General features: G+C 40.2%; 5 protein-coding genes across 5 annotated transcripts; all 5 read right to left on the minus strand.

Moving 5' to 3' along the window:
* Positions 1–1,807: 1,807 nt before the first annotated feature.
* LOC128060496 (olfactory receptor 56A3) lies at positions 1,808–2,755 on the minus strand. Its single transcript, XM_052652900.1, has one exon. It carries the CDS (start codon positions 2,753–2,755, stop codon positions 1,808–1,810), a length of 948 nt encoding a protein of 315 aa, XP_052508860.1.
* Positions 2,756–20,266: 17,511 nt separating this feature from the next.
* On the minus strand, positions 20,267–21,208 carry LOC128060524 (olfactory receptor 56A4-like). Its single transcript, XM_052652927.1, has one exon. It carries the CDS (start codon positions 21,206–21,208, stop codon positions 20,267–20,269), a length of 942 nt encoding a protein of 313 aa, XP_052508887.1.
* A 16,789-nt stretch (positions 21,209–37,997) lies between these two features.
* Positions 37,998–38,945, minus strand: LOC128060370 (olfactory receptor 52E5). The gene has a single exon (XM_052652774.1). It carries the CDS (start codon positions 38,937–38,939, stop codon positions 37,998–38,000), a length of 942 nt encoding a protein of 313 aa, XP_052508734.1. The 5' UTR covers positions 38,940–38,945.
* A 15,377-nt stretch (positions 38,946–54,322) lies between these two features.
* LOC128060347 (olfactory receptor 52E4-like) lies at positions 54,323–55,252 on the minus strand. The gene is given in 1 exon segment (XM_052652742.1): positions 54,323–55,252. A coding segment is annotated over 1 exon segment (930 nt).
* Positions 55,253–67,815: 12,563 nt separating this feature from the next.
* Positions 67,816–69,199, minus strand: LOC128059847 (olfactory receptor 52E8-like). The gene is made up of 2 exons (XM_052652128.1): positions 68,284–69,199; positions 67,816–67,856 (listed from the first exon to the last, which is right to left on the minus strand). Exons 1-2 carry the CDS (start codon positions 69,197–69,199, stop codon positions 67,816–67,818), a joined length of 957 nt encoding a protein of 318 aa, XP_052508088.1.
* Between the last annotated feature and the right edge of the window lie 2,890 nt (positions 69,200–72,089).

A 72,089-nucleotide genomic window follows, 5' to 3' on the forward strand; every position in this document is an offset into this window, starting at 1 on the left:
TTGTTTCCAATCATTTGGGGGTAGATTCTGAGTACCCAAATTTTCTATCATAGCAACAGTGAATGGAGCGGTAGGACCGTATTGTGAGCAAGCAATCTTTAACTCTTTTAATTGTTTGAAAGGCAGCGCTTCATAGAAACGCTGGTTGTTATGTTCAAAGACAGGAAAAGCAAGAGAAAAATCGGAGACAACCTCACCAAGTCGTTGTGCTTGTCTTAATGCCTTTTGTAGCGGAGACACAATTTCAGATGACGGAGGAGGAGGAGGCCCCGGAGGGGGATCAAGACCCGCAACAACAGAAGGAGCATAGGCAGGGGGAAGAGGTGGAGCAGAAGCGAATTTTAAATTGTTATTAGGAAACTTAATTCCTGAGTTCTGTAAAGCAACAGTGAGATTTTTTAAACATTCAACCAATTCATCTTTAGATGTTAACGCCCCCTTTTCTTGTGCTAAAAAACCCCAGTCTTCTTGATGGTATTTAGCAGCCCCTTCGTCTAATTCCGCCTCATCTGTGGAGGAAAGTGAATCATCATTATCCGAAGGACGCGATAAGTTACAAAATGGAGGGTCACCTTTAATTCCCTCGGGAACAGCATACTTGGGCTCCGAATCAGGAACATGAAGAGGATTTTCTTCCTGTTTTAAAAAATTTCCTAAACGTTTTAATTCATCATTATCAAAGTCCAAGCAATCACGAATTAGTGTCCAAAAAGATAAAGTTTCTACAGGAACCTTTTCAGGGCCATGTAAAGTATAATGAGTCCGAATTTGTTCCCCTACCTTTTTCCACGTCTCTAAACTTACTGTGCCTTCTCTGGGGAACCAAGGGCAGACTTCTTCAATAAATGAAAGAAAATTGATTAATTTAGGTTTGGAAATAGTAATTCCCCGGTGTTTTAACATTACAGATAACATATGTGCAAACAATTGACGACTATGCGTCTGTCCCATATTTATACTCTCAACTATATACCTTACTACTCCTCCTTAATTTAAATCACTTGTATACTTATATACTCACTCTTTTCAGCTTAATAAGAGTAGTGGCGAGGAAAACTGTCGTTCTGCCTCACGTTGGGCGCCACCTGCCGCGGCCAGCACAAGCAAGAGTTGCACCTGCACAGGGAGAGAACGGAGTGTCCCCGCTAAGAAAAATAAGAGATAGAGACAAAAGATGGGGTTGAGAGGATCAGACCACAAATGGCTGATGCCTTTCTTTATTAGGCTACAATATTTATAGGATAAAATACGTGACTTAAGACATGCACAGGATTATTTTTTAACCTCAGGATACAATCACCAGACCCTTACCATTGTGTACAGAGCACTATAAGATTATCTGTCTTACATGTTGCAGAAACAAGACATCTTGGGGCTTTAAGGGCTATAAAAATTCTTGAGGGTGGCGGGACAGGGAGCTTAGGAACGTGCCTAAGGCTCTGCATATCTGCCGAGCAGCTCCCAAGACTTAACCCTTTACGGGCAGTCCCCCGCAAATTTTATGTCATATTAACAGTTGGCTATTCAGGAAAGTAAATCTCTCACTTTAGAGCCTTCCTTAAGGAAGCATAGTATTTTATACAAAATAGGATAATAGGTGTGGGGAAAAAAGGAGAAAGGGCCAAGAAAATTCCTGATTGAGGAGTGAGAGAAAGAGAAACTCTAAATGAAACTTCAGCATTAGTAAAGGGAGACACATAGACAGTTCATCCAATTTGAGAGTAAAACTTATGAACTTCAGTCCACTCATCCATTATTGATTCAAAAATCATCCTATTTTAGTATGCAGAGATCCAGGTTGTCTTAATTACCAATCTTTTTTCAGTAACCTCTGGATTCCTTGCTTGATTTCCTGGGTTCGCACCCCATAGACAATGGGGTTGAGGGCCGCAGGAATAACATGGTGGAGGACATTGAGCAAGACTGGCACATCAGGGGACACCTTCTTCTTTGCCACATGAGTGAGGACAAAGACCAGGAGGATGGTGCTGAAGAAGAGGATCAGGATGAAGTGGGAGCCACATGTGCTTAGGGCCTTGGCCACAGCTCCTTCTGCCTTGAGTCTCAGAACAGCCTGCAGTATGAGGGTGTAGGAGAGGAAGATGAGGATGAGGTCAGATCCCAGCAGAGTCCAGCCTCCAGCAAACTGGTAGACACTATTGATGGTGACATCATCACAGGAGAGCCTGGACACAGACATATTAGCACAGATGCAGTTCTCAATGACATTTCTCCCACAATAATGGAGTCGTACAGAGAGGATGGGGATGGGCACTGTGAAAAGGACATTTCTGGCTACAATAAAGATGGTTGCCTTTGCAACAAATTGGTCCGTGATGATGGATGGGTACCTCAATGGTTGGCAGATGGCCACGTAGCGGTCATAGGCCATGACCATGAATGTGCAGGACTCCATGGCAAGGAAGCAATTCATGATGTACATCTGAAGGAAACAGTTAAAGAAGCTGATTGATCTGAGGTCAAACCAAAAGATGGCCAGGACCTTGGGGATGACAGTGAGACAGAGCGCCATGTCCAGCATGGAGAGCAGGCTGAGCAGGTAGTACATGGGCTCGTGCAGAGAGGCCTCTAGCCGGATGGTGATGAGGAGGGTGGCGTTGGCCCCCATGGCCAGGAGGAAGAGGAGACTGAGGGGCAGGGACAGCCAGTGCTGCCAGCTGGGGGACCTGACAAAACAGTTCAGGAGGAAGTCTGAAATTTCAGTGGAGATGCTGCCATTTTGGTGTGCTGTCATATTTTGTCATATATTTCTTTCAGTGATCTGTAAAATTAGGATAAAATTTAGCTACTGATTCAAGGTGCATGAAGATATTGTAGAATAAGTTGCTTTAATTAAATGAAACTATTGCATCCTAGCAGATTTTCCAGAGCCAAAGAAATTTATTTGTATATCCTTTGTGCCATACTACTGGTATATTCCTTTTATGTTAAAAAAATAGAACTGGAGTGATATGATTTGTCTATATATGCTGGATTTATTCAAGATTATTAGAGCTTTTAAGTCTTTATAGAAACTAAAAGAAGGGAAAAATAACTTAGAAAACTACTTTGTGAGAGGTGAATCTCCAAATTTGTACTCCTAAGTTTCTTCCTCTTTTTTGCTTTTATGGACTACATAGATTACCATACATATGATTGAACTATAGCAGAGACATTACTTTGCCAACAAAGGTCCATCTAGTCAAGGCTATGGTTTTCCAGTGGTCATGTATGGATGTGAGAGTTGGACTGTGAAGAAGGCTGAGCACCGAAGAATTGATGCTTTTGAACTGTGGTGTTGGAGAAGCCTCCTGAGAATCCCTTGGACTGCAAGGAGATCCAACCAGTCCATTCTGAAGGAGATCAGCCCTGGGGTTTCTTTGGAAGGAATGATGCTAAAGCTGAAACTCCCGTATTTTGGCCACCTCATGCGGAGAGTTGACTCAGTGGAAAAGACTTTGATGTTGGGATGGATTGGGGGCAGGAGGAGAAGGGGATGACAGAGGATGAGATGGCTGGATGGCATCAGTGACTCGATGGACGTGAGTCTGAGTGAACTCTGGGAGTTGGTGATGGACAGGGAGGCCTGGCATGCTGCGATTCATGGGGTCGCAAAGAGTCAGACATGGCTGAGCGACTGAACTGAACTGATAGCAGTAAAACCAAGTAAGCAGCAGATCCTGGCACAAACTAGGGCAAAAGAAAATGACTCTAACTCCTCAGCTTCCCCAAGCTGACAATTCATTTATACTTATTTTTCTTTAATTAGGTAATTTAAAAACTATACACTGAAAATAAAGTTAGTTAATCTGCTTTTTGCCTAAAAATTCATTTTCATTTGATAGGTACAGATCCTGACAAGAATTGCTTTTTTTCTCTTTGTCAGATTTTCATATTAGTAGGATTCCTAATCTTTGGAAGAAACAACCTTAAAAGGAGAGTGAGAAAAATCTCATAGCTATGGGGGAGCAATACCTGTCATTAAAGATGAAAAGCTGATTCTTCTGATTACAATAGTGTGAGGGTGTTGAAGTCCGCCTCTAGAGTCCTTCCATCTCCAATCTGCTTCCCTTTTCCATCTTACAAACTATAACCCCAAATCTCGCCATCTCCAGGATACTTTTCTTATCTGAGGATTTTAAAGTAATTCTCGAAAGAATTCATAATTCCCTGCATAGAAGCAGGGAAAATCTTGAAATGATCTTCAGAGGGTACTGGAATAATTAGCAATTCAGACAAGAATATCCACGGGGAAACCTAGTGGAAGAAGCATGATTTTCATCTCCTAAAGTGCTTTGGGATAATTATTTCTAGTAATAAGATGACATTTCTGAGAACAATGCAAAAAGATTATTTTGTCTCTTTTCCTACTAATTGACCATTCTTTTCTCCTCTTTATTTCTGGAAGGTTTGTTCCTACATGTTCTTCAATCCATGTCATTCAAAAAGCACTGAAAAACCTGTTTAACCTTAGAAGTAAAGAAGCATCAGTTTCTCACCCTCTCCTTTTCCATCTTTGCTTGCATTCAAAACTTGCCAGTTAAGCGCTAGGGCTGAGGACCTGGGGCTAATGGATACTGGTTCTAGCCAGGAGTAAGAAAAAGCCAGGAAAGTTGAAGGTTCAAGACTAAAGTGGAGACATAGACACCCAAACTTTCTCCTAAGCTGCAGGTTAAGCCACAGCATAGCACTATGGAAGCCCTGTTTCATGAAGTGGAAAGGTTGTTAGGGATCACCTAACTCCACAAAGGGCTTTCCTGGTGGCTCAGTGGTAAAGAATCCACCTGCCAGTGCAGAAGAAATGGGTTGGATCCCTGGGTTGAGAAAATCCCCTGGAGAAGGAAATGGCAACCCACTCCAGTATCTTTGCCTGGGAAATCCTATGGACAGAGGAGCCTGGCAGGCTACAGTTCATCAGGTCGTGAAAAGTCAGACATGACTTACTTACATGACAACAAAACTGCACAAAACTCGGATAGACTGTAAGGCATCTCTCCAAAATTATAGACATTATTGAGGGTATCCAGTGCCAGATACTTCACTGATCTTTGAGCATTATTTTCTCGTTTTGGCAGCCACAGCTTTTTGAAACTGTTTAATCTGAAAATCAATCTGATTTGAAAACTGAGGAACTATTTTCAGATCCCCACTGACCCCTAGTTGTGGTCTCTGTCCTCAGTTTGTGAAGTTATATAGACTAGGTTAAATTCCTGTTCCATGACTGAAGCGTTTGTGGGCAGAAGGTTTGCCTTAGGGCACCTAAATGACCATATTTATAGTTGTAAATACCCCCATTTTTACCAATGGGCTCTAGATGATGCATTTTCCAACTCTTCCACTATTTATTAATCTCCTATGGGCAAACTCCAGCTTCTCTGCCTCTCTATTGCCACCAAGAGATGCCACCAAAGAAGAGAAGGACAAAGGAGGGAAGGAGGTCCCAGAGCAGAGGATCTCACCTGTGCTTACTCACCTGAGACAGGAGGCAGCATCTACCACCTGGTTTTCTGACTACTTCAGCAGTACTGACTCAGGAATAGTGAGGAACACAGATCACCAATGAAGATATAGGTCTTTCCTGTCTTCTGGTTAATCTTGGTACAGCTGCCTCTCAGGCACCCTTCACCCAGACTTGCTTGCCAAAGATGTGAAGATGGGGTCTGGCTCCCTGGATACTGGAGCCTTAGATAGTTCCTGAAGTACCTGGGGTAGTTATACCTCTGGAGCCTAAGGGACTCTGCCCCTTGGGAACTTCTCCATTGTTGCTCCCTTTGGAGCAAAAAGCCATTCTGAAATAGGAAGGCAGGCAGATGGGAGAAAAATTATCTTTTTGCTTTTCAAAAGAAAGTACTTCTAATGATGGAGTCATATATACACAGGGTGCTCTGTAGGCAATTAGTTCATTTCCTGGGTTTGCGTATCTTACATACATCCCTACATGTTCATACTAATTTGTACATGCACACTTGATACTTCCATAGATCCAGTAACTTCACTCAGAAGTTCTCTTGGATTTCCTGCACCTGCTATTAGATAGGTACATCCTGAATCATGCTATTGAATAGATCAATGTTATCTTATCGTGAATTTATCATGACATTATAATGATAAAAGTGTAAGAGAAAACTGAACAAAACATTATTGAGAAAATGCAATGCGTTTTTCAGAAAGAAAATTCTACATTAATTTTTGCTTTAAAAGATTCTTAAATGGGATTTGATTACAACTGATTTTTAGGAAACATAATTTGTTGTTTATTTTTTATTTTTGTTAATAAGTTTATAGGAATTAATCATTTATCTCAAGTTATGGGGACATGTTTCTCTAAGGCCCTTTGCTTTATTTTTATTTCTCTTCTGCATGCTTTAACATTCCTCCTTGTTGTCTCCCTTTTGGAAAAGTAAAAACTCAAGTGCACTTAAAATGTCTTTCTAAGCAGTCACTAGTATGCTTATTTAGTTCTATGCTCATTTATGGGAGGATAGTTTGGTGGTGAATTTATACAAAGGTCATAGGGTTGTAAGTCTGCTGCTACTTAATTTTCCATCAACCCTAAATATTAAAAATATGTATACATGCTCTAATATTTTCATATATGTGATTCATTATTTTAAACTGCTGTTCAGTTTCTTTTATGTGCATTTGCCCTTTTTCATATAGGTAGCCAACACCCATGTGACCTATAATTAATTGTTCAGTTCAGTTCATTTCAGTTCAGCCGCTCAGTCGTGTCTGACTCTTTGTGACCCCATGAATCACAGCACTCCAGGCCTCCCTGTCCATCACCATCTCCTGGAGTTCACTCAAACTCACATCTATCAAGTCGGTGATGCCATCCAGCCATCTCATCCTCTGTCGTCCCCTTCTCCTCCTGCCCCCAATCCCTCCCAGCATCAGTCCTTTCCAATGAGTCAACTCTTCCCATGAGGTGGCCAAAATCCTGGAGTTTCAGCTTTAGCATCATTCTTTCCAAAGAACACCCAGGACTGATCTACTTTAGGGTGGACTGGTTGGATCTCCTTGCAGTCCAAGGGACTCTCAAGAGTCTTCTCCAACACCACAGTTCAAAAGCATCAATTCTTTGGCGCTCAGCTTTCTTCACAGTCCAACTCTCACATCCATACATGACCACAGGAAAAACCATAGCCTTGACTAGATGGACCTTTGTTGGCAAAGTAATGTCTCTGCTTTTGAATATGCTATCTAGGTTGGTCATAACTTTTCCTCTAAGAAGTAAGTGTCTTTTAATTTCATGGCTGCAGTCACCATCTGCAGTGATTTTGGAGCCCAAATAAAAAAGTCTGACACTGTTTCCACTGTTTCCCCCTCTATTTCCCATGAAAGGGTGGGTCCAGATGCCATGATCTTTGTTTTCTGAATGTTGAGCTTTAAGCCAACTTTTTCACTCTCCTCTTTCACTTTCATCAAGAGGATTTTTAGTTCCTCTTCACTTTCTGCCATAAGGGTGGTGTCATCTGCATATCTGAGGTTATTGAGATTTCTCCCGGCAATCTTGATTCCAATTTGTGCTTCTTCCAGCCCAGCATTTCTCATGATGTACTCTGCATAGAAGTTAAATAAGCAGGGTGACAACATACAGCCTTGACGTACTCCTTCTCCTATTTGGAACCAGTCTATGGTTCTATGTCCAGTTCTAACTGTTGCTTCTTGACCTGCATACAGATTTCTCAAGAGGCAGGTCAGGTGGTCTGGTATTCCCATCTTTTTCTGAATTTTCCACAGATTATTGTGATCCACACAGTCAAAGGCTTTGGCATAGTCAATAAAGCAGAAATAGATGTTTTTCTGGAACTCTCTTGCTTTTTCAATGATCCAGCAGATGTTGGCAACTTGATCTCTGGTTCCTCTGCCTTTTCTGAAACCAGCTTGAACATCTGGAATTTCACGGTTCACATATTGCTGAAGCCTGGCTTGGAGAATTTTGAGCATTACTTTACTAGTGTGTGAGATGAGTGCAATTGTGCGGTAGTTTGAGCATTCTTTGGCATTGCCTTTCTTTGGGATTGGAATGAAAACTGACCTTTTCCAGTCAGTCCTGTGGCCGCTGCTGAGTTTTCCAAATTTGCTGGCGTATTTAACGCAGCACTTTCACACCATCATCTTCCAGGGTTTGAAATAGCTCAACTGGAATTCCATCACCTCCACTAGCTTTGTTCATAGTGATGCTTTCGAAGGCCCACTTGACTTCACATTCCAGGATGTCTGGCTCTAGGTGAGTGATCACACCATCATGATTATCTTGGTCGTGAAGATTTTTTTTGTACAGTTCCTCTGTGTATTCTTGCCACCTCTTCCTAATATCTTCTGCTTCTGTCTGCTCATAGCAAACACCCTCTTCCAACAACACAAGAGAGGACTCTACAAATGGACATTACCAGACGGTAAATACCCAAATCAGATTGATTATATTCTTTGCAGTCAAAGATGGAGAAGCTCTATGCAGTCAGCAAAAGCAAGACTGGGAGCTGACTGTGGCTCAGATTATGAACTCCTTATTGCCAAATTCAGACTTAAATTGAAGAAACTAGGGAAAAGCACTAGACCATTCAGGTATGACCTAAATCAAATCCCTTATGATTATACAGTGGAAGTGAGAAATAGATTTAAGGGACTAGATCTGATAGATAGAATGCCTGATGAACTATGGATGAGGTTCATGACATTGTACAGGAGATAGAGATCAAGACCATCCCCATGGAAAAGAAATGAAAAAAGGCAAAATGGCTGTCTGAGGAGGCCTTACAAATAGCTGTGAAAAGAAGAGAAGTGAAAAGCAAAGGAGAAAAAGAAAGATATAAGCATGAATGCAGAGTTCCAAAGAATAGCAAGAAGAGATAAGAAAGCCTTCTTCAGTGATCAATGCAAAGAAATAGAGGAAAAGAACAGAATGGGAAAGACTAGAGATCTCTTCAAGAAAATTAGAGATACCAAGCGAACATTTCATGCAAAGATGGGCTCAATAAAGGACAGAAATAATTAATTGTTAACATAAATTAATTACCTCTACTGTCAATATCATTGTACAACTCTCTTTATGGACTCAGTAACTGTATATATGATTTTTTCAGTTATAAAAATATAAACATATTTAAATATAAATATCAGGTTTTCCTGATGGGTCAGACAGTAAAAAATTTTCAGGCAATGCTGGAGACTCAGGTTTGATCCCTGAGTCATGAAGATCTCCTGGAGAAAGGAATGGCTACGCACTCCACTATTCTTGCCTGGAGAATTCCATGGACAGAGGAGCTAATTTGACTAGGAATTACCAAATTTCTCTCCAAAATATTTACAAAATCCCAGAAGAAATTCCTGACATTTTTTGTATTTTTCACATTCTTTACACCATTTGATACTTTTTTGGAAAACTCAATGGATGTAAAATATCTCATTATTTAAAATTTATTTTCTTCTGATAATTGAGCTTTCTTTATGTATATTTATCCATTTGTTAGTTTTATAGTATGAATTACATATTCACATCCTGTGCCTTCTGTTTCTGTTAATTGCTGTTTTCCTTTCATATTAAAAATTTTTTCTTGTGTAATTATATATTAAAGCCCCTGTTGACTAGATGTTGTTAATATCCTCTCTGGTCTGTCATACGGCTGTCAATTTTAGTGCATGCTGTCCATTACTTAATGAAAATCTTTAAATTTGATCAAGTGAAGCTATTTTTCTATAAATAGATTTTCTTTGAGGATTGTATTTCCAGAACATTCCACAAAATCACAAAGTTTTGTTTAATTTTTTGGTTTGTCTTAATGTTTAATTTAAACATGATATCTTATGTTTCTTACTGATATATTGACATCTACTTGTGGTTTATATTGTCAAGAGTTAGAAGTATTATTTAGTATGCACTGCTATAGTCATATGAGGTGTGAAAATACAAATAATACTGCTTGTTATTTTTATAACTGTTTTCTACTGCGAGCCAGTCTCAACCATGGCCCCTTTTTGGTATCTAGACCTCCCCATGATCCATCAAGTAGTGGGTTAATGCCTGAAGAGCAGGGTCTACCAGTGCCTAGCTTTAGAGCAAGGCCTAAGTATCTTCTGTTTTGTTGGTGGAAGTGCTTTACTAGTTACTAAGTATTTTTTGAATACCACTCCTGTTTATAGTGTTAGATATGACTCTACCTTTATTATTCTCCACATAGGGACAATTGATCCTGTTTCCACTGATTTAAGTTCAGTTCAGTTGCTCAGTCGTGTCCGACTCTGCCACCCCATGAACTGCATCATGCCAGGCCTCCCCATCACCAACTGCCAGAGTCTACCCAAGCCCATGTCCATTGAGTCTGTGATGCCATCCAACCATCTCACCCTCTGTCGTCCCCTTCTCCTCAGCTTTATTACATACCAGATTCTAATTCATACAGGTCTCTGTTTCTGTTCCATCACTGGTGTGTCCGACTTTACTTAAAAGCAGTGACACAATATTTTTATTACTAATGCTTTGTAAGTCATACTATTATATAGCAAAGTGAGTTCCTATTAGAATTCTATCTAAAAAATTTTAGGGATTTTTATTTATTATTATTATTTTTTTATAGTTTTTAATTTTTTTAATTTTAAAATCTTTAATTTTTACATGTGTTCCCAAACATGAACCCCCCTCCCACCTCCCTCCCCATAACATCTCTCTGGGTCATCTCCATGCACCAGCCCCAAGCATGCTGTATCCTGCGTCAGACGTAGACTGGCGATTCAATTCTTACATGATAGTATACATGATAGAATGCCATTCTCCCAAATCATCCCACCCTCTCCCTCTCCCTCTGAGTCCAAAAGTCCGTTATACACAGCTGTGTCTTTTTTCCTGTCTTGCATACAGGGTCGTCATTGCCATCTTTCTAAATTCCATATATATGTGTTAGTATACTGTATTGGTGTTTTTCTTTCTGGCTTACTTCACTCTGTATAATCGGCTCCAGTTTCATCCATCTCATCAGAACTGATTCAAATGAATTCTTTTTAATGGCTGAGTAATACTCCATTGTGTATAGGTACCACAGCTTTCTTATCCATTCATCTGCTGATGGACATCTCGGTTGTTTCCATGTCCTGGCTATTATAAACAGTGTTGCAATGAACATTGGGGTACATGTGTCTCTTTCAATTCTGGTTTCCTCGGTGTGTATGCCCAGCAGTGGGATTGCTGGGTCATAAGGGAGTTCTATTTGCAATTTTTTAAGGAATCTCCACACTGTTCTCCATAGTGGCTGTACTAGTTTGCATTCCCACCAACAGTGTAGGAGGGTTCCCTTTTCTCCACACCCTCTCCAGCATTTATTGCTTGCAGATTTTTGGATCGCAGCCATTCTGACTGGTGTGAAGTGGTACCTCATTGTGGTTTTGATTTGCATTTCTCTGATAATGAGTGATGTTGAGCATCTTTTCATGTGTTTGTTAGCCATCCGTATGTCTTCTTTGGAGAAATGTCTATTTAGTCCTTTGGCCCATTTTTTGATTGGGTCGTTTATTTTTCTGGAATTGAGCTGCATAAGTTGCTTGTATATTTTTGAGATTAGTTGTTTGTCAGTTGCTTCATTTGCTATTATTTTCTCCCATTCAGAAGGCTGTCTTTTCACCTTGCTTATAGTTTCCTTTGTTGTGCAGAAGCTTTTAATTTTAATTAGATCCCATTTGTTTATTTTTGCTTTTATTTCCAGAATTCTGGGAGGTGGATCATAGAGGATCCTGCTGTGATTTATGTCTGAGAGTGTTTTGCCTATGTTCTCTTCTAGGAGTTTTATAGTTTCTGGTCTTACATTTAGATCTTTAATCCATTTTGAGTTTATTTTTGTGTGCGGTGTTAGAAAGTGATCTAGTTTCATTCTTTTACAAGTGGTTGACCAGTTTTCCCAGCACCACTTGTTAAAGAGATTGTCTTTAATCCATTGTATATTCTTGCCTCCTTTGTCAAAGATAAGGTGTCCATAGGTGTGTGGATTTATCTCTGGGCTTTCTATTTTGTTCCATTGATCTATATGTCTGTCTTTGTGCCAGTACCATACTGTTTTGGTGACTGTGGCTTTGTAGTAGAGCCTGAAGTCAGGCAAGTTGATTCCTTCAGTTCCATTCTTCTTTCTCAAGATTGCTTTGGCAATTTGAGGTTTTTTGTATTTCCATACAAATCTTGAAATTATTTGTTCTAGTTCTGTGAAAAATATGGCTGGTAGCTTGATAGGGATTGCATTGAATTTGTAAATTGCTTTGGGCAGTATACTCATTTTCACTATATTGATTCTTCCGATCCATGAACATGGTATATTTCTCCATCTATTAGTGTCCTCTTTGATTTCTTTCATCAGTGTTTTATAGTTTTCTATATATAGGTCTTTAGTTTCTTTGGGTAGATATATTCCTAAGTATTTTATTCTTTTCGTTGCAATGGTGAATGGAATTGTTTCCTTAATTTCTTTTTCTACTGTCTCATTATTGGTGTATAGGAATGCAAGGGATTTCTGTGTGTTGATTTTATATCCTGCAACTTTACTATATTCATTGATGAACTCTAGTAATTTTCTGGTGGAGTCTTTAGGGTTTTCCATGTAAAGTATCATGTCATCTGCAAACAGTGAGAGTTTTACTTCTTCTTTTCCAATTTGGATTCCTTTTATTTCTTTTTCTGCTCTGATTGCTGTGGCCAAAACTTCCAGAACTATGTTGAATAGTAGTGGTGAAAGTGGACACCCTTGTCTTGTTCCTGACTTTAGGGGAAATGCTTTCAATTTTTCACCATTGAGGATAATGTTTGCTGTGGGTTTGTCATATATAGCTTTTATTATGTTGAGGTATGTTCCTTCTATTCCTGCTTTCTGGAGAGTTTTTATCATAAATGGATGTTGAATTTTGTCAAAGGCCTTCTCTGCATATATTGAGATAATCATATGGTTTTTATTTTTCAATTTGTTAATGTGGTGAATTACATTGATTGATTTGCAGATATTGAAGAATCCTTGCATCCCTGGGATAAAGCCCACTTGGTCATGGTGTATGATCTTTTTAATGTGTTGTTGGATTCTGATAGCTAGAATTTTGTTGAGGATTTTTGCATCTATGTTCATCAGTGATATTGGCCTGTAGTTTTCTTTTTTTGTGACATCTTTGTCAGGTTTTGGTATTAGGGTGATGGTGGCCTCATAGAATGAGTTTGGAAGTTTACCTTCCTCTGCAATTTTCTGGAAGAGTTTGAGTAGGATAGGTGTATTTAAATTTATTTAATTGGAGGCTAATTAATTTACAATACTGTATTGGTTTTGCCATATATCAACATGAATCTGCCACAGGTGTACACGTATTCCCAATCCTGAACCCCCCTCCTACCTCCTTCCCCGTACCATCCCTCTGGGTCATCCCAGTGCACCAGCCCCAAGCATCCTGTATCCTGCATTGAACCTAGACTGGTGATTCGTTTCTTATATGATAATATACATGTTTCAATGCCATTCTCCCAAATCATCCCACCCTCTCCCTCTCTCACAGAGTCCAAAAGACTGTTCTATACATCTGTGTCTCTTTTGCTGTCTTGCATACAGGGTTATCATTACCATCTTTCTAAATTTCATATATATGCGTTAGTATGCAGTATTGGTGTAGGGATTTTTAGATTTTTATTCTCTACACATCTTTTCTAATCAGCATCACTTCTGCCATATTCTTTTGATTATGAGTGAATCACTAAAGCCAACCCAGATTCACAAGGAGGGACAGTAAACAACTTCATGGAGAAGTATGAAACAATTTGTGGTCATCTATAAAACTTTCACAGGTAATGTTAATTTTTCTGCTTGGTGATTTTCTTTCTTTATTACTAAAATTGCTACTTTGATTTACTTATGTTTCTCTGTCCTTTTATCTTTAATGTCAACTCTCCCAAATGCCAACAAATATCAGAATCCCCGAGCTTGTTTAGGAATCTATCTAATCACATGCCGTCTTAAGAGTTTATTCTTTTCCTCTGATATCACCATCAGGGTTCACAAGGGTCTCATGGCATATAGTTAAAATATGGTCTATTGTGGTGACCTGACAAACAAGGGGTGAAGTCACAGTGGCCACATCCTGTTTTTCCCTAAGGTGATATCCTATTTTTCCCTGCTGGTGCTAGTTTTTCAAGACTACATGACCACCCGACCCATGAGACCCCTTCAACTACTTGACCACAAGATCCCAGCTGCGGACCAAAGATAAACTGAGGCCCCCTCCCTCTGGGGCATAATTTCCCATTGATAGGGTATAAGAAGGGTCGGCTGTAAAAAGAGAGCACTAGTTTTACTCTAAAGCCAGTCACTTTCATTCTTTCTATAATAAATCTTTCTCTGCATGAATGTCTGGCTTGCTCTCTTTTTCTCCATGCTTGCCTTACAATCACCATAGTATATGTAGGAGCTTTCTTTATTAGGATCTAATTTGTCTCTTTGCAACACCTTTCAGTCTTACATTTTAAAAATATAGGAGCAATTCTTCATTTCTATTCAGGTGCTTCTCTTCCATTCATTTATTTCCTTATGTAATTTTTTATTAGACCAAATTTACATTTTGGCCCCTTTGCACAAAGTCTTTTAATCATTCTCTCTTCCTTATTTCTGCATCTTCTTACCATTATTTACTATGACTGGGAAGTTTTTTTTTTTGGTTACAGACAGTTCATTAATTCAGCTCTCAGCTCTTCAACTCATCCACTGGATGCCTCATATCAACTATTTTGTTCCTAAATTTATATTTCCAATATCTTCCATTAATTCTCTGAGGGCATCAATGCTTTTACTTACCAAATAATTGCTTATTTTGTACTTACATGCTAAATATAGCCAACTTGTCTGCAATAGTTATTTTTTCTAACTATTAATTCTGATGCCTACAATGTGTGTTGTTTAGTTCATTGCCTTTATTTCATAGTGTTTGTTATTTTCTTATTTTTTTAAATCTTGTTCTCATATTTCCTTAAGATATGAATACTTTGTTTAGTCAAGTGCACCTAGGGGTAGAGGGAATCAGGGATAAAAGAGCAAGTTCCAGGCTGTGAATCCTCCAGGTGAGCTTTGTGATTGTCAGAGAAATGCTTCCTTGCCTCCTGGGCATTAATATTTCTTGTTTTCTACAACTGAGGCAAACAGGCCTCTTAGTTAATCACCAATTATATCTTCCCCAGCACTGCTCTTTTCAGGGTCTACTATTAAGTAAGACTATACAGACCTCAGTTGAAACTACAGAGGTCCTGTTCTGTGCTTACATATAGCACAGCCATGACAAACACTCCGCAGCTTTCTTCCCTCTCAACAACTTCAGAAATGGCACAACAATCTCATGTGAATGCATGGGCGAAGTAAAGATTGCCATAAAGTTTATCTCTTTCACCTAGTTTCCTCTAAGGCTGATCCTCTCTTCTTTCAAGTGCTAGGGATGAAAATGACTTCAAAATGTTCATAGGTTTTATATTGTATTCTGTGATTCAAAACTTCTCTGATATCATTAGCATATTAAAGATCTGGGATAAGATGTAGGTTGCATTTTGTTAGATGTTTTTCTGTATGTACTGAGGTGATTATAGGGGCTTTTGTTTGTTAATATAGTGAAATATTTTAATTGATGTTTGAATGTTAAATCAACTCTGTATTCCTGGAATTATCCAAACTGGATCTTACCTAGTTCCGTTTGATCAGTTGTGTCTGACTCTTTGCGACCCCATGAATTGCAGCACGCCAGGCCTCCCTGTCCATCACCAACTTCCAGAGTCTCCCCAAACCCATGTCCATTGACATGGTGATGCCATCCAAACATCTGATCCTTTGTCTTCCCCTTCTACTTCTGCTACCAATCTTTCCCAGCATCAGGGTTTTTTCAAAAGGGTAAGTTCTTCGCATCAGCTGGCCAAAGTATTGGAGTTTCAGCTTCAGCATCAGTCCTTCCAATGAACACCCAGAACTGATCTCCTTTAGAATGGACTGGTTGGATCTCCTTGCAGTCCAAGGGACTCTCAAGAGTCTTCTCCAAAACCACAGTTCAAAAGCATCAGTTCTTCAGTGCTCAGCTTTCTTCACAGTCCAACACTCACATCCATACATGACCACTGGAAAAACCATAGCCTTGACTAGACGGACCTTGGTTGGCAAAGTAATGTCTCTGCTGTTCAATATGTTATCTAGGTTGGTCATAACTTTCCTTCCAAGGAATAAGCTTCTTTTAAATTCATTGCTGCGATCACCATCTGCAGTGATTTTGGAGCCCAGAAAAATAAAGTCAGCCACTGTTTCCACTGTTTCCCCCTCTATTTCCCATGAAGTGATGGGACTGGATGCCATGATCTTCGTTTTCTGAATGTTGAGCTTTAAGCCAACTTTTTCACTCTCTTCTTTCACTTTCATCAAGAGGCTTTTTAGTTCCTCTTCACTTTCTGCCATAAGGGTGGTGTCATCTGCATATCTGAGGTTATTGATATTTCTCCCAGCAATTTTGATTCTAGCCTGTGCTACCTACAGCCCAGCTGACATTCCCATCTCTTTCAGAATCTTCCACAGTTTATTGTGACCCACACAGTCAAAGGCTCTGGCATAGTCAATAAAGCAGAAATAGATGTGTTTCTGGAACTCTCTTGCTTTTTTAATGATCCAGCGGATGTTGGCAATTTGATCTCTGGTTCCTCTGCCTTTTCTAAAATCAGCTTGAACATCTGGAAGTTCACGGTTCACTTATTGCTGAAGCCTGGCTTGGAGAATTTTGAGCATTACTTTACCAGTGTGTGAGACGAGTGCAATTGTGCGGTAGTATGAGCATTCTTTGGCATTGCCTTTCTTTGGGATTGGAATGAAAACTGACCTTTTCCAGTCCTGTGGTCACTGCTGAGTTTTCCAAATTTGCTGGCATATGGAGTGCAGCACTTTCACAGCATCATCTTTTAGGATTTGAAATAGCTCAACTGGGATTTCATCATCTCCACTAGCTTTATACATAGTGATGCTTCCTAAGGCCCACCTGACTTCACATTCCAGGATGTCTGGCTCTAGGTGAGTGATCACACCATCGTGATTACCTGGGTCATGAAGCTCAGCTCTTTTTTGTACAGTTCTGTGTTCTTGCCACCTCTTCTTAATATTTTCTGCTTCTATTAGGTCCCTATCATTTCTGTCCTTTCTTGAGCCCATCTTTGCATAAAGCTCAAGATTCAGAAAACTAAGATCATGGTATCTCGTTCCATCACTTCATGGCAGGTAGATGGGGAAACAGTGGAAACAGTGTCAGACTTTATTTTTTGGGCTCCAAAATCACTGCAGATGGTGACTGCAGCTATGAAATTAAAAGATGCTTACTCCTTGGAAGGAAAGTTATGACCAACCTAGATAACATATTGAAAAGCAGAGATATTACATTGCCAGCAAAGTTCTGTCTAGTCAAGGCTATGGTTTTTTCAATGGTCATGTATGGATGTGAGAGTTGGACCATGAAGAAAGCTGAGTGCCAAAGAATTGATGCTTTTGAAGTGTAGTGTTGGAGAAGACTCTTGAGAGTCCCTTGGACTGCAAGGAGATCCAACCAGTCCATCCTAAAGATCAGTCCTGGGTTCATTGGAAGGACTGATGCTGAAGCTGAAACTCCAAAACTTTGGCCACCTGATGAGAAGAGTTGACTCATTGGAAAAGACTCTGATGCTGGGTGGATTGGAGGCAGGAGAAGGGGATGACAGAGGATGAGATGGCTGGATGGCATCACTGACTCGATGGATGTGAGTCTGAGTGAACTCCGGGAGTTGGTGATGGACAGGGAGGCCTGACGTGCTGCGATTCATGGGGTCGCAAAGAGTCGGACATGACCACGTGACTGAACAGAACTGAACTTGCATGAAATGTTACCTTGGTAGGCATTGCAGTAGCCCATTCCAACAGGACTGTATTTTGGGAATTTCCTAGGTCAGGGGTCTCCAAACTTCGGGATCTAACACCTGATGATATGAGGTGGAGTTGATGTAATAATAATAGAAATAAAATGCACAATAAATTTAATGCACTTGAATATTCCTGAAACCATCCTCACCCTCAGTCTGTGGAAAAAATTATCTTCCACAAAACTGGTTGGGGACCACTGGTTAGAGCAAACATAGGGGCATAAATTATACAGTCGGTTGTCCCAGACCTTGTTTTGCCTACCTCATTTAAATGACTTTCCTTCTCTTCACGTCAATGGCCTTTAGGAGGTTCCAGGCCTAGTAATGAATATTACTATGTTGTGTAAGCTAAAATGTTGTCACATTACAGCGTTAAGTCATGAGTGAACTACAAAGATGGAGGGAGAACTTTAAGCAGTGTATGTGGTCATCAACTTGATGTACAGGGAGAATTAGCAAGACTTGACAATCAGAGGCAAAGATGTTTTGGGGAAGAAGCATGTGAATACTCCCATGGGATTTGGCAAAAAACATGCAAATCTAATGGTTCATATTAATGACCACCAAGGAGCTTATATCAGGGAAGAGGAGGTGAGGAACAATGGGGCAGCTAGAGGTTTAACAACATAACCAAGGCTGCTTAGTCGAGACCTCAGTTCAGTCACTCAGTCATATCCAACTCTTTGCAACCCCATGGACTGCAGCATGCCAGGCTTCCCTTTCCGTCATCACTTCCTGGAGCTTGCTCAAGCTCATGCCCATTGAGTCAGTGATGCCATCCAACCATATCATCCTCTGTCATCCTTTTCTCCTCCTGCTTTCAATCTTTCCCAGTATCAGGGTCTTTTCAAATGAGTCAGCTCTTTGCACACTCACTGATTGAGTGTGAGCAGAATCTAGAATGAATGGTAAAGGAGGAGGTGAAGAATGAAGGGACCAGCTGCAGTGGCAGTAATATACCTCCCTGTCTTGAATCCTTCCTTAGAAAAATTGTGAGAGGCCACTGTATGAAGAAGTAGTGACAGGTCAGCACGAATGAACACAGAGACAGTACAGGACAGGACAGTACAGGAGTGGCTGTAGCGGAAGCTCTCAGTGCCCTGTCCCTGCTGCTCCTGCACTTTAACACCTACACAAGGGTACTCTTCTCATGATATATAGCTTGTGGGAAACTGTTGCGTAGTGCAGGGAGCTCAGCTCCCTGCTCTCTGATGACCTAGAAGGGCTGGAGGAGGGCTGGGATGGAGGCTTAAAAGGGAGGGAATATATGGATACATATGGTTGATTCAGTTTGTTCTGCATCAGAAACTAACAACATTGTAAAGCATTTTCACTCCAACTGAAACAAACATCCACGCAGTTCTATTGCAAACTCCTGGGACTCTGCCTAGGAGTGCCCTCTAACTGTGGAAGTATGATAGACTCATGGTTGGGACCCTGCTGAAGTGAGGTGTCAGGGGGGATTAAAGCCTTGTGGAGCATTTTTTAGGTTGTGGTGGGCAGAATTTTGACAAGATCTTTCCAGTTCTTTTGATCATCACTTGGGACTGTTCACTATCATAGGCATATCCTGATTTATTCTGGTGGCCGTCATTTTAGTTTCAGTGCCAGAAGCAAACTATGTTATGTAAGATCCATGCTTATGTGCTGGAGATACCTGATGTTACTGGGATCTCATTGGGTCCAAAATTTACCTCTATGGTTATTGTGGTATGTAGATAACTAGAGAGGACTCAAGGAAAGTCAGAGGCCAGATGTAAGACAATATTATTTAAGATTTTATTTGCTTAGGATATGAGGTTATCTTTACAGTTATTTTCTTTTAGAAAGTAGCACAGAACCCTTTATGTTGCCTCAATGCATTTTTTTAGTATAAACAGTACATAACTTATGAAAAGTCTTCTGGCATCAAAGTTTCCATTTATCTTTTTAGCTTTCTTGGTGAACTGATTAACTCTTTTAGATTTCAAATTCCAAAATGATCTGATAGAAATTTAACAACATAACCAAGGCTGCTTAATCGAGACCTCTGTTCAGTCACTCAGTTGTGTCCAACTCTTTGCAATCTCATGGACTGCAGCATGCCAGGCTTCCCTTTCCGTCATCACTTCCTGGAGCTTGCTCAAGCTCATGCCCATTGAGTCAGTGATGCCATCCAACCATATCATCCTCTGTCATCCCTTTCTCCTCCTGCTTTCAATCTTTCCCAGTATCAGGGTCTTTTCAAATGAGTCAGCTCTTTGCATCATGTGGCCAAAGTGTTGGAGTTTCAGCTTCAACATCAGTCCTTCCGATGAAATTATTGCCTGTTAGCAATTTCTGTTCCCAATTTTTTGGCCTGTTGCATTTTACCTCTTATAACCTCCTGAGCAGTTTCTGGATTCCCTGCTTGATCTCCTTGGTTCTCACACCATAAACAATGGGGTTTAGAGCTGGGGGGATGAGGTGGTGCAGGATGTTGAGCAGGATGGGGACATCGGGGGGAATCCTCTTCCTGGCCAGGTTAGTGATGACCAGCACCAGCAGGACTGTGCTGAAGAAGAGGATGAGGATGAAGTGAGAACCACAGGTGCTCAAGGCCTTGGCAGCAGCTCCTTCAACCTTGATCTTTAGCACAGCTTTCAGGATACAAGCGTAGGAGAGAATGATAAGGATGAGGTCAGAGCCCAGTAGGGTCCAGCCTGCCACAAACTGGTAGAGCCGATTGAAGGTGATGTCATCACAGGAGAGTTTGGACACAGACAGGTTAGTGCAGATGCAGTTCTTGATGATGTTCTCTGCACAGTAGCTGCGTCTGGCGGAAAGGACTGGAACTGGCAGTGACGCAAGGGCATTCCGGGCCACTACAAAGATGGTGGCTCTGGCCACAAATTGGTTAGTGATGATAGACGAGTAATGCAGAGGGTGGCAGATGGCCACATAGCGGTCAAAGGCCATGACCATGAATGTGCAGGACTCCATGGTCAAGAAACTGTTCATGATGAACATCTGGAGGAAGCAGGGAAAAAACCCAATAGACCTGAGGTCAAACCAGAAGATGGCCAGGACCTTGGGGATGACGGTGAGACAGAGCACCATGTCCAGCAGGGAGAGGAGGCTGAGCAGGTAGTACATGGGCTCGTGCAGAGAGGCCTCCAGCCGGATGGTGATCAGGAGGGTGGCATTGGCCCCCATGGCCAGGAGGAAGAGGAGACTGAGGGGCAGGGACAGCCAGTGCTGCCAGCTCTGGTAGTTAGGGAAGCAGATGAGGAGGAATTCGGAGACTGGGGGAGAGGAGTAGTTGCTGGGTGATGCCATGCAGCATATCCTGATCACACTGGAAATCCAGAGTCCTTAAAATGTAGAACAGAATGTAGCACCATGGAAAGTGTATGTTATAATTGTAGTAAAACTTGGGTTTTCACTAGAGCTTTGAAACTGTCTCAGTGATGATTTCAAGTCATCCTCATCATTGTTAATCATTGCTGACATTTAACTAAAAACTTACCATGCATGTGGTATCATGCCAAATACTTTATATGCATTATATCACTTCCTCTTTTAAAAACACGAAAAAGTAACTAATATTATTATTTTCATAAATAATGAAGGAAACAAGAAAAGGGAGGCTGAGCACTTTGATCAAAATTGGAAAGCTAGAACATAAGCCACATTCCCTGGTGGCTCAGATGGTAAAGAATCTGCCTGTAATTCAGGAGACTTGGAGTCAATCCCTGAAGAAAAGAATGGCAACCCACTCCAGCATTCTTGCCTGGAGAACTCCATGGACAGAGGAGCCTTGTGGGCTACAGTTCATGGTGTCACAGAGTCAGACATGACTGAGTGACTAACAGACACACAGACACACACTCAGACACACACGTGGCAAAACCAAACTGAAAACCAAGGAATCTGATTCTAGAGCCTGTGCTTTCAGCCCCTGTATAAGATTTAGCCTCATTCAGCACAATTACTTAACTCAGCTTTTCCTTTCCTCAGAGTTTACAAGGAAGAGAGCTCTGTTCAGCTGATTCTAAAGGAGCCAAGCCCTTTGCTCCATACAACTGGACAGGGATTGACTTCAGGATTCTTTATTTTCAGTATTCAGGAAATATTGGATTAGAGGTGGAGCAGCCCTTTGCACCATCCCAGGACAATTTCATCCAGCTCCAAAGAGGATTTCACTTCAAGGTATAATGTTTATCATTCTTTTACTGGATTAACTACTATTGCTTCTCTTTGTGACATTTCAAGAGTGCTTTATTAGATTTGAGTCCTTTAGAAAAGACTGTGAATTTCCTATTCTCGTGACAGAAACAGTATCGCCAGGTACACCGGGAGGTTACCAAAGGTGAAATAGAAGTTTTCAATAGTTAGTGAGTAAGTTTTCAGCATATAAACTCAAATAGGGCTTGCTTACCTGGTGAGCAAAATTATCCATGAATCCTTGGGACCAGGATCCAATTATTTCAGCATATGGAATCTGTGTTCTGAAAATTTACCTGCTGTGATTCTAGTTGGGATTTTCTTTTTTCTTGGTGTTGGGTTCTGGCTTAACTCCCTCACTGCTATACAAAGAGCAGACTGACCAACAATAAGAAGAGTGGCGACAATGACTCCAGCACCTGAAGACTGGGAAAGAGCCAGGGAGTCATGCGGGGATGAGAGAAGCAGCCCAGGAGACATACACTCAGTAGACTTGGGGCTACTGATGCTGCTCATGTATCCCACCTGAGCCGCCGCCTCCAGGAGAGTGATGTGTGTATGAGAAGGTATCAGATGCTGGCTGCCAGAGAAGGAAATGAAGGATTTTTCTTGATCCAAAGAATTTCACTTTCAATATCCTAGACTTTCCAAATACAGACTATGCAATAAACAAACACAACTTTCTACTCAGTGTAGGGCTTTAGGAAACCAAAGATTCAGGGGCTCAAGGGTCAAATCTGGGGTAGGGACAGCTATGTATTAGCTCAGTTCTGTATTTCCATTTGTTTTTTTTTTTATTTTTTACTTTTACTTTATTTTACTTTACAATACTGTATTGGTTTTGCCATACATCAACATGAATCCACCACGGGTGTACATGAGTTCCCAATCCTGAATCCCCCTCGCATCTCCCTCCCTATACCATCTCTCTGGGTCATTCCAATGCACCAGCCCCAAGCATCCTGTATCCTGCATTGAACCTAGACTGGCGATTCGTTTCTTACATGATATTATACATGTTTCAATGCCATTCTCCCAAATCATCCCACCCTCTCCCTCTCCCACAGAGTCCAAAAATCTGTTCTATACATCTGTGCCTCTTTTTGTATTTCCATTTGCGATTAGAGAATTTATTCTCAGTATGAATCAGAGAAATAAGGAGGATAGAAAACATACCTATCTCTTCTAAAAAGCCTTCTCCTTCTCATTAATCAAGTTCTAGATTCTCAGAGTGACTCAAACTATTTGAAAAGTCAAGAAAATGATCAGTGCCTTTTCAGATCTGATCTTGTTTGGCATATAGATGTATAACGTGGATTAAGTAAAAATGATTATTTTCAGGGAAATTGACTAATAGAGAAAACTTGACTTATAAACATATATAACACATCTTATAATTGTGGTTATAGTAAAAATTATCTTACAAGCAGTGGAAAAGAGATAAAAGTACAGGTGAATGAAGCAATGTTATGTAGTTGAAAATCTGAGTTCCAGCTCTGGCTCTCATACTCATTACATGACCCTGAAGGCTATTTAAACTCTTTGGTGCCTGATTTTCTCATATGTGAAACAGATAAATGATACTTAGCTTTGCTGTTGTTGTGGGGACAGAAAGGATTATTTCCTGAGACCCTATTAGCCCAGGGACATAACAAGCTTAAAGCATCTGAGAAGGACACATAAAATGGTTATATTCATCTGGGGAGAGGGGAGGGTTACTCTTGTAGGCAATGGCAAGAGAAGAAAGGTCTGCCTAGCTGGATGTTCAGTAATGATTAATGATGAGTATTAGGGGCCAGTAGATCTTAAGGTCTTTGTGGGGGAGGAGGTAGGTGAGCAGAGTATCAGGAGACAAGGTTTAAATGTGAGCAGGAACATATGCAGCCATTCACAGCCCACCTGGCAATAGGCATTGTCAGGTACATCCTAAGGAATCAACAGAGAATTTGACACAGGGAAGTGCCATGCTACAGATGGGACAAAGGAGAATCACACACCAGCCTTTTAGAGAATCCTGAAGAGTCCAGAGGAAAAGTGATCAATATCTGAACACAGGCAGGTAGCTGGAGAAGGAAGGATATATTAATATTTGAGAGGTGAGAAGGACACCTAGATTTAGTGTAAAGAAGACTGAAGGCACAGAGAAACTGGAGTCAAGAACATCATCAAAAGTCTTTTAACAGACACAGGGAAGAAATGTCCTTTTCAGACCTCATATAACACTGATATAGTATAGCAATATACTTTTAGTCCCATCTTAGAATCCTTTTAAATTCCTCAATAGCTGGGAACATTTTTTCTCTATATATATATTCTCCTCAATGAAACTCAAGCCTGTTAATATGAGAAATGAGGACTTGTTGGCCATCTGCAGCATTGCTTTGATCTTCAATACTCCAATTTCATTAATTACTCCACTAATTCTATTAGTTACACTCACAGACTGATATTTACAAAGGAGTGGTCATAATGGTTCCTTATTCCAAGTGCTAAAGAACAGGACATGATCCCTGACCATGAAATGTTGAGAGTCTGGAAAGGACAGATAAGTCTTAAATAAGCCAAATGATAACAGAAAGTCTGAACCTAGCTATGATTGACTAGAAACAGAGTGATCACTTTGGCTCACAGATGTGTTTAAGACAAGAGAAGAAAGGAAGGTCCTGACCCAGCCAGGCACACCACCTTGGTCTTCTAGCCGTGATATGGATGGGGGCTTTGAGTCTACAGTTGTTTGGGGTCAACAGCTTTGTATGGATCTAAGTGTGTTGACAGAGTCGACATCTATATCAGGCCCTATTGAAAGATTTCATCTCCTTTTCATTCCAGGCTCCTGGACTCACCTTTCTTCATTGTCTCCTTCCTCACAATTTTCCTGGCCTCAACTAGGACTTACCAGCTTCCAAAGTTTGCACTGCCTCTATTTCTGGTTGTTGGAAAAAACACCTGAACTGGCCTCTTCAAAGGCTCTAGAGGCTGATTTTATGGCCTCTGGCTCCTCTGTGCTCCTTCCATCTCCATTACTTTCAATGGTTGGTGCCCTTGTTAGACACCTGGACCCCGAGGCCCTATGGTCTGTTTCCCAGGAGAGTGTATTGTCAAAGACTTAATTCAACACTGTGTACAGAGTGAGAGAGATCAAAGGCTCTTGGGGAGTCTGAATAAAGGAAAAACACCCCAAGCAAAGAAGGGTAAGAAAGCTGAGTGATGAGAATCTTTTTGGGAAAAATTTCTATGGTTGCACCAGTGGGGAAGGAACTGAATAAATTACCCTCGGAAGGAGATGACAAAGTTACATCCTTGGTAACCAAAGGAACAGGGGCCTCCAAGCAGCTTGGACTGTGGGCAACTTTGGGGGCCAGGAAGTCAGAAATGTTCTTTACAGGGAGGAAGGACTTATTTCCTCTTATAATGGTGTGAAATAATCTTCAGTGTGCAACATGAGAAAAAGACACTAAGTAGCAAATGTTTGCCCTCTAAAATTTTGTTAGCTTTATTCATGTAATTATTTTCTCTCCTTCTGGATTTAGCTGGGCAGATAATTAAGCTGGTTACCTGTACTTTATCTACCTGAGTTCAAAACACGTACTAGATTATCCAAAGTAATTGATTGATCTTGAAAGTAAGTTTTAATGGTGACCCACTTTGGAGGAAGAGAGTATGAAAAAACCAAGATAGTCTTGGGGTCACAATCAAGAGCAGAATAATTTACCTGAGATTCTTATGAAACAAAGGAGGAGAGAATAAAGAAGAAAATGGGTGAAATAGAGAGGAAAGGAGCTATGGAAAATAACAAAAAAATAGAAGAAAAAGACAGGGAAGGAGAGGAAGGAAGACAGTTTATAAGAAAGAAAAAAGCACAAAGATAGTGAATTAATGTTTTTACATGCATATATAATTGAATGAAAAAAGTCAGTAAAATAATTACTCTTTTCAGTGTTTTAGACAATGAAAGGGCTTCCCTGGTGGCTCAGACGGTAAAGTGTCTGCCTGAAATATTCGATTCCTGGGTCGGGAAGATCCCCTGGAGAAGGAAATAGCAATCCACTCCAGCACTCTTGCCTGGAAAACCCTACGGATGGAGGAGCCTGATAGGCTACAGTCCATGGGGTCGCAGAGTCGAACACGACTGAGCAACTTCACTTTTAGACAATGAAACAGAAATATGGGGAGTTTAAATTAATTGCTTATTTTGTGTAGCTGGCAATAGCCTAGCTAATCCAGAATATTAAACCTGGCTTTCACACTTAAAATCCAGGGATTTTTTACACTGAAAGTGAATGTCAGGAAGTTATTTCTTAAGAGTATATGGCCTACTGACCAATCTGTCACTCATAGAGCATAGGAAGAATCAGCCATGGTGATCAATATAACATGTGCATTATTTGGTGAACTAAGCAGTCCTGTTCTCTAAGAAAAGAAAATTGGTGCAAGAGGAATATGAAGTGACGACACTAAGCAAGGCAGTATTATCCCACAACAGGAAAAAAAAAATCTCAGAAATATCTTCTCACTGATATTAGTTGCCTGGATAAATGTACAATAACTTCTCAGACATCTCTTAAGTCAGCAGAGTACCTAAAGTCAGGCAGCCTGCTCTCACCTCAGCTGTGAGGAAACAAGATACTCAGACCCATAAATAACATCCCCTCCCCCCACCTTTTGGCTCAATCTACAGACAAATCATATTTACTTTTACGGGAGTTAGCTCAGGTCTTGGGAAACTCTCAGCCTAATTCTCAAATAGGACACAATTCTTAATTCTATTATAAGCATCCAAGCAAATGTAAATTCAATTATTTTGTTGAGGAAATCCATCAAGTTCTGTCTTCCTTAGATATTAACTCCTCTAGAGCCCCTTCCCAATTATATCCCAACAATCGTGTCTGACAGACAACAAACTGTGTAAACCCAAAGAGAATCCTCATTTGTTTGAATTAAATGTTGAACTCCTGATGTCCCCCTGGCAAAATGGCAAAGCAGGTCTCCGGAGAATATTTAGATGGTCCTGGGCTGGGGGCTGCGTCTGGGGAGGAATTCAAAGCCCGGTACCCAGTCTGTTGAACTTCCGTCTCTGACACGCAGTTTACCCCTACTCCACCCAGCGCCTTCTCTTCCCTCCTACCACAGGTGAGGGGGATGATGGGAAAACATGGAAGGGATCTAAATGTGTCCCTCTGCTTCTCTCTCTTTTGTCTAAAATAAACATGGGGGATTATTTAATGAAGCATCTGGAGAAAGGAATCAAGAAGTAGATCGGGCTGTAGGACAGACAGTGTCTCAGTGAGATCAGAAGGGCCATAGACGTATTGGAGGTTCTCCTACCGCTTCTCACCATTTTCGCCGCATGGTTGGATTTTAGCTTGGCAATCAGTGTATATAAATGACAGAGACAAGGCTAACTTTTCCAAGCAGAGTTCTTTTTCCTCCTAAATACAAGTAAATTTACATTTTCCAGGCATACTTGCCATTGCACGTGTGCTCAGTTGCATCTGACTCTTTGCAACCCTATGGACTCTAGCCCACCAAGCTCCTCTGTCCATGGGATACTCCAGGCAAGAATAGGGCAGTAGGTTGCCATGCCCTCCTCCAGGGGATCTCTCCTACCCAGGAATCGAACCCTTGGGTCCTGTGTCTCCTGCATTATAGGAAGATTCTTTACCCACTGAGCAAACTGGGAAGCTCATACTTGCAGTTGTGTGGGGCTTTATGACTAAGTCTGGCCAAGGGAATGACATGCACCTCTTCCAGGAATGGCTTTTACAACCTCCTTGATGTCCTCAGCATTCTATCTCTTCCTCCTCTTCTGGCTCATTGCAGATAATTCACTGGAAGACACAAACCCATAGAAAGTAGTGGAACCACACAGTGAACAAGGCTAGGACCCTGAATGATTGGAAGGAATCATTTTCACCTTTTGCATACACTGAATTCAATGTCATTAAAAAGTATAAAATTGCATTGTGCTAATTCACTGGTAAATTGGAATTGTTTGTTTTGACAGCTGTCAAATTATGGTGCAGTGGTAAAGAATCTGCTGGTCAGTACATGGGAGGTGGAAAAGACGTGGATTTGATCCCCGGGTTGGGACGATATCCTGGAGAAGGAACTGGCAACCCACTCCAGTATCCTTGCTTGGAAAATACCATAGACAGAGAAGCTTGTTGGGCCACAGTCCATGGGGTACAAAGAGTTGAACATGCCTGAGTGACATGCCTGACTGAATACACACACACACACACACACACACACACAAGTTGGTAATTCTAGGGGAAAGGTTTAAAGAATTCAAAATAATAGTGTGTGTTTGCAGTTGTTTTAATTTGATAAGTTGTTATGAGTAATATATGAGCTTAACAGAAAGTTAGCTGGTTTCCAAGAAGACCACGATAGATAAAGTTTGTAAGTATAAAGTCTTGAAGAATGTTCCTAGTACTTGGGAAGTCAAAGGTTAAGAGAAAGATTTAGAATGTCTTTGAGTAGCAAAGACTCATAGAAAATGACCCTGAGAAAAGACTAGATTATGTGAATCGCTGTCCTCTCAAGTCTGATAGCCTTAGATAGACACCATTATGTATAAAAGCAGTTGCTTGGGGAAAGCAAAAATACATAAAAAAGGAAAGAAAGTTTACCTAAGAAAAATCTTGTTAAATTTTTAAGGGGATTCATTGCTAAAGGAACATGATCTAGGCTTTTAAAAAGTTTTTGATTAAAAATTAAAACACAATGGAGTATTATTCAGCCATCAAAAAGAATACATTTGAATCAGTTCTAATGAGGTGGATGAAACTGGAGCCTATTATACAGAGTGAAGTAAGCCAGAAAGAAAAACACCAATACAGTATACTAACACATATATATAGAATTTAGAAAGATGGTAATGATAACCCTGTATGCGAGACAGCAAAAGAGACGCAGATGTATAGAACAGACTATTTAACTCTGTGGGAGAGGGAGAGGGTGGGATGATTTGGGAGAATGGCATTGAAACATGTATAATATCATATGAGAAATGAATCGCCAGTCTAGGTTCAATGCAGGATACAGGATGCTTGGGGCTGGTGCACTGGGATGACCCAGAGGGATGGTATGGGGAGGGAGGTGGGAGGGGGGTTCAGGAGTGGGAACTTATGTACACCCGTGGCAGATTCTTGTTGATGTATGGAAAAACCAATACAATATTTTAAAGTAAAAAAAAATTTAAAACAATCATTGATTTTAATACTTGACAGACACAAAACAGTCTCCAAATGCAATATCTGCAAAATAAGTCACATTTTCCATTGCCTGCTTCATAAAAGGCAGTGGGGGAACATTAAAGAAGACACAACCCCACAGATGCAGAAAAAGGACATGGAAAGCAATGGCCAGGAGAGTTTCTCCCAGAATCATATAAAGTGGGAGGTCAAGAGAACTTACCCAACTGTTAAGGAGATAAAAGTATTGCAGTGCCTGCCCCAAAGCACTTCAGAATTACCACTGACAAGTTCCTGCTAAATGTATTGCACGCTTCAGTTCAACTGGGAATCTTTTTGGTTTATGCTCCACTATTAGATATATGGTAGGAGGAGGAAGATGACTCATCCAAGAGGGACTACATCAGGACCTGATGGAGATGACCACACACCCCTGGAGACCTTGGACTCTTTGAGGATACAGTGCCTAGGTGAGGGTTCTGGTAGTCTCATTTGGGAAGAGATTATATATGCTTTACATGTGAGGGTCTCTCATATCACTTTTCTTATTGTTATTCAGTCACTAACTAACTCTTTGTGATTAAATAACATCTAACTCTTTGGAACCCCATGGAGTGCAGCACACTAGGCTTTCTTGTCCTCCACCATCTCCCAGAGTCCACTCAAATCCCTATCCATTGAATCAGTAATCCCATCCAACCATCTCATGCTCTGCTGCCCCATTCTCCTCTCACCCTCAAGCTTTCCCAGCCTTACATGCTTTTCCAATGAGTCTGCTCTTTGAAACAGGTGACCAAAATATTGGAACTTCAGCATCAGTCCTTCCAATGAATATTCAGGGTTGATTTCCTTTAGGATTGACTAGTTTGACCTTATTTCTCTTAAGAAATAAATATTTAATCACCAGCCCTCTCCAGCTAGATTTATGTAAAGATTCTGGCCAAGGGAATGACAGAAAAAATGGTGTAAATCTCTCTTAAATTGAGTCCCTAAAATACTTACAAAATCCTGCTCACTCTCCCCGTTTATTTGCCTGACATATTTAGAAGCACCAGTGGCAGTCTGTAAGGGATTAGAACATGAAGGAGTCAACTAATCAAAGAAGCATGGGTCTCTAAATGCTGACGTGAAACAAAGGCCACACGTATTGGAATGATAAGTGGATGAGAATAAACTGAAATTGTTAAGTGTGTTAAGTTACTGTGATATCTTTGATGGAGAAATCAACTTTACTTACACTGAACAATTCACTATATGTTGGGTTATACAGTGGTCTGCCTTTGCTATTTATAATATGGACCATGAAAAAGTCCACAAAACTGCAAAACTATCCAGTTGAAGTCTAACAATTCAACTTGCTCTTCAAAAATGTAATAGGAAAAGCAGATTTATTTATGTAGCAGATGTGCTTAACTCGCTCTTGACTCTGGCCACTATTAATTAAATGATCATTAGGAATTTATCATTTTGCTTAATTGCCTAATTGGCAAGGTTGGAAATAATGATGTCATGGGCTGTTTTGAACGTAAGCTTTCTTAAAGTAGCTTTTTTCTTGGTAACTGTCTGTACTAACCACTATTTTGTGAATCATACATATGGCACACTTGATAAATATTTTTTTAGTTGAAAAATAAATAAATGTTATTTTTATGTATAGCCTCTAGTCAAATATTGCTAATGTAACATCTTATAAAATGCTGAGATATATTCTATTTATGAATACTTGACTTATGTCATTGATTTGATATTGACTTTTCAATGTCAAAGGAGAAAAGGAAATCAGAGTATAAATTGTCATATATATCTTTTATTTTTTAAATGAATCATTAAAATTCCCGTTGGCTTATGATCATGAAGTACAGTATTTTCCTCTTTAATCTATCCACAGTCCTTCCCCTACTGTTGGAGATCCCAGAAATTTTGATTTCAAAGTTGTCAATCTCCTTTCAAACACCAAGCAGACTTAAGTGGAATCACTCCAGTGTTGCTATTCTGGTTAATAGCCACAAGGAGACACTGTTGAGTTGCCAGCAATGAAGCCTTTGATGGGTTCTTTTGGAGAGTTCTGACAAAACGTGGTCCACTGGAGAAGGGAATGGCAAAACACTTCAGCATTCTTGCCTTGAAAACCCCATGAACAGTATGAAGAGACAAAAAGATCTGACACTGAAAGACAAACTCCTCTGGTTGGTAGGTGCCCAATATGCTGCTGGAGAAGAGTGGAGAAATAGCTCCAGAAGGAATGAAGAAGCTGAGCCAAAGTGTGAGTGTGTCTGGTGGTAAACGTAGTCTGATGCTATAAAGGACAATGTTGCTTAGGAACCTGGAGTGTTAGGTCCATGAATCAAAGTAAATTGGAAGTGGTCAAACAGGAGACGACAAGAGTGAACATCGACATTTTAGGAATCAGTGAACTAAAATGGACCGGAATGGGCGAATTTAATAAAGATAACCATTACATACACAACTGTGGGTAAGAATCCCTTAGAAGAAATGGAGTAGCCATCATAGTCAACAAAAGAGTCCAAAATGCAATACTTGGGTGCAATCTCAAAAATGACAGAATGATCTCCGTTCGTTTCCAAGACAAACCACTCAATATCACAGTAATCCAAGTCTATGCCCCAACCACTAGTACAAAGAAGCTAAAGTTGAATGGGTCTATGAAGACCTACCAGATCTTCTAGAACTAACACCAAAAACTGATGTTCTTTTCATCATAGGTGATTGGAATGCAAAAGTAGAAGTCAAGAGATACCTGGAGGAACAGGCAAGTTTGGCCTTGGAATACAAAATGAAGCAGCGCAAAGGCTAACAGAATTTTGCCAAGAAAATGCGCAGGTCATAGCAAACACCTTCTTCCAACAACACAAGAGATGACTCTACACATGGACATCACCAGATTGTAAATACCAAAATCAGATAATTATATTTTTTACAGGCAAAATGGAGAAGCAATATATAGTCAGCAAAAACAAAACTGGGAGCTGACTGTGGCTCAGATTGTAAACTCATTATAGCAAAATTCAGACTTGAATTGAATAAAGTAGGGAAAACCACTAGGCCAGTCAGGTATGATCTAAATCAAATCCCTTGCAATTATGCAGTGGAAGTGACAAATAGCTTCAAAGGATATGATCTGATAGACAGAGTGGCTGAAGAATGGTGGATGGAGGTGTACAATATTGTACAGGAGGCAGTGACCAAAACCGTCTCCAAGAAGAAGAAGCACAAAAAGGCAGAATGGCTGCCTGAGGAGGCCTTACAAATAGCTGAGAAAAGAAGACAAGCGAAAGGCAAAGGAGAAAAGGAAAGATATATCATCAGAATTCAGAGTTTCAAAGAATAGCAAGGAGAGATAAGAAAGCCTTCTTAAGAGATTAGTGAAAGAAACAGAGGAAAGCAATAGAATGGGAAAGACTAGAAAGATCTCTTCAAGAAAATTAGAGATGCCAAGGGAATATTTCATGCAAAGATGGGCACAATAAAGGACAGAAATGAAAGGGACTTAACAGAAGCAGAAGGTATTAAGAAAAGGTGGCAAGAATACACAGAGGGACTTTACAAAAGAGATCTTAATGACCCAGATAACCATGATGGTGTGATCACTCATCTAGAGCCAGACATCCTGGAATGTGAAGTCAAGTGGGTCTTAGGAAGTATCACTATGAACAAAGCTAGAGGAGGTGATGGAATTCCTGTTGAGCTATTTCAAATCCTAAAAGATGATACTGTTAAAGTGCTGCACTCAATATGCCAGCAAATTTGGAAAACTTAGCAGTGGCTCCAGGACTGGAAAAGGTCAGTTTTCATTCCAATCCCAAAGAAAGGCAATGCCAATGAATGTTCAAACTACCACACAACTGCACTCATCTCACATGCTAGCAAAGTAATGCTCAAAATTCTCCAAGTGAGGCTTCAGCAGTACATGAACCGAGAACTTCCAAATGTTCAGCTGGATTTAGAAAAGGCAGAGGAACCAGAGATCAAATTGTCAACATCTGTTAGATCATAGAAAAAGCAAGAGAATTCCAGAAAAAGCATCTATTTCTACTTCATTGCCTACACTAAAGCCTTTGACTGTGTAGATCACAATGAACTCTGGCAAATTCTAAGAGATGGGAATACCAGACCACCTGACCTGCCTCCTGAGAAATCTGTATGCGTGTCAAGAAGCAATAGTTAGAACTGAACAAGGAACGATGGACTGGTTTCAAACTGGGAAAGGAGTACATCAAGGTTGAATGTTGTCACCTTGCTTCTTTTTTTTTTAATTTTTATTTTTACTTTATTTTACTTTACAATACTGTATTGGTACTTATATGCAATGTACATTAGGCAAAATGCTGGGCTGGATGAAGTACAAGCCGGCATCAAGATTGCTAGGGAAAATATCAATAACTTCATATATATTGATTACACCATCCTTATAGCAGAAAGTGAAGAGGCATTAAAGAACCTCTTGTTGAAAGTGAAAGAGGAGAGTGAAAAGGCTGGCTTAAAACTCAACATTCAAGGAAACTAAAATCATGGCATCTGGTCCTATCACTTTATGGCAAATAGATGGGGAGACCATGGAAACTGTGACAGACTTTATTTTCTTGGTCTCCAAAACTGCTGCAGATGGTGACTGCAGTCATGAAATTAAAAGACGCTTGCCTTTTGGAGAGAAAAAAAAAAAAAAACTTTGAAAAACCTAGGCAGCATATTAAAAAGCAGAGACATTACTTTGTTAGCAAAGGTCTGTCTAGTCAAAACTATGGTTTTTCCAGTAGTCATGTATGGATATGAGAGTTGGACCATAAAGAAGACTGAGCACCAAAGAATTGATGCTTTTGGATTGTGGTGTTGGAGAAGACTCTTGAGAGTCCCTTGGACAGCAAGGAGATCAAACTAGTCAGTCTTAAAGGAAATCCATCCTGAATATTCATTAAAAGGACTAATGATGAAGCTCTAATACTTTAGCCACCTGATGTGAAGAGCTGAGTCATCAGAAAAGACCCTGATGCTGGGGAAGATTGGTAGGAGGAAACGCGGAGGATAGAGGATGAGATGGTTGGATGACATCACCGATTCAATGGACATGAGTTTGAGCACGATCCAGGATATGGTGAAGGACAGGGAAGCCTGGCATGCTGCAGTCCATGGGGTTGCAAAGAGTCAGACATGACTGAGCAACCGACCAAACAACAACAAATGCTGTTTAGACTCCCAGATTCCCTGTCTTGATGTCCCACTCTCGGTCTCTGAGGTCACAGTTGTCATCATTAGCACTCACATGCTTGGAATATATCATAAGCAAAATATAGCATCAGATGTACTAAGAGGCTTTCAAACTCCACTTTATGATATATGGAATGCATAGTTTTATTTCCTCAACAATATTTAGCTGTTTGTTTTGAGTCTTGGTCACTAGATAGATTCTGTTTTCCTCTAGATATTTAATTCCCAGGTAACCTGTTGCTCTCTCTTGCTACTGGATCTTGATTAAAATTTTCTCTTGTTTCTCAGTACTGTTCAATGGTTTCAGATCTTTATTTCTCGAAAGGATCTGTGTTGCTCATGTAAATTTCTCATGCAAATATGACAAACCTGCAAACCATGGAGTGAAGTGAGTGGCTTTGATAGGTCCCATCTTACCCTTCTCTGTTTCTTAATACAACTTCTTCCAGAATAGCTGAACCATAGACTATAATAGCAAAGCGACTCTTCATAGATTTTCCCAGTTAAATTGACAAAAACAACTACAGTCTACAATTTAAAATACATTTAGTTAATACTAAATCTGGCCAACTAAGACTGTGCTAAGAGGACTTTTTTTTTTTTTTTTTTTAATATTATTGAAACATCTTGGCAGTGTTGGATCTGCCCTTTAAGACCTGGTTCTTAGAGTAATCCTGGCCCCCTATTCCCATTCCCTTTACCTGTATGTAGAGTCACCCGAAACCTTGTCTTAGGACCATTTTTTCCAGTTTCTTGAACCACCTTCCCTGGTTTTGACAGTTCTGTGAGAATCTGTGGTCTTCTTTAACCTCTCGCCTTAGAACCAGAGCACAAAGACACTCATATTTAGGGACTGACTTCTGTAGAACTAGAGATCCATTGTAGACACTATTTGTCAACTCTACATTTATACACTTCAGTATTGTAAGTAAAGAAATGTTTTCTAAGCCCCTTCATGTGCCAAAATTGTGCTAGTTATCATGAGGAATGAGAACTGGTATATGGAATCCTACATCCTTTACAAATCCTTACAACAAATTGGTAGTATTTATCCCTGTGAACACTGACTTTGAGTCAAATTTCTCATAATTGTGTTGCTATTTGCATTGATTTAAAGACTCTGTATTTTCTTCTCTATTTTCTGATTTTGTCATCAGAATAACATTAATTTTCTAAATGATTTTGAAAGATTTGCAAATTTGTTAATATTGCAAAACAGTTAATATAGTATTAATATGCAAAACATATGATAAGTTATCATGGCTTCTTACCATCTTACCGGGGCTTCCCTGATGGCTCAGTGGTAAAGAATCCACCTGCAATGCAGGAGATGTGGGTTCAGTCCCTGGGTAGGGAAGATCCCCTGGAGAAGGAAGTGGAAACCCACTTCAGTATTCTTGCCTAGAAAATCCCATAGACAGAGGAGCCAAGGGGTAGCAAAGAGTTGGATCAGACTGAGCACACACACCATCGTACTTGGATGAAAATCTGCAATAACCTTTTTTATCATCTCCCTTCATCATTTTGATCTGTTTAGTCTTTTAAAATCTTGTTTGTGTCAATATTATAATTTCTATGTAGAGACTGATCATTTGGTCATTTTTTTAAAATAAATTTATAAAGAGTATCATTTTTTTTTAAGTTCCCCACCTCTCTTTGTTTGCATTACCGTAGTCCCATTCTCTGTTTATTCCTGCTCACTCTCTCTTGAATTTTAACCAGGGTCCCATTTCCAATTAGAAGCCAACTAAATGTTTCTGCAGTTCCTAGAATACCCAAAAAATCAGTTATACTGTCTAGCTTCCATACTCAGATGGGAATGACTTTATGTTAGTAGCCACTCTCATGCATTCTGCCCTAAAGCTAACCATTCTGCCTCCTGCCCTAATCAGGACTATAGGGCAAGTAGTTTCACTGAGTCCTCAAGCCCAGAGAAAGCACTCTTAACTCTTTAGGCATTATAGCCTTCTGACTAGGCTTTGACCAAGGTCAGGGTTGAGTCCCTGAAGACCCCCAAGCACCAGGGTCATCTGCAGCTGGAATCAGTGACCGTAGAGTAGGATTGAAATTAGTAAATTTATCTATATGCACCAGAAGTAACAACCACACCAGAAACGCATGTGTTTATTTTCAATGTGTCTTTGTTCTTAGAAGCTGCAAAGATGTTTACAACAGCTTTTTTTTTCAGTTATTTTATTAGCGAGTATACTGACACTCAAAGAGTTCTAAGTGACAAACTCAGGTAAACCTTCCAGTCAAGGACAAAGCCTGAGTTTAAACCTGAATCTCATGACTCGTGTATGTCCCTTACCACTGTGTCCTTCTTGACTTTCATGAAATTCATCATTTTTATAGTCATGAACTTCAGCTTCTGACCTGTGAATAACAAGACCATAAGAAAGAAAATTATTTTGAAGGTACCGGGGGCATGACTTTTCCAAACCTTTTCCTCCGTTTAGAAATTTTGTAGTATCAGTGGGATTTCAGTGTGAGAATTTTTAATGTACTTTTCCTGTGGCAAAAAATAGAGTGATTATTTTGGAATCTTTGAGCCATGCCTTCCAGTGGGAATATACAGATTATGACTGATAGGCAAAAAAGTAGTGTGACTGGCTTGTGTGGAAATGCCAGAGGAGTTTAATGAAAATATTTCCAGTGTTTACTACTGCTTTGATCTTATTATTATCCCACTGATGGTGAAGAGGAACTAAAAAGTTTCTTGATGGAAGTGAAAGAGGAGAGTGAAAAAGTTGGCTTAAAGCTCAACATTCAGAAAACAAAGATCATGGCATCTGGTCCCATCACTTCATGGGAAATAGATGGGGAAACAGTGGAAACAGTGTCAGACTTTATTTTTCTGGGCTCCAAAATCACTGCAGATGGTGACTGCAGCCATGAAATTAAAAGACGCTTACTCCTTGGAAGAAAAGTTATGACCAACCTAGACAGCATATTCAAAAGCAGAGACATTACTTTGCTGACTAAAGTCTGTCTAGTCAAGGCTATGGTTTTTCCAGTGGTCATGTATGTATGTGAGAGTTGGACTGTGAAGAAGGCTGAGCGCCAAAGAATTAACGCTTTTGAACTGTGGTGTTGGAGAAGACTCTTGAGAGTCCCTTGGACTGCAAGGAGATCCACCCAGTCCATTCTGAAGGAGATCAGCCCTGGGATTTCTTTGGAAGGAATGATGCTAAAGCTGAAACTCCAGTACTTTGGCCACCTCATGTGAAGAGTTGACTCATTGGAAAAGACTCTGATTCTGGGAGGGATTGGGGGCAAGAGGAGAAGGGGACAACAGAGGATGAGATGGGTGGATGGCATCACTGACTTGATGGACGTGAGTCTGGGTGAACTCCGGGAGTTGGTGATGGACAGGGAGGCCTGGCGTGCTGCTATTCATGGCGTCTCAAAGAGTCAGACACGACTGAGCGACTGAACTGAACTGAACTGATGATCATGGAAGATTTTCTTGGGGCTAAACATCAATAGCTTTTTGGGTTCAGCATCCTAAGTACTCGTTCTCTTATCTGCTTTGTCCTGACCCCATAGATGATAGGGTTAAGGGCAGGAGGTACAACCACATATAGATTGGCCAGAAGTATGTGGATGTAGTGAGGGACATTGTGGCCAAAGCGGTGGGTCATGAAGGAGAAGAGTGCTGGCAGGTAGAAGGCCAACATGACGCAGACATGGGATCCACAGGTGCTGAGTGCCTTGAGCCGTGCATCCCAGGACGGGAGGTGGAAGACTGCTCTGAGGATTTGGACATATGAAAATCCAATCACAGAAAGATCAATGTATCCCACAGAGAAAGCAATCAAGCCATAGATAACATTGACCCTAATACTGGCACAAGACAACTTTGCCAAACCCATGTGTTCACAATAGGTGTGGGGGATGATCCGGACTTCACAGAAAGGCAGTCTCAGGATAAGGAAGATAAATGGAGTCACAAATACCAAAGTCCTAAATATGATGACTATGCCAAGGATAGCTATTACCTTACTGGTGAGGACCATGCTATATCTCAGGGGGTTGCAGATGGCAATGTATCGGTCTATGGCCATGACTGTCAGCACCACAGACTCCAGGCCAGTGCATATGTGAATTGTGTACATCTGTGTGATGCAAGCACCAAACACAATCTCCCTGAGATTGAACCAGAAGATGCCCAGCATCTTGGGGATGGTGGCTGTGGACAGGCCAAGGTCAGTGAAGGCCAACATGGCCAGGAAGTAAAACATAGGTTGGTGGAGGCTGCGTTCAGTCTGGATCACGAACAGGATGGTAATGTTTCCCAGGAGAGCTATTAGATAGACTGCAAGGAAGGGGAAGCCGATCCAGATGTGCAAGTCTTCCAGCCCTGGAATCCCCATCAGAAGAAAGGAAGAAGGATGGAGCTGTGTCTTATTGGGGTGCAGCATATCTGGTTGGAGTGGTTATAGATACATTTTTTGCAGTTTTCTTGCTTCCAGGGAGAGACCATAACCTCTTTCAGAGCATGTCACCTGTTTTCTGGAATCTTTAATTTCATAATACAGCTGAGGAGACCTAGAGATGGACTATGAGGCAGAATTAAAAAGACATTCTCACTTCAAAGTATTTACCTCACCAACATAGAAAACTACGTGGAAAATTTCCCCAAAAAAGCCATTTTGCACTTGTATCTTTTTCCCTTCACTCTTTAAGGAAGAAACTGCTATAAAATAGCAAATATTGATTGTTAATTATATCTGTTAATCATCATGTAAAGCCTAAACAAAATGGTCTGTGTGTGTGCATGTAAAATTACAGGATTTGTATTGATATAGATGGTTTAGGAGAATGATATATTCTTTCAAGAGAGGCCTGAAAAGAAGATGGTATGTGGATATATAAGCAACAAGGTCTTACTGTATATCACAGATAGCTATATTTAGTATCCTATAATAAATGATAATGGAAAAGAATACAAAAAAGACAACATTATAAATCAACTATACTTTAATAAAAATTTTTTATAAAAGAACAAGGAATTGCTAAATGAAAAGAGAAAATGGTGTGTGGTAGGGAACTTAGTTATGGTGGAGGGGTGGACAGCTAGTGTTTAGATCTGAGCTAAGGAATGGAATTAAGAAATTTTGACATATCAGGAGACTAATGTATAATTCCAGCAAAATAATAAACCTTCTCAGAGCTATAAATTCTTCTAAGTCCCATCACCAAAATAATTCTTAGTCTAGATTTAATGAAACACTATCCACAGAGCCTTCCCCAGCTGGCTTATTTCATGATTATTTATTATTTTTGTTATTTTCTAGAAGTCTATTTATCTTGCTGTTATGCTAGTCATTATTGATTATTAGTGGTTTTTAAAGTGTAGTACCTGGGCCGTGGGTATCAGCATCATCTAGTAATTTGTTATAAATGCTAATTACTGGACACTACCCCAGACTCAATTGATGCTTTTGAACTGTGGTGTTGGAGAAGATTCTTGAGAGTCCCTTGGACTGCAAGGAGATCCAACCAGTCCATTCTGAAGGAGATCAGCCCTGGGATTTCTTTGGAAGGAATGATGCTGAAGCTGAAATTCCAGTATTTTGGCCACCTCATGCGAAGAGTTGACTCATTGGAAAAGACTCTGATGCTGGGAGGGATTAGGGGCAGGAGGAGAAGGGAACGACAGAGGATGAGATGGCTGGATGGCATCACTGACTTGATGGACGTGAGTCTGGGTCAACTCCGGGAGTTGGTGATGCACAGGGAGGCCTGGTGTGCTGCAATTCACGGGGTCACAGAGTCGGACACGACTGAGTGTCTGAACTGAACTGAACCCCAGACTCTCTAAATCAGAATCTCTGGGATTGAGACCTATTAATAATGCTAATTAAACCCTCTAGGCAATTCTAATGCTCATTCTAGCTTAAAGAAACACTGCTAGCTTTTTACCACTAGGGTATAATGTCTTTGATGTCAAAATCTGTGCCAGATTTATGTTCATGGTATAAAGTATCTTTATACTTTACATAGTGATAGTCAGAAATCAGCAATAATTAGCAAATAAAAGTTAAAGGTTTAGTGGAAATAATCTTTCCAATTATCATATGAATATGATATCCTAGATAAACACAAACTGAGTAATAGAGTGGCATGCAGAGGGATTTTGGAGAGCTCTCAGAAATTATGTTTCTAAAAAAGCTAGTAAAGTAGGACTGGGTCGAAGGAGAAGCTGACTCACCATGAGACTGCATCTGGGGCCTCCAGTGATATTATGGGAAGCTCTGGAGCAGGAATGGCCCTTCTATGTTGTCCCACGACGATGCAAGGAAGTCAGTTATTTGCATTCCACGGTGTCCTGCCATTGGCTGTGTGTTATCCTGAGTGATGGGACAAAACTTTGGTTGAGATAGTTTCTTGGGTTGGATGACAGTTCCAGAAAGGGGTGCAGATGTGAGCTCCCAGTATCTGATATTCCTAGTAGCTGGGAGGTAGATGCATATTTCCTAAAAAGCAGATCTGGAAAGCGTGTCACAGGGCATACCACAGATGGCATTGTGTTTCTGCTCATTCTTGGCTGTATTTCTCTTTCAGTCTCAGGAAACTTACTCTTTCCTTACTTACTTGTCTGCATTTGAACTTCACATCTTACTTTTTCTTCTTTCTCTACTTGCCAATATTCTTTGTATTTCTTGCATCAGGGGCAAAACTTTAATTTGCTTCTGGACATGGCTTGGACTAAAATTCACATTTGTGTGTATGATAAGTTGCTTCAGTTGTGTATGATTCTTTGTGACCTTATGGACTATAGCCTGCTAGGCTCCTCTGTCCATGGAATTCTTCAGACAAGAATACTGGAGTGGATTGCCAGGCCCTTCTCCAGGAGATTTTTCTGACCCAGGGATCGAACCTGGGTCTCCTGCATTGCAGGCAGATTCTTTATGATCTGAGCCACCAAGTACTTTAATAGTGTTAGTCTTCAGAAATAGCTATCAAATCTATTTTTCTTCTCCCTCACAACTACTGAGCTAATTAAGACTTCTATAATATTTTATCTTTATTTTTCAATAATTCATCCCTCTTCACCAATGACTCTCAGTAATTTTCCTTTTGAAAAACATATGACTGATCAATATAATACTATCAATAAAATGTGATTGAGATGCTGTGACTCATATCCTGTTCAAAGGGAGTAGGGGGTTCAAAGATTCATGTCCTGCTCAATAAGATTGTCCAGTGTTTCCAATGTTTACTATTGTTTTGATCTTATGATCATCCCCCGGAATGATCATGGAAGATTTTATTGGGGCTAAATATCAATAGAAGCATATTGTCATTGGCAAAAATGCTGTCTGTTTAGGTCAATATGTTGCAACCATTGTCTTTACTGGGCTTCCCCGGTGGCTTTAGTGGTAAAGAACCCACTTGCCAATGCAGGAGATTTGAGAGATGCGGGTTCAGTTCCTGAGTTGGGAAGATCCCCTGGAGGAGGGCATGGCAACCCACTCTAGTATTCTTGCCTGGAGAATCCCATGGACAGAGGAGCCTAGTGGGCTACAGACCATAGGGTCACAAAGAGTCAGATATGACTGAGCGACTGGGCGTGCACACACGCATTACCATTACTATGGCCACTACTGATGTGGTCATCTTCACCTTTTGTGTGCTTAATATTATTTTCTGTTTAATAAACACTTCTATGCATATTTTTAAAGTTTATATTCACCATAACTCTCCGATGCTCTTTCTTTTTCTTTTGGAACCTTTCTTTCCTTTCAGATACACAGTTCCCCAAGTAAACTGTGGTGAGCTTCTCCCAGGGACTGGCTTCCATCTTTGCAGCAGAATTGAATAATATCTTTGCCCAGGTTTCCAGGCTTCCCATCTCTCAACCCCTCTGTGCCTCATTTTCAGAAATGCTGTAACCTCCCACTAGGATGACCATGCCCAGTGTAAGGGGTTCTCTTCTGAGATGACAAAATAGAAGGCTGTAGAGAAGGAAGGAGTTCATTTGTTCCAGCCAATGAGTTACCATTAGTATTTTCCCCTCCTGTTTGCATATCACATTCTTTGTTCATATATTTGAATCTATCTGTTTAATATCTATCTACCTATCTGCTGATTTTTTGATAGCAGTTTGCATATTTAGTCCTGTGTTTGCTATGTGATTTTGTGTTAGTGACCGATGTGCATCTATAAATTCAGGTTTTTCTCAACACAATTTCTTGCTGCTCTGCTCGGAGATGGCCTTCTCTACAGAGACTCTGATGGAGCCACTGGAATGCCATCATTCCATGAATCACTTTAGTTACTGTCATTGTGATCCCTCTTCCAGCATAACCAGAAACTGACTCACCTACCTCTGGCTGGCATCTGAGAAATCATTTGTGAAGAACTGGATGCCACAGACTGCAGCCTGCACATGTCTGAGTTCTCAATAGCCAAGGCCAAGGAGTTATATGAGAACGCTACCCCCCTCCCCCCCCGCCCGGAAGGGCTTTCCCACTGCGGGTTGTGTCCTTGGATGTAATATGGCATGGAAAATTTCCATATCCCTGAGGACAACCTTAAAATTTTCTGGTCAGAAATTCCCTCTGGTTACAGATCTATAGTCTGCATCCTCCAGTGAGTACCCTCAGGAGTCTAGTCAGTCAGAGGAATAATGGCCTCCCACCAAACTGGCAGGCTGCAGACCATGGGTCACAAAGAGTCAGACATGACTGAGCGACTTTCAACTTCACCTTTTTTTTTTTCACCAACATCTTAAACCTCACTGTGGAGCAGGTGAAGTTACTTTTGGCAGACAGGGAAGACAGTGAAAGAGCACTATAGAAAAAACCCCAGCATTTCTCAAACTCAGTGCAAAAATATATGCACATTAAATAAAGGCCAGAGCCAGAATTCTTATGTAAGTTTACAAACTTTGAGCTATATTTCTTTTAAGATTTACACTAAATGATTTTCGTGAGAGTATAGCACCTCTAACACTAGATATAATAGCAATTATGTATCATGTATATTAGGAACATGGTCCCTTTGCCCATCCCTTTGTTCTGTGATTTATGTCCATTCAATTTACCTTTTGAACTTTGGTTTTCTCACAGGGAAATAAGGAAAGAAAACCAACTTAACAGGATTGTTGTAATGATATAATGAGATAATGCCTAGAAAGGACTCTATCACTGTTTATTAGAAATTAATTGATATTAAACACTGGTTATTTAATTAATTTATGGCATTATCCCTGGAATCAACATTTTAGAGTCAGAAAACTTAAGTTTAAATCTTTTTTCTACAATACAATAACTTAGAAACATTGAGCATAATTCTTTACATCTATAAGCCTCACATTCTGTCTTATAAATAAATAAAATATTTTAAAAGGGGTGAAAATGACAATTCACATCACATGTTTTTTTCTGAATTAAGATAATGCAATGAGAAAGAAGTGTTTGACAATAGATCCAAGCTATTACTAAAATGGATATTGTCTGTACTAAAAGGACTCATTTAATTAAGAAATGCATTTAGCTTGACCACTAGGTGTCAGTAATGCTCATATGACAAGCAAACATTCTTGATTCAACCTATTATTTACTAAGCTCTTATTAGACAACACATTATTTAGGTGTTCAATAAATATAGGATAAATCAATAAAACTTTATTTGTAATTTTACCTTTATATATATGCAATGGCATAATCAACTGCTTTTTGAGCAAGTAAGAAAAGATCTCTTGTGAGCTATCAGGTAAATAACTGTAATTTTTCAAGATATTTTACATATAGCGTTACTTATATGACTCCAAAGTGAATCACCATCTTCTCTTCAGAAAGCTTTGATTTATTTTATGGTAAAAGAGCATAAAGGATAAAAAAAGTTTTCGACTCTTCTTCATCACTTACAGTATTCTCCACAAAATGTGTTATATCTGGCTATACATTTTCATATCATTTTTTTGAATTTCAGTGCTAGTTAAAGCTTTAGAAAGCTCAAAGTTTTCTTCAATACCCATGGATTTTATAAAACATGTAAAAGAATACTCCTGGCATTTCAGTTTTCCTTACATCTCACTTTAGACCTTAGGGAAAGAGTAATATAAAATTACTTGAGAACATATAGGGATACAGACATAGGACATGCATGGCAGTGACATGATTATCCATTCCTTCTTTTTAAAAAATTTTGACCCTCCAGGTAAACATGGTACATTTAATTTCAGAGTGAATTCATAACATGAGTTTTGAAAATCGGAAGTATTTTGCATAACTCTTGAGTGGTCTAAGAGGATAAAAAGAAATCCAAATCTGTTCTAAGGGGACTCTGAGAATGAATAGCATGTGTGCATGCCTGCTAAGTCGTTTTAGTCGTGTCTGACTTAGTGTGACCCTATGGACTGTATCCCACCAGGCTCCTCTGTCCATGGGGATTCTCAAGGCAAGAATACTGGAGTGGGTAGCCATCCCCTCCTCCAGGGGGATCTTCCCAACCCAGGGATTGAACCTACATCTCTTGTATCTTCTGCATTGGCAGGCAGGTTCTTTACCTATAGCACCAGCTGGGAAGCCTGAGAACAATGAGAGACAGTATCAAATATCACAGACACAATCCTGAAAAAATAATATAGTACTTGAAAGGAGAATACATACAAATGCTGGTCTTCGAGCTTTTGTTCTGAATTTTTTTTTTAGCTCTTCGTTTATGTGGGCCAATGTGCTGCATATCTTCTCTGCCTCTCTAGGACCACTTCATACACTGTATCCTGGAGGACCCACACAAATGTACTGCACTGATTGCTTCCTTTGTGCTTTGACACCTGGTTGTATTCAGAATATAGAAAACACCAGCAGGAGGGTAGCAGGGAGGAAAGTCAGGGTATTCTCTCTGGTTTCCAAGTGCCCACTCCTTGTAGATGAACTGAAAGTCATCATGTGCTGAGTAAGTCCCTCAAAATAAATCCCAGCTCCTGCCAGGTAGATTCCTTCACTGTGTCTTTGAATCTAGATTTTAGGAACCACACTGTGCCTATAGCTTGCCATAGTTTAAGGGCACCAGCTTGAGTTTGCCAAATATTTTTTTCTGAAATTTTCATAGTCAGTAAGCAACTTTATCTTTCACTGAAGATCTCTCTATTTAAATTTACTTTTAGTTTATACAATAATGTACAATATATAACATATCTTATATATATGTATGTTTTACTGGTCCTACTTTTAACATAGGCAGTTTTATCTTTAACCTTGATTTTCCAAAGGCTTTTGAACTGCATTCAAATATATATTAAAGGAGCTAGTTTTGTAGTTATTGGAAAAGACTGGTACAAACTCAGGCTTCCCAGGTGGCTCAGTGATAAAGAATCTGCCTGCCAATCCCTGAGCTGAGAACATCCCCTGGAGAAGGAAATGACAATCCATTCCAGTATTTTTGCCTGGGAAATCCCATGGACAGAGGAGTCATAGGGTTGCAAAGAGTGGGACACAACTTAGTGACTAAACAACAGCAACAACACAAACTTTATAAAGGAAGATTTAAAAATGGCCCATAAGTGCCAAAAGTATAATCAATGTCACTAGCTATCAGGGAAATGAAAATGAAAACTACAGTGAGATACTGTTTCTCACACACTAGAACAACTAAAATTCAAAAGATCAAAACCCCCTCAACATTGGTGAAAATGCGAAACAGTTGAAGCTCTCATACTTGTTGGTCAGTTCAGTTCAGTTCAGTTCAGTCGCTCAGTCGTGTCCCACTCTTTGCGACCCCATGAATCGCAGCACGCCAGGCCTCCCTGTCCATCACCAACTCCCGGAATTCACTCAGACTCACGTCCATCGAGTCAGTGATGCCATCCAGCCATCTCATCCTCTGTTGTCCCCTTCTCCTCCTGCCCCCAATCCCTCCCAGCATCAGAGTCTTTTCCAATGAGTCAACTCTTCGCATGAGGTGGCCAAAGTACTGGAGTTTCAGCTTTAGCATCATTCCTTCCAAAGAAATCCCAGGGTTGATATCCTTCAGAATGGACTGGTTGGATCTCCTTGCAGTCCAAGGGACTCTCAAGAGTCTCCTCCAACACCATAGTTCAAAAGCATCAATTCTTCGGCACTCAGCCTTCTTCACAGTCCAACTCTCACATACATACATGACCACTGGAAAAACCATAGCCTTGACTAGACGGACCTTAGTTGGCAAAGTAATGTCTCTGCTTTTGAATATGCTGTCTAGGTTGGTCATAACTTTTCTTCCAAGGAGTAAGCATCTTTTAATTTCATGGCTGCAGTCACCATCTGCAGTGGTTTTGGAGCCCCCCAAAATAAAGTCTGACACTTTCCACTGTTTCCCCATCTATTTCCCATGAAGTGATGGGACCAGATGCCATGATCTTCATTTTCTGAATGTTGAGCTTTAAGCCAACTTTTTCACTCTCCTCTTTCACTTTCATCAAGAGGCGTTTTAGCTCCTCTTCACTTTCTGCCATAAGGGTGGTATCATCTGCATATCTGAGGTTCTTGATATTTCTCCCAGCATTCTGGATTCCAGCTTGTGTTTCTTCCAGTCCAGTGTTTCTCATGATGTACTCTGCATAGAAGTTAAATAAGCAGGGTGACAATATACAGCCTTGATGTACTCCTTTTCCTATTTGGAACCAGTCTGTTGTTCCATGTCCAGTTCTAACTGTTGCTTCCTGACCTGCATACAGATTTCTCAAGAGGAATCGGTAGGAGTACAAAATCATGAAACCACCTTGGAAAACTATTGGTAATTTTCTTCAAAATTTCCGAGTTGGCACCTGGAAAATGGAAGTGTCTGCAAGGAATTTTCCAAGTTTTTAAAGATACCCCTGAATATAGGTGGGGACTTCCCTGGTGGCTCAGATGGTAAAGCATCTGTCTACAATGTGGGAGACCTGGGTTCGATCCCTGCGTCGGAAAGATCCCTTGGAGAAGGAAATGGCATCCGACTCCAGTACTATTGCCTGGAAAATCCCATGGAAGGAGGAACCTGGTAGGCTACGGTTCATGGGGTTGCAAAGAGTTGGACATGACCGAGCAACTTCACTTCACTTCCTTTTGGCTTAGCTGGTAAAGAATCTGCTGGCAACGAGGGAGATCTGGGTTTGATCTCTGGCTTGGGAAAATCCCCTGGAGAAGGGAAAGGCTACCCACTCCAGTATTCTGGCCTGGAGAATTCCATGGACTGTATAGTCCATGGGGTCGCAAAGATTCTGGTTGCAAATGAAGCACAAACTGGTATCAAGATTGCTAGGAAAACGATCAATAACCTCATATATGCAGATGACACCACCCTAATGGCAGAAAGTGAAGAAGAACTAAAGAGCCTCTTGATGAAAGTGAAAGAGGAGAGTGAAAAAGTTGGCTTAAACTCAGCATTCAGAAAACTAAGATCATGGCATCTGGTTCATCTATCCCTAAATATACTCCATATGTCTACACTATGGAAACAATACTTTATATTTAAAATATTTGAATAGCTCTATAATACAAAGTGCTTTTAATAAAAGTACAAACTAGAGGAAATAAATCAATTAGACTGAGTTATGACCACTCTCAAGGTGCTGGTGAATAATATAGATAGAAACAATGCTAATATTTTATGAACTAGATGGGTTTCTGTATTCTGTGAAGTACCCCATGATGTATAAAGGGTTCCCATAAAGGAGGGGTATCTGGGAGTATAAGGGTGGCTTAAGACAAAAGGCATTGTTTTGGAGCATTTAATCTGATAGAATATAATTAAAACTGGAGTCATTTTTCTCTTGTCACCATTTCCTTAACTATTTTTATGTTTATATATTTTTTCTTCTTCTCATATTGTTCAGTGTTAGTCACTCAGTCATGTCTGACTGTGACCCCATGGATTGTAGCCCACCAGGTTCCTCTGTCTATGTAATCTCCAGGCAAGAATACTGGAGTGGGTTGCCATTTCCTTCTCCTATCATATTGCATATCTTTGCTATTAAGTCTGTATGTAAAGCATTTAACGTTCAGACCCTAGCAAATTCATGTCATGTGTAACACAAACATAAGCATGTGTGCACACATACACTTACACACAGCATTGTCCATAAACCAATAGTCAAACTGCATACATATTATTCTGAGAACACTGGGATCCTGTTCAGGTCCAGGATGGTGTTACCTTGGCACAGATCATAGGAATGAAATGGGATGTTAGAAGTTTGGTTCACAGACGCTGAATGTAAAAATGTATGGAGGACTTGACCTATCCCTATATCTGGTGCCTGGGGCAAATATGTTCTTTGGGTCCTGAACATACAAACAATTTGCCTAAAAAATGTATGATAAACATCATGTGGTATATAGTAATTTATCAATGAGCATTTAAGATAATGAGTAGAGAAGAATTAATTATATATTTGGTTATTGTCTAATCACTGCAAGTAAAAGATTCTTTGTAGTTTCCAGGTACTTTTTTCTTCCTGTTCAGCTCCATGTACTACTTGTTTTTTAATTGAGAAGACAGGCCACTTCTGGCCATTTCAAGCCTCCTGCTACAAAAGAAGATTCTGATGTGGTTATTATTTACTATGACATGGCTGTTCAGAACAATATAGACCATCTTATTCCTAGCATTTCCAAATTCCATTTGTTTAATTCTGATTGCGTCATTAGAAGGCTGCTGCATTCTCCTTTGTATTACCCATGGATAATAGCTTCCAATGACTCTTCAAAAGTTCTTTCTGTGTTTCATTGATGATGACTACAAATGCCAGGTTTAACCAGATCCTTCAGGAAAATGTGATTTTTTTTTTTACTGTTTATATTCCATTTATTTTTTTGGACTTTATAGCATTAATGTAGAAAAACACATCTTTTGCCACCTAAAATATTTAATCCCTAATGACTGCACGTCTAGAAGATGATCTCTTTCAGTTCTTACTGCGTTGTTTCCTTTCACAGTGTCACCAGCTTGTAGCATAGGTGCGGTGTCTGTAGTAAAATGCGAAGGGCATTCTCACTCCTGTAAGGAATACCCCTACCTCATCTGGTGCTATTTAACATTGACTCAGGGTGGTATGTCATCATATCAGTTGGCTCTAATGGTCACAAATCCTTTGTAGTACACAGATGTAATCACTTAGCTGACAGGTGGTATGGAGCTTGCAGAGAGAGTGGGATGGTCAGTCACTGTGGGTACTAGGGCCATGGTGAGGAAGGCAGTAAGGTAAAGGAGGTCTCGGCTCCCGCTTCTACCTTCAAGTGCTGTAGCTAGGAAGCAGCTTGAAAGTGTAAATGGAGACAGTTGAAAGACAGTGAACAGATCTAACACATAGTTCAAGCCCAGCATTTCAGAATGGACCATTGGTAGCCTAGAGCCCTGAACTCATCCTATGTCTGTCATGAGTGATGAGTGAGAAACACCTCCAATCAGCATGTCACAACCCTTCTGGTGGCTTCATCTCATGTGATTCCATGAAAGAAAGTCTATGCTGTCCAGAAAGACAAAACTGCTGACCAGGCCACTCTCCTGAAACCAGGTCCTAGGATTCAGCAATGAGGTCCCAAGACAACCTGATAGTCATGGGTCATAGAGCTCCTTAGGGCAAATGTCTGACTCCATAAGGTGGTGGGTGTTGCAAAAAGAATCAGAGGCCTCTGAAGAGGAGAATTAATGATTAGGCGTATGTGTGCTTGGTTGAAGTTCAAGGCACCCTGCACAGATAATTTTGCTATCTCAAGCTGACCCCAAGCAGCAGAAGTGAACTTAGAACAATTTGGGGAAGCTACTCCAAAGCATACGAGCTTCCCTGGGGGCTCAGACAGTAAAGCGTTTGCCTACAGTGTAGGAGACCCAGGTTCAATCCCTGGGTTGGAAAGATCTCTTGGAGAAGGAAATGGCAACCCATTCCAGTATTCTTGCCTGGAAAATCCCATGGATGGAGGAACCTGGTAGGCTACAGTCTGTGGGGTTGCAAAGAGCTGGGCACGACTGAGCGACTTCACTTCACTCCAAAGCACAGAGTTGCCTTGAGAATGGAGCTTAGGGCGGGAACTCTGCTCAGCCACATCCAAGCATAGCACTGCAGTTTGATTGTGAACCATTTCGGGGCCAGGACTACTGTTCACTTCAATCTACATTGTGTACACTGTTATTTTTACATTTAATTTTCCCCAATATCATAAGTAGATTTAATCATAAAGTTGCTTTTTATATGTCACAGGCCACTTAGTATCATTGACAGAGAAATGGGAAAGCATTGTCTTTATTTAGCCTGTTTATGTGTGGATAAATATGAATGACCAGGGAGCTAGTCAGTCCTCACCACTCAGGATTTATAGACCATAGTAATGAGGACGGTATTAACTTCAGTCACTGTTTGCTACTATTCTGCTTGCACCTGCAGCAGAGTTTCTGTAGTCTCGTTTTCCTCATTACCAACACCAATCCTAGGTTACTTGCTCTGTCTTCCACTTTCCTAGCTATCTCTACCTGGAACTGTTATTGGACTGTCACTTATATACACCAAGTATTTTCTATCCAGATGTCCTGCAAGAGTTAAGAGTTTGTGGTCAAAATGATTATCTGAGTGATCATTCCTTGTTACCTCTGTGCATGCATGCTTAGTTGCTTCAGTCATGTCGAACTATGTGCAACCCTATGAACTGTAGCCCCAGGCTCCTCTGCCCATGGGATTCTCCAGGCAAGGATACTGTAGTGGGTTGCCGTATCCTCCCCCAGGGCATATTGCTGACCCAGGGGTCAAACTTGTGTCTTTTATGTCTCCTGCATTGGTAGGAGTGTACTTTACCACTAGAGCCACCTTGTTACCTCTAAATGATGCTAAATGCAGATATGCTTTATGCACAAATTTCCTGCCTTTCTTTGAATTTTGGTTTTCTTATTTGTAAAATACAGGAGGTAGATTAGCTCTCTCCATCTTTAAAATTCTAAGTTCACATAAAATTTTAGGGACATGAGGAAGAGGCCTAAACAAAACAAAACAATTTATAACTCATGCAGACAGGCCTAAGGAAATTCCATAAAGTGTTATAGGATACAAGAATTGTACTTAGCCAGTGTTAAATTTCAGATCAAGAGCTGACAGATTTACCGAATTTGCCACTGCAGTATTCTTGCCTGGAGAATCCCAGGGACAGAGGAGCCTGGTGGGCTGCCGTCTATGGGGTCGCACAGAGTCGGACACGACTGAAGTGACTTAGCAGCAGCAGCAGCAGCAACATATGTTGTTGCTTTCCTTGTCTTATTGGCTATATCTTTCCTAATTTCCAGATATCTAACTCTGAAGAGCTTTGAATATTTTGCCTATCTTCATTAAACCTAGAGAGTGGTTCTAAAACACAGGATATGATAGAGACTTTTGATTTCTACACAAGAGTGTCGTGGTCAGTCACAAATTTCAAATCAGTGCTCTTTTTACCTAGTTTAAGCAAACCACACTTTCCAACTGTATCTAGAGTTTGCAGATAAGACTATATATGTGAAATCTACATTGTTAATAAATTACAGTGAGATAATTTTGGACTTGACACCAAGACTGGTCTTCTTCTTAAACCATAGAATGATCCTGATTCCTTTTAAAGTGTTCTGAAGTCCTGTATATCTCAAGGTACGTGGTATAGAAAACAAGAAAAATTGTAAGTAGAACTCGATTGGAATTAGACGTAGTACAGATGATTAGTCACATCGAAAATGACTTTTTTGGCTGGCCGCCGCCTGCCTCCCTGGGGGTGCGGTGTGGCCCACTCTGCCGAGCATGGGGACGGGGGTCCAGTGTGGGAAGCCCTACTTCCTGGGACACTGGGGCGAGGCCAGAAAGGTGGATATCCCCTCGCCAGTCACACACCTGCACTTTCGTGGGGAACCTGGTGCTAACCCATTCATGGAGGACCTGCTTCTTCACTGGGGTTTCCTAGGTAGCAGAGCAGCTCCCTCGCTGCAATCTATTGCAAGTCAGCCCTGAACTCAAGGGTTTGAAAAGAAAATTAAAATATAAAAAATAAAATGACTTTGCTTCAGGAGGGAAAACAATATTATGTATTCTTAATGCTCACACTGCAGATTCTCTTATTCTTTAATTCCCCAAAGCTTGATCTGTTAGAGAAAGAAAGAAGAAAGAATCAGAGAGAGGAACTAAAAGGAATAGTAAAGACAAAAAGGAGCAAATGAAAAGACTGAGGGATCAGAAAAATAAAAATGAGTCTAGGATTCTAGAGTAGGGAGACAAAATTCAGGGATTGTTATAAAGAACATAGTTCTATGGAACACGATATTCTAATTCAGACGTCACTACCCACCCATGGTTTGAACTTTATTTTCTTGATCTATATAATGAGATCAGTGTTCTATCAGATTTTAAACTTACCCAAAGAGAAGACATGGAGAAATGAGGGAAATCTCACCCTTTTCCATCAGGCATTCTATCCAAGACCACTGCTGCCTCCAGAATATTGAGAGTCAATTCCTAGGCAGGTTGATAAGAAGTCCAGGGTACTGGAGGAGGAGAGAGGGGTCTGGGGCTCTCAAGGAGGAGATAGGGGTCTGGAATTCTCAAGGAGGAGGAAAGGACAAATCTTTTTGATCCTCTACATTCCTTAGTCTTAGTCACATAAAATGTTTTTTTCTTTAAGCCTAGAACTGATGATTACACAACAAACAACTCAGTTTAAACTCTGTAGTAAGGATTATATAACAACAATGTCCAGCTCGAGAACAGTTTCTCCTTCTTGAAAAGTTTCTGATTAATCCTGAAATCTCAGAATGTATATTATGGGAGTGGGCCTAGTAAGATCTTTACAACTTTGAGACAGTCTTTTGATTTACTGTAATAACCAATTAAAAAAGTATATAGCTCCTTTGCTAACATTGACAATGGGGGCACTCTCCGGCCCCCTTTTTACATCTATGTCAGAAGCTTTCACTGTCTCTTTCATACTTTAATAAAACTCTGATACACAAAAGCTCTTGAGTAATCAAGACTGGTCCCTGGTCCCAAAGCTAAATCTTCTTCAGAGATCTAGAATCTGACACCATTCATCGTAAGCTGTCATCTTGGAAGCTCATCCAGGATCTTCAGGAGGAGGTAAGAACACTCAGAGCTCTAGCCTCTCTGCTTTCTCAGTATACACGTTTTCTACTTTACTTTACTAACTCTATGGTGTGCTTGTGTGAATGAATGACACACCCTGATACTGTTTACCATAAGCTATCAATATCTTCCTGTTTTGTTAGTCTTTGGGGGAGGTGAGCAAAGTGGATAAATATGGTAGTTTGCTTTATCTGGTGGCTCAGACAGTAAAGTGTCTGCCCGCAATGCGGGAGACCTGGGTTCAATCCCTGGGTTGGGAAGATCCCCTGGAGAAGGAAATGGCAACCCACTCCAGTACTCTTGCCTGGAAAATTCCATGGACAAAGGAACCTGTAAACTACAGTCCACAGGGTCGCAGAGATGGGCACGACTGAGCGACGTCACTTCATTTGCTTTATCTGTTTACCCAAGTGGAGTCGCTCAGTCGTGCTCGACTCTTTGCAAACCCATGGACTGTAGCCCACCAGGCTCCTCCATCCATGGAGTTTACTAGGCAAGAGTACTGGAGTGGGTTGCCATTTCATTCTCCAGGGGATCTTCCTGACCCAGGAATCGAACCAAGGTCTCTGGCATTGCAGGCAGACGCTTTACTGTCTGAGCCACCAGAGAATCCCGTTTACCCTAAACCATTTCTAATAAAAATGAAAAATCTGGAGAGTACTATACAATATAATGAAAGACTTAAATCTTAGATTATTAAAATTTGTGCATATATTTCCCAGTCATTTCACAGAGCTATTATTTCTATACAAATATTTTTACAACCTGCTCTCGGATTTGCTTTGTCTTGACTCCATAGATGACTGGGTTAAGGGCAGGTGGGACAATCACATATAGATTAGCCAAAAGAATGTGAATGCAGTGGGGAATATTACGACCAAAGCGGTGTGTCATAAAAGAAAAAAATGCCTGTGTGTAAAAGCACAGCACGACACAGACGTGAGAACCACAGGTATTGAGAGCCTTCAGTTGGGCATCCTGACAGGGGAGATGGAAAACAGTTTGAAAGATCAGTACATAGGAAGAGGCAATCAGAATCACATCTACAATAATATTAGAAATCACCATGAGCCCATAGATAACATTGATCTTAATGGGTGCACAGGCCAATCAGGCAAGACCCATGTGCTCACAGTATGTATGCGGAACAATGTGGTGCCCACAGAAGGGCAGCCTCAGAATGAGAAACACAAATGGAGTCACAAGAAGTAAATTTCTGCCCACAACAACAGAGGCTAAAATGCCGATGGTTTTACTGGTGAGGATGGTGGTCTACTGGAGGGGGTTGCAGATGGCAACAAAGCGGTCATAAGCCATGGCCACCAGTAGAACAGTCTCCATTCCTGTAAACATGTGGATAAAGAACATCTGAGCAAGGCAGCCTCCAAAGCTGATCTCTTGGAGGTTGAACCAGAAGATACCCAGCATTTGGGGGATGGTGGAGGTGGACAGACCCAGATCAATCATGGACAACATGGCCAGAAAGTAAAACATGGGCTGGTGGAGACTGTGTTCGGTCTTGATCACATATAGAACAGTGATGCTCCCCACAAGGGCAATCAGATACACAACACAGAATGGGAAAGCAACCCAGATATGTACATTCTCCAGCCCTGGTATTCCTAGCAGGAGAAAGAAGGGAGGATGGAACTGGGTGTCATTGATAGCAGGCATTTTTCTAGAGGTGTCATTGAATTCTTGTCAGAAAGTAGGATCACAGTGTTTTTCTTATCAATGAGTCCTGGAAAGATGAAAGACTTTCAATCAGCACTGGAGGTTATGGTAAAAGTAGTTAATTTATAAATATTAGATATTCTCCTATTTCCTGAGAGTAGTCAACAACTCTCTCAATAGAAGTTATTGTTCTGAGATTCATCAGTTCAGTTCAGTCCCTCAGTCATGTCCAACTCTTTGTGACCCCATGGACTGCAGCATACCAGGCTTCAGTGTCCATCATCAACACCCAGAGCTTACTCAAACTCAAGTCCATTGAGTCAGGGATGCCATCAACTATCTCATCATCTGTTGTTCCCTTCTCCTCCCACCTTCAATCTTTCCCAGCATCATGGTCTTTTTAAATGAGTCAGTTCTTAGCACGAGGTGGCCAAAGTATTGGAGTTTCAGCTTCAGCATCAGTCCTTCCAATGAATATTCAGGACTGATTTCCTTTATGATAGTCTGGTTCGATCTCCTTGCTGTCTAATGGGCTCTCAATAGTCTTCTCCAACACCATAGTTCAAAAGCATCAATTCTTCAGCACTCAGCTTTACAGGCAATATTACTTTTTGTTACATATGAGAATTTTGAAGGAACTGGCCATATTTCAAAAAAGAGTGCATACTATTTTTTATGGTATTCTTTTCCTTTCCTTTTCCAAGAAGTTTTTTGGTTACTTTTGAGAAATTATTATACCTAGTGTTTTTCAAAGTGTGGTCTGGTGTTAAAGAATCCTAGGTCTAAATGAAAACTGCTGACTTATACCACTGTTTGTGTTTGACATTATACAAATATAGGGATTTCTCTCATGGATCTGTTGCAGCCAAATTATGGGAAGCAGGGCTTCCCTCATAGCTCAGTTGGTAAAGAATCTGCCTCCAGTGCAGGAAACCCGGGTTCTATCCCTGGGTCAGGAAGATCCCCTGGAGAAGGAAATGGCAATCCACTCCAGTATTCTTGCATGGAGAATCCCACAGAGGAGCCTGGCGGGCTACAGTCCATGGTGTTACAAGAGTCAGACATGACTTAGCAACTAAACCACCACCAGTCAGATGGTCTCTCTTAGAATTTTCTTCTTTCTCTTTATACTAGAAAGCCATTGCTATTTTTGATGCGTGCTAATCTTATGGAATTAACAAGCATCATAAATCTAATCTAAGCTGCTAATCTTACTTTGGCCACCTGATGTGAAGAGCCAGTTCATTGGAAAAAACCCTGATGCTGGGACAGGTTGAGAGCAGGAGAAAGAGGTGACAGAGGATGAAATGGTTGGATGGCATCACTGACGCAATGGACATGAGTTTGAGCAAACTCTGAGAGATATTGAAGGACAGGGAAGCCTGGCATACTGTAGTTAATGAGGTTGCAGAGTCAGACATGACAAGCAACTGAACAACAACTGCAACAAATCTTATGAAAAGGTTTGGTTTCTGATCTGATACCTACAGATTCCTGTTTATTCTGTAAACTCTTGATGTTCTTACAATAAGTACAGTAATTTGCTTTTTGTTTATCAGCTAAATCATGTTCATATGCCTTACATGTCTTAACATCACAAATTAATATGAAAAGTTGCACTCATGTCCTGAAATTATGCTTAGCTTCAGGTTTATATAGATAAAATGCCTAGCAAATTTAAGTGACACTAAAATTAAAGCATTGTGAATGAATCTTTCCTTATGCTTAAAAGTAATAAAGTTATATTTTTTTTAAGTTTTGGCATCTCTAGGATATTATCCAACTCTGCAGCATCTAACATAGCATGATTTTATTTATATATTTTTCTATTCCCTACCAACATAAGTGCTGCTACTGGAGGTAACAAACCAGGAGTATTTACTTTAGTATCCCTAACATTGCTATATGAGGATATGGCTCCCAGTTTTTCAGAATGTAGCTGTTGAATAGAATAAGGATTTGTGTATGTGTATGTTTATATTTATGTATGGGTGAGAGAGAGAAAGTATGTGTGAATGTATGTGTAAAGGAGAGAGAAAGAGCAGAAATATTCTGTGTATAACTCAGTGACATATTACTGTTTTCTCACCTGTGGTCATCTGCTTTAATCCCATATGCTATGTCATGTTTTGTTTGTGTGGTGAGAATATAAAATGGTTACTTTGGATAACTTCTCAGCAAAGGGGAGGCTGCTGTCCCATTCTCTCCTCATTTGCCTCTTCTCCTCCTTTCTGTAGCATCTCATTTCCCTCTTTCATGTATCCTTACCTTTCCAATATTTCCTCCTCCAGGCCTTCCTTGGAACAGCGCGTCACAGTATAAACCCTGGAGCTAAAAATGGTGATGAGAACCCCAAGAAACCTCTGGGTTTCAGTCTGTCCTATCACATGGAGAAAAACTTTATAGTGAATGAGAGTGTCTCTAAGTCTAAGCAAGTCCCAGAATCCCCGAGCTTAGCCTTAAAAGTCCTCTGGGCATAAACATGGGCTTATGGGTCATTAAACCCAGCTAACTCTTTGTTCTTCCATCTGCAGAGACACATCACCATACCAGACATAATTCCTTAGCTCACAGGAAGGGATGTCTCTTGTGCTATTAGGAAGGAAAACATCCAAAAGGGGGAGGAATCAGCATAGGGGATTGCACTGACTCTGTCCATTTCAAAAGGCATGAAAGTATTAAATGTAGACCATTAAGTTTTCAAAGTGTGACTTCCTAGGGATCTATCCTTAGCAAGTCTTTTGCTTTGTTGAATATAAATATGTGAATCCTGATGCAGTTTGACAATGCTACAAGTGAATTTCAAAAGTTAAAGAAGATCTGTCAGGTAGATGCATTGGACTCTGTAACAGTAAATTTTGGTTTGAGGTGGTGCTCATCATACCTGTAGAAAATGGCATCAACTTTCTTCCAACCCAGTAAGACTCTCCTTCCTAAATTATAACTAATGGTAACAGGTAAAATCTTCAGAGAGGGGCTTTCTTATGTTTCAGTTCTCTGGGCAGGAGGCAAAAGAAACTCCCCAATCTCCCGAGAAGACAGAATTCAGCTAGAGCTCAAATTCTAGAGTTTACTTAGAATTTCTCCTCCTGGGTGGTGATGGAGTTGACCTGAGAGTACCAGGGTGCGCCATAGATCATGCTTTTCCTGAGTGCCAACAGAAAAAGACTGACACAAAATTGAATATACTAGACAATCAGTTTTTCTTTTTTATCTTCCAAGTTCAGACAATTTTGTGTTATTATGCAGAAGATAATGTTTGTGATAAAAAAGATTCTGGTTCAATCTCAAACGTTCCTGTTTTTTCACTGCTTCTCTTTTTGATTAATGAGACCTGTACTTCCAGTCTCCCCCATCACTTTCTCATGTTATCCATCCTCACCATTGTGTCAATATTTACCTCTCCAAATCAAGTCTGACTTTGTCAAATCTCCTGTTAGAATTCCTCCCCATGACTTTCATTTCTCTGGTGTGTATTATAGACTTTATTTGGTAAAGCATACTCAACATTGTTGCTAAAACCTTCAGTCAATACCTAATCAGCATTTTAAACTTTAACTCTACATCATGAATCTTCAAAACACTATGCTATTTGGTGATCAAAAGTTCTCTTTACGAAACCATTTATTTCAGTTTTCCTTCAGCCCTCCCTTATTTACCATGTCCTTTATGAAGAGTCTGTATGAAGCAGATATGATATGTATGTCTCCAGTATCAGTTTGTGATACTATTATAACATGAACAAATTATTTTATTTGATTCTGTGTTTACTCCCTTTCCCATTTCCCCCAATATTTTATTGTGATAGAAACACTTTACACAAAATTTTCTGTCTTAACTATTTTTAAGTATATTTCAGTAGTACTAATGTCACGCGAGTGTATGCTCCTCGGTTCTGTCTCGTCACAACAAAGATTTGGAGTGACGGACATTAAAGCCTCCTTGGCGTGTCACAGCTCTCAAGTCTTGGACAGACCGTGTTATAGCTCTTAGACAAATCAATGTTGCAGCTCAGTGTTACAGCTCTATTTTATTTAGAAGAGAGCAGGAAAATCCTTCGAGGTGTGAGGGCACGTCGATCCAAAGACGTGAAGAGAAGAGCGCTCCAGTACACGGGAGAGAGAGAGCTAGCTTTGGCTCCTCTTTTTATATGTTCCCCTCCCCCTCCAACCCCCGGGCCTGTCCTATGTAAATTGGGCCAGCCAGCAGTGTTGTTTGTTTTACCTGAGGTCCTCACTCCGGTCCTTGGACTTCCTGTGTTCTATTTTTGCTAGCTTTTCACTTCCTTATCTTTTAGCCACCGCCATTCTGGACTCCTTTTTCCCTATTCTAACTACTTAACACTAAGTACGAGGTCAGGGGCAGTGGCCAAGTGTGCCAGGCTGCGACGGCGCAGGAACGGCCGAGAGGAGCCACCCCGCATCTGAGGTCAGGGGTGGCAGCTGGGAAGATCAACCCACATCCAAGGAGTGGTGGCTGCACTGGCGCAGGAAGGCCTAGAGGAGCCATCCCACGTTGAAGGTCAGGAAGGGCGGCGGTAAGGAGATACCCCTCGTCAAAGGTAAGGAGCAATGGCTGCGCTTTGCTGGAGCAGCTGTGAAGAGATACCTCACAAACAAGGTAAGAGAAACCCAAGTAAGATGGTAGGTGTTGCAAGAGGGCATCAGAGGGCCGACACACTGAAACCATACTCACAGAAAACTAGTCAATCTAATCACACTAGGACCACAGCCTTGCCTAACTCAATGAAACCAAGCCATGCCCATGGGGCAACCCAAGACAGGCGGGTTATGGTGGAGAGGCCTGACAGAATGTGGTCCACTGGAGAAGGGAATGGCAAACCACTTCAGTATTCTTGCCTTGAAATCCCCATGAACAGTATGAAAAGGCAAAATAATAGGATACTGATTGAGGAACTCCCCAGATCAGTAGGTGTCCAATATGCTACTGGAGATCCGTGGAAAAATAACTCCAGAAAGAAAGAAGGGATGGAGCAAAGCAAAAACAGTACCCAGCTGTGGATGTGACTGGTGATAGAAACAAAGTCCGATGCTGTAAAGAGCAATATTGCATAGGAATCTGGAATGCAGGCCCATGAATCAAGACAAATTGGAAGTGGTCAAATAACAGATGGCAAGGGTGAACGTTGACATTCTAGGAATCAGTGAACTAAAATGGACTGGAATGGGTGAATTTAACTCAGATGACCATTACATCTATTACTGTGGGCAGGAATCCCTCAGAAGAAATGGAGTAGCCATCATGGTCAGCAAAAGAGTCCGAAATGCAGTACTTGGATGCAATCTCAAAAGCGACAGAATGATCTCTGTTCGTTTCCAAGGCAAACCATTCAATATCACAGTAATCCAAGTCTGTGCTGCAACCAGTAATGCTGAAGAAGCTGAAGTTGAACGGTTCTATGAAGACCTACAAGACCTTGTAGAACTAACACCCCAAAAAGATGTCCTTTTCATTATAGGGGACTGGAATGCAAAAGTAGGAAGTCAAGAAACACCTGGAGTAACAGGCAAATTTGGCCTTGGAATGCAGAATGAAGCAGGGCAAAGACTAACAGAGTTTTGCCAAGAGAATGCACTGGTCATAGCAAACACCCTCTTCCAACAACACAAGAGAAGACTCTACACATGGACATCACCAGATGGTCGATACCGAAATCAGACTGATAATATTCTTTGCAGCCAAAGATGGAGAAGCTCTATACAGTCAACAAAAAAAAAAGACCAGGAGCTGACTGTGGCACAGATCATGAACTCCTTATTGCCAAATTCAGACTTAAATTGAAGAAAGTAGGGAAAACCTCTAGACCATTTAGGTATGACCTAAAATCAAATCCCTTATGATTATATAGTGGAAGTGAGAAATAGATTTAAGGGCCTAGATCTGATAGATAGAGTGCCTGATGAACTATGGAATGAGGTTTGTGACATTGTACAGGAGACAGGGATCAAGACCATCCCGATGGAAAAGAAATGCAAAAAACCAAAATGGCTGTCTGGGTAGGCCTTACAAATAGCTGTGAAAAGAAGAGAAGTGAAAAGCAAAGGAGAAAAGGAAAGATATAAGCATCTGAATGCAGAGTTCCAAAGAATAGCAAGAAGAGATAAGAAAGCCTTCTTCAGCGATCAGTGCAAAGAAATAGAGGAAAAGAACAGAATGGGAAAGACTAGAGATCTCTTCAAGAAAATTAGAGATACCAAGGGAACATTTCATGCAAAGATGGGCTCGATAAAGGACAGAAATGGTCTAGCCCTAACAGAAGCAGAAGATATTAAGAAGAGGTGGCAAGAATACATGGAAGAACTGTACAAAAAGGATCTTCACGACCCGGATAATCACGATGGTGTGATCACTCATCTAGAGCCAGACATCACGGAAAGTGAAGTCACGTGGGCCTTAGAAAGCATCACTACGAACAAAGCTAGTGGAGGTGATGGAATTCCAGTGGAGCTATTTCAAATCCTAAAAGATGATGCTGTGAAAGTGCTGCACTCAGTATGCCAGCAAATGTGGAAAACTCAGCAGTGGCCACAGGACTGGAAAAGGTCAGTTTTCATTCCAATTCCAAAGAAAGGCAATGCCAAAGAATGCTCAAACTACCGCACAATTGCATTCATCTCACACGCTAGTAAAGTAATGCTCAAAATTCTCCAAGCCAGGCTTCAACAATATGTCAACCGTGAACTTCCTGATGTTCAAGCCAATTTTAGAAAAGGCAGAGGAACCAGAGATCAAATTGCCAACATCCGCTACATCATGGAAAAAGCAAGAGAGTTCCAGAAAAACATCTATTTCTGCTTTATTGATTATGCCAAAGCCTTTGACTGTGTGGATCATGATAAACTGTGGAAAATTCTGAGAGAGATGGGAATACCAGACCACCTGACCTGCTTCTTGAGAAATCTGTATGCAGGTCAGGAAGCAACAGTTAGAACTGGACATGGAATAACAGACTGGTTCCAGATAGGAAAAGGAGTACGTCAAGGCTGTATATTGTCACCCTGCTTATTTAAATTCTATGCAGAGTACATCATGAGAAACACTGGACTGGAAGAAGCACAGCTGGAATCAAGATTGCCGGGAGAAATATCAAGAACCTCAGATATGCAGATGACACCACCCTTATGGCAGAAAGTGAAGAGGAACTAAAAAGTCTCTTGAAGAAAGTGAAAGAGGAGAGTGAAAAAGTTGGCTTAAAGCTCAGCATTCAGAAAACGAAGATTATGGCATCTGGTCCCATCACTTCATGGGAAATAGATGAGGAAACAGTGGAAACAGTGTCAGACTTTATTTTTGGGGGCCCCAAAATCACCGCAGATGGTGATTGCAGCCATGAAATTAAAAGACGCTTACTCCTTGGAAGAAAAGTTATGACCAACCTAGACAGCATATTCAAAAGCAGAGACATTACTTTGCCTAATAAGGTCTGTCTAGTCAAGGCTAAGGTTTTTCCAGTGGTCATGTATGGATGTGAGAGTTGGACTGTGAAGAAGGCAGAGCACCGAAGAATTGATGCTTTTGAACTGTGATGTTGGAGAAGACTCTTGAGAGTCCCTTGGACTGCAAGGAGATCCAACTAGTCCATTCTGAAGGAGATCAGCCCTGGGATTTCTTTGGAAGAAATGATGGTAAAGCTGAAATCCAGTGCTTTGGCCACCTCATGCGAAGAGTTGACTCATTGGAAAAGACTCTGATGCTGGGAGGGATTGGGGGCAGGAGGAGAAGGGGATGACAGAGGATGAGATGGCTGGATGGCATCACTGACTCAATGGACGCGAGTCTGAGTGAACTCTAGGAGATGGTGATGGACAGGGAGGCCTGGCGTCCTGCAAGTCATGGGGTTGCAAAGAGTTGGACACGACTGAGCGACTGAACTGAACACTAAGTATATTCATATTGTTTCACTTTGTTAAAATAAAATCTATATCCACTAAACAATAACTCCTGATGATCTACTCCCTTCATTCCTTGACAACTACCTTTAACTTTTTAAATAATCTTTTTTCTCCTAAGCCTCAGCATGTGGTAATTGCCATTCTACTCTCTGTTACTATGAGTTTGAGTTCTTTTAATAAAGATGCCACATAAAACCAAGATCATGTGATGTTTGTCTATGTGGCTGGTTTATTTCACTTGGCATAACTTCCTGTTAACTTCCATGTTTTTGCAATGATGGGATTTCCTTCTTTTCTAAGGCTGAATAATATTCCATTTTATATATAAAACTAACTTTAAAATGTCTGCATTGAAGTTTTCAGTTCAGTCATTATATTCTTTAGTTCCAGTATTGCTGTTTAGTTCATTTTTATAGTATTTATTTGTTAGCCTTCTTATTTTATTCCCCATGTGCTGTAGCCCACCAGGCTCCTCCATCCATGGAATTTTCTAGGCAAGAGTACTGGAGTGGGTTGTCATTTCCTTCTCCAGGGGATCTTCCCAACCCATGGATTGAACCCAGGTCTCCCGCACTGTGGGCAGATACTTTATCATCTGACCCATCGGGGAATCCCTTATTTTATTCATGTATTGTTTTCCTGATTGCATGTAGTTGTATATTTTCTCTTGTAGTACACTGAGCTTCTTTAAGATAATTATTCTGAATGATTTGTCAAGCAGTTCATGGATCTCCATCTCTTTAGGAACAGTCATTGGCGCTTTATTAGTTACCTTCATTGGTATTTGTCTGATTCCTTGTGGTCTATCTAGCCTTGAGTTGATATGCACATTTGAAGAAACAAACATGCCTTCCAAGATTTAGATTGGTTTTAGCAGGTAATGTTATTCTCCTGCTAGGATCCTGGGTTGATGGGACCATCGCTGAGATCATTGTTGGATAAAAGTGGAACTGCTATTATCTGGTCTATAGTCAGGTCTGCAATTGGCAGGATAGTTGCCAGGTTGCAAGGTGGGGTGCTTTCCACTGGTTCTCTGAGAGTGCTCTCATTGGGTCACTGGGCTGGTCTCTATTTGGGAAGAATTGCCCCTAGTCTGTGCTAGAGTGGAATGGCATTGGGGGTCATGGCTAGGTCTGAAGCTGCCATATCTATCACATGGGGAACAGATAGGCTTGGTTCTTCATAGGCCCCTTGGCAGCAGTAGCTAGTGATAGAACTACATACAAGAGGGACTGGAGTTGAACTCAAAGGGGACAGGGGTGTTTCCAGTAGGCAGTCAGAACCACAACATCAGGCCTGATACTGATGTGCTGGTTTGCATTCCCATAACAATTCTCTTTAATCATAAGCTCTACCTGGATTCCAAGCTCCCTCAAAGACATTATTTTTCTTCATGGATGGCTGCCAAATATTTGTTTCTCTGGGTGGACATAAGCTGGAGTATTCTTGGTTGAAAGTTTTTTCTTTTTAGCATTTTAAATACATCCTGCCACTTCTGATCTGCAAACTTTCTGCTGAAAAATCCGCTGAAAGTTTTACTGGGTTTCCCTTGGGTGTTAACAAGTTGTTTTTCTCTTGCTTCTAAGATTTTCTTTATCTTTAACTTTTGACATTTTAATTGTAATTGTGTCTTGGTGTGAATCTCTTTAGGTTCATCTGATATGGAATTCTCTATGCTTCCTGGGGGCTTCCCAGGTGGCTCAGTAGGTAAAGAATCTGCCTGCAATGCAGGGGAAGCAGGAGACATGGCTTTGATCCCTGGGTTGGGAAGATACCCTGGAGGAAGACATGGCAACCCACTCCAGTATTACTGCCTGGAGCATCTCATGGTCAGAGGAGTCTGTGGGCTATAGTCCATAGTGTTTCTGGACTTGGATATATGTTTCCTTCCTCAAATTAGAAAAAAATCTTCAGGCATTATTTCTTCAAATAAGTGTTTCATCTATTTCTCCTTCTGGGACTCCTACAGTGCAAATATTATTCTGCTTAATGACATATATTCTATTTCCCAATAATGCTATCTATTTATTATTTTATTTCTAGATTATCATTAATTTCAGCATGTTTTTGAAGGAGAGCAGAAATGAGTATTTATGCTCAAAATATATCTTGACAGAGAAATGTAGGCAGAACTTTTTGAAAAAAATTCAGTTATAAAATGTGTAAATTAAGTGTGTATTTGTCCCTCATTACTTTAAGGCATAAAGAATATTTATCAATGTTTCTGGAATTTAATGTATGATTATGAAAACCTGTGGGCATGTTATTTTTTGCTCTTCTCTCCTGTCACCTCAATATTAACTCTTCTGAGATTGAAATATCATTAATAATATATTTTTCAATGTTGATTTTGTATATTAAATTAATAAGAATCACTAGGATAGGAATGTCATAGAATTAGATGAATTGATTGCTGTGGTAATTTTCAAAGTCAAATTTGAGCTTGGAGAATATTCTATTGATACTTAGGTCAGTCATCCTTTAAAAGTTTTATTTTAAATTATCATTTTTTCTTTTCTATTGACATTTTTGTAAACCAGAAATACATTGTTTATACCTACTTCATCCATTTTATATATTCCTCTTATATTTACTTTTTCACATTCCAAAATTTTTAAGGTCCTTTACAATCCAATTTCTTTATTTGTGTTTTGAAGTTCATAAATAAGTTTCTTTTTTTCTTCTTATATATTTCAACATTTGAAGTCATCTAGTTAAAAACCAATGAACAAAATAAATATTAACCCTTGCTCTCTCTTGCTACTGTGTGGCTAAGTTGTGCCCCATGTCTCCCTCTTGTATCTCATACCTGATATCTTCGCTTTACTTGCATTATAATTATTCAAATTACAGTTCTCCTTGAGTCATAAAATTATCAGAAATCAACTTTGTGTTTCACTAATTGTCTATGTCCTATCTTTCCTAAATGCTAATGTGACATAAGACTTTCTAAACTCCCACATAATCATTTTACTCACTAGTTTACAAACTTCAATTTCTAAATGAATAAACTTCAGGCCACTAAACACACCTTTTCAATCTTTTCAAAGTATTACTCAGTTGTTCCGTAACATTTTGCTATATTCAGTCGCTCAGTCATGTCCAGCTCTTTGCAACCCCATGGACTATAACCCGCTAAGCTCTTCTGTCCATGGAAATTTCTAGGCAAGAATATTGGAGTGGGTTGCCACTTCCTTCTCCAGGGGATCTTCCTGACTCAGGGATCAAACCCATGTCTCCTGCATTGGCAGGTGGATTGTTTACCAGTCTGCCACCTGGGAAGAAACATATTCTTTTATTATCTCTGTTTTTAACTAAATTGCTTTATCAATTGCTAAAACATATGTCTTATAATGATTTTCATTCTTTCCACAGCATTTTTAAACTCCAAGAAGGAAGAACGTTTCATTGTCACAAAATACATAGTGCTAAATTTAACATTTCATGAATGAAAGTGTTTATAGGAGGTTAGGCTTATGAAGAACTTCATAGAATCAGAAACTTGAGAGCATGGAAAGGGAACAAAACACTACAAAAATGTCAATAGAAAAGAAAGAATGATAATTTAAAATAAAACTTTTAAAGGATGACTGACATAAGTATCAACAGAATAGTCTCCAAGCTCAAATTTGACTCAAGCTCAAAAAAATTAGTCTAATTTTTATCATTTGCTTGATTATTCTTTGGTAAAAATTTTACTATTTACTTTTAGGCAGTACTTTATTTTCAAAATTAAAAAAAAAATATATGGGAGAATAGTTGCTTTACAATGTTGTGTTACTATCTGCTGTACAGCAAAGTGAATCTACATATTTACATATATCCCCTTTTATGGATTTCCTTTCCATTTAGGTCCATTTAGGTCTCTGTGTTATACAGTAGGATTTCACTAGTTATCTATTTTATGCCTAGTATCAATAGTGCATATATGTCAATCCCAATCTCCCGATTTATCCCACTCCCTTCTTCCACCTTTGTATCCAAATGTTTGTTCTGTTGACTTAGACTATATTCACAACTTAAAAGTTCAGAGTTATGTTTTATTTGGCAGGAATTTTTAGGACTTCAAGCCCAGTAGGCAGTATCTCAAGTAACCCTAATAGAACGGATTCAAGGAAGCAAGCAGGGGAGGGGAGTCAGGAGATATAGGAGTTTTGAAACAAAGGTAGTCTGATCACCGAAAGATTGTTGTTAATTTAAAAAATAACAGATATCGAAAGTTAAGAAATTTAGTGCTTTTCTGTTTTTCTATGTATGGGAAGGTGCAAGAGTCTAGGCTAACTGAAATCATTCTTTTGGTATGCACCTTAGTCATCTGGGGCCTGTAACCTGTGTTTTCACAGTCAGAATTTCTTCATGGCTCACTCTGAGGAGTGGCTGCAGTCTGATGGCTGCTAGACAACAGGTATTCTTTTCCTTCCTGAGTTCCCTCAAGGCTCACCAGCTCATTTATAAAAACTTTGCATTTTACTTCCTACTCGTCGTGTGATCTCATTGAATATCCTTATGAAAGAAATCTTATTACTATCTGAAAGAGATCTAGAGCACCTTACAGTTTTAACAGAAAGCTATTTCTTCAGTGAATAAAATCTCTCCTCCTTGAGATTTACTCTTGCATAGCATATTCTATGCCTGGGTCAATAGTGAATATCATTGCAAGTATACATTGAGACATACACAAACACACATGCCTGCAACAATTACAACCAGTATTTCTTTTCTATGTCTACATATAATCTATATGGTACTTAGACAACTTTAAGGGACTTCCCTGATGACTCAGTGGCTAAGAATCCACCTGGAGTGCAGCAGACGCAGGAGAGTACAATCCCTGGATCAGAAAGATACCCTGGAGGATGAAATGGCAACTCACTCCAGTATTCTTGCCTGGGAAATCCCATGAACAGAAGAGCCTGGTGGGCTGCAGTCTATGGGGTCTTAAAGAGCCTAAGTGACTAAGTTCAAGCCTATATATATATATATATATATATATATAATTAATTTGGGTGAAATACATTGCTTTATTAATTTAATCACAAGTGTCAGTCTTCCTAGACTTTATACCTTTATAAGCTGAATGAATTACCTCTAATCCAATCTTTTTTTTACCAAATATACTCTGTATATGCTCCTGGATTTGCTTGGTCCTGATTCCATAAATGACTGGGTTGAGGGCAGGGGGGACAACTACATAGAGATTAGCCAGAAGGATATGGATATACTGGGGGATGCTATGACCAAAACGATGAGTGAGGAAGGAGAAGAGAGCTGGACCAAAGAAGGCTAAGATAATACAGATATGAGAACTACAGGTATTTATAGCCTTTAGGCGGGCATCTTGGGAAGGGAGATGAAAGACAGTATTCAATATCCTAGCATAGGAGATAATGATAAGAATCACATCCAGAAACAATATGGAAATATCCCCAAGACCATAGTAGACATTAGCACTAAGGCTGGCACAAGCCAGACGCGCCACTCCCATGTGCTCACAATAGGTATGAGGAATGATTCTGTGTCCACAGTAAGGCAGTCGCAGGAGGAGAAAAATGATGGGGGCATTCATGCATACACTTCTTAGAACTACCACCATACCAATCACACCAATAACTCTATTGGTGAGGATCATGCTGTACCTGAGGGGATTGAAAATAGCCACATAGTGATCAAAACCCATGGCAAGAAGTACAATACTCTCCATGACTGTAAAAAAGTGGATAAAAAAGACTTGAGCAATACAGCACCCAAAGCACAGCTCCTGAAGGTTGAACCCGAAGATACCCAGCATCTTGGGAATGGTAGCAGTAGAAAGACTCAGATCAATCACTGACAGCATGGCCAGAAAGTAGAACATGGGTTGGTGAAGGCTACGATCTGTCCAGATAACAAGCAGAATAATAATATTCCCAATGAGAGCAATCAGATACACGACGCAGAAGGGAAAGCCAAGCCAGATCTGTGCAACTTCCAACCCTGGAATCCCCAGCAACAGGAACGAAGAAGGATGTGGCTCAGTGACATTGGGAGAAGACATTCTTCGGCAGGTGGCATGATTTTTAAAAATTATTGATGATTACCATTGGACAATCCATAGTTAACTGATATCTATAAAGATTAAAAATAAGAAATTCCCAAACAAAGGATTGGTATTAGGAATAAATTTCTCTAAATGTCTTTATTTTTTTTCTTTTCCAGTAGTCCATACATAATCCTAGTGACTCTTCTCACTTGTACCATAAGTATAAGAGTTGAAGTGTCAAATAGAAGTTAACACCATTTTCTCTTAAAATCATGGGTTCAGAGTAGTTAAATGCACTCTGTCTTGTTCTCCAAGACAATAGCAATAACCACCAGAATAATAACATCTATCTTGAATTGGTTACCTACTATTTTTCAGACATTATTCTTAATGTTATGTGCTTATATTATCTCATTCAGTTCTCTCCACAATTTTATGACACAAGTTGTACTGGTCTCTGGTTTATGAAACTAAAAGGTTTTGAGATGTTGGTTAACTTATACCATTGCTTACAGAGCTAATAATCATCAGAATCAAGATTTGAAATTAGTTTGGAAGTAGGCTTTGTGACATGGGTCTGGACCTATATTTGCAAACTTGTCAGTAGAGGTAGTGAAAGAGGGTATAAAGGAAAACAAGACATGAGGAAAAATAAAAGGAGTTGGTTCAGTCAAAAATATCTCAGAAAGAATAAATCTGAAATATTTATACTATCAGATATTGAAATTTTCCATAAAGCTATATCACAGTGTTACTGGCAAAGTGAAAAAGGTAGAAAAGGAGACAGTGGAACAGAACTGAGAACCTAGAAGCAGATCCACACAATCCTTGGGGTCCAGATATCTAAATCTCAGACATCTCCAAGTAGGAATTTAAGGTAAATCGTCAAGTGGGGAATGATACTCCATGAAGTTTCCTCTCAGAATGAAGTTCATTTTTAAGAACCTGTCGACTCCTTTAACTGTTGAGAGAAATGTGACATCAGATCTGAGATAGCTAAGCTGTAAAGTTAAGGCACAGTTCCTAAGACTGTCCTTCCTTCTGACACAAACTTCAAGTATATGGGTTTTCCCAAACTATATCTGGGTTCAATAATTTACTAGAAGGGCGCATAGAGCTTCTAGAGAAAGATTAAAACCAGATAAAGGAAGAAATGCTTAGCGAAGAGGGGGAGGTTTCCAAACATGAAACATCTATTGTCCTTTCACGTAAAGTCAGGATGAATTACCCTTCTGGCATTGATATGTGGCAGTGTGCATTGAGCCAGTGTGCCAACCAGGAAAGCTCACTTGACCTCTTGTTTGGACTTTATATTGAGGTTTCATTACATATACTTGATAGATTTTTTGCACACATGGTTGGACACCCATTGACTGATGCCGCATGACCAAAATCTCCCATCCTATTATATTGTTGGTCTTTATGGCGTGGTCAACCCCCACACTCAGGTCTGGTTTAGCCAGCCCTCACCTTAAATAAAGACACTGCTATCAGATATGACATAGATTACTTCATGGAAGCCAAGAGCAAAGGCCAGATCTTTCTCTGGGCAAAGCCAAATTCTTTACTCACATCTATTCATTTAGTTCCAAAGATATTTTTTTACTATTGCTATAGTTATGCTTTCCATGTCATGCTTCATATTGGGCCATGCCATCAAATTGTTAATTCAGGTCTCCAAATAATCAAATTTGAATTCAGTTTAATCCCTTTGGAATATAAATCAGGAGAAAAAAAATCAACAGCTGATCATATTGTACGCTTTTTATTTTTTTTAACATTTTGGTATGTAGGGAGTCACTAAGCATAAGGGGATTCAAGTTCATCACTCTAGTCTTATTTGCCTACTCAGCTCTTTTTTCACATTGTGTTTCACTCATTATCATGGTAGTATGCATAGGAAAAAGAAGCAAAAGCATATAATATTTAATATTATTCATCTTATGGCACGAAATAGAGTCCTGAGTCTATTCTTACTGGCCTTGTGATCTTACATAAGTTGCACTATGTTCTGTGCTTTAATTTTATTTAGAAATAAGCATAGTCATATTTACCTCATATTATTATTGAGTGGGATAAATAAGGGTATATAAGCCTAAAATATTATAGGTGTCCAGCAGGTACTTTCTCTCCAGTTTCTTCCCATGTTAGTCCTGCCGGTATCTCTCGCCAGACCGACAATATGTGCCATTTTATTCCTTACCCCAATACTCAAAGTCTTAACTTGATTTCTGTGAATCAGAATCCCAATCTTAGGCACGCATTATTCAGATTTATCACAGGCACTTACCAGATACTCTGTCCTCTGTCATTTTCATGTAGCAACTGAAAATTCAGTTATTAACATTTTTTAGATCAAAGCCTTGATACATCCCAGGAGTGGTTAACAAATGTTTTCGTGCCTGTGTGCTGAGGAGGATTTGCAATGTCATCTCTAGATGCCAGACAGTCTGAGGCATTGGAATTAAAATGAATAGGAATTCCCTTTGGTCATTGCTCCAGCTAAAGAGAAGCTCTAGGGAAATCTTAGTGACCTTGCTGCTTGTTATTTGGTCAACTGTCAGTTCTTGCTATTTTACATAGTATTAGTGATCCATCATATTTAATCATTTTTCCTCCCTTATGTCTTCTTATCCTGTACTCTTTTAAGTCATAAAATGCCGGGACTAATTCTTTGGACTCTGTTGGGCATCTATATAACCAGAAATTCTTTTTTTAAATTGTAAAATACACATAACATAGAAATTGACCATTTTAACCACACCAGTTCAATTCCTGGATCAGGAAGATCCGCTGGAGAAGGGATAGGCTACTCACTCTAGTGTTCTTGGGCTTCCCTTGTGGCTCAGCTGGTAAACAATCTGTCCTTAATGTGGGAGGCCCGGGGTTCGATCCCTGGATTGGG

This window comes from Budorcas taxicolor, chromosome 15 (genome assembly GCF_023091745.1).
Source record: "Budorcas taxicolor isolate Tak-1 chromosome 15, Takin1.1, whole genome shotgun sequence".
In the NCBI taxonomy this organism is placed as follows: Eukaryota; Metazoa; Chordata; class Mammalia; order Artiodactyla; family Bovidae; genus Budorcas; species Budorcas taxicolor.

Bases quoted from the DNA above. Each gene is read 5' to 3' on its own strand.
- LOC128060524 (XM_052652927.1), bottom strand. From the start codon at position 21,208: ATGGCATCACCCAGCAACTACTCCTCTCCCCCAGTCTCCGAATTCCTC.
- LOC128060370 (XM_052652774.1), bottom strand. From the start codon at position 38,939: ATGCTGCACCCCAATAAGACACAGCTCCATCCTTCTTCCTTTCTTCTG.
- LOC128060496 (XM_052652900.1), bottom strand. From the start codon at position 2,755: ATGACAGCACACCAAAATGGCAGCATCTCCACTGAAATTTCAGACTTC.
- LOC128059847 (XM_052652128.1), bottom strand. From the start codon at position 69,199: ATGTCTTCTCCCAATGTCACTGAGCCACATCCTTCTTCGTTCCTGTTG. The intron at 67,857-68,283 runs GTATATTTGGTA...TAATTGTTGCAG, and splicing joins AATCCAGGAGCATATACAGA to GCATGTGTGTTTGTGTATGT.